General features: G+C 34.6%; 6 protein-coding genes and 1 long non-coding RNA gene across 15 annotated transcripts in view; 3 read left to right on the top strand and 4 right to left on the bottom strand.

Moving 5' to 3' along the window:
* The window catches only part of LOC131010970 (protein GIGANTEA), a 7,837-nt gene extending 6,644 nt beyond the window's left edge, over positions 1-1,193 (top strand). For both annotated transcript variants that reach the window (XM_057938689.1, XM_057938688.1), the window contains exons 13-15: positions 88-306; positions 446-538; positions 657-1,193. In XM_057938689.1, coding sequence (XP_057794672.1) covers positions 88-306; positions 446-538; positions 657-962 — 618 coding nt within the window. In that variant the 3' untranslated portion in view covers positions 963-1,193. The remainder of the gene's footprint in view (positions 1-87; positions 307-445; positions 539-656) is intronic.
* A 2,542-nt stretch (positions 1,194-3,735) lies between these two features.
* LOC131010969 (tryptophan aminotransferase-related protein 4-like) lies at positions 3,736-6,810 on the bottom strand. Its single transcript, XM_057938687.1, has 5 exons — positions 6,256-6,810; positions 5,341-5,632; positions 4,984-5,267; positions 4,212-4,492; positions 3,736-4,145 (listed from the first exon to the last, which is right to left on the bottom strand). The coding sequence occupies exons 1-5, from the start codon at positions 6,555-6,557 to the stop codon at positions 3,934-3,936; spliced, it is 1,371 nt and encodes a 456-aa protein (XP_057794670.1). The 5' UTR covers positions 6,558-6,810; the 3' UTR covers positions 3,736-3,933.
* Positions 6,811-10,131: 3,321 nt separating this feature from the next.
* On the bottom strand, positions 10,132-13,770 carry LOC131010967 (S-adenosylmethionine carrier 1, chloroplastic/mitochondrial-like). Of its 2 annotated transcripts, XM_057938686.1 has the most exons (13): positions 13,659-13,770; positions 13,509-13,547; positions 13,104-13,190; positions 12,786-12,872; positions 12,333-12,405; positions 12,082-12,172; positions 11,818-11,871; positions 11,554-11,649; positions 11,357-11,446; positions 11,180-11,231; positions 10,760-10,821; positions 10,596-10,676; positions 10,132-10,523 (listed from the first exon to the last, which is right to left on the bottom strand). In XM_057938686.1, the coding sequence occupies exons 2-13, from the start codon at positions 13,537-13,539 to the stop codon at positions 10,389-10,391; spliced, it is 939 nt and encodes a 312-aa protein (XP_057794669.1). In that variant the 5' UTR covers positions 13,540-13,547; positions 13,659-13,770; the 3' UTR covers positions 10,132-10,388. The 2 variants fall into 2 exon arrangements, with proteins under 2 accessions (XP_057794669.1, XP_057794668.1); XM_057938685.1 differs by lacking the exon at positions 13,659-13,770 and having other exon boundaries at positions 13,509-13,652.
* Positions 13,771-32,748: 18,978 nt separating this feature from the next.
* LOC131010965 (probable choline kinase 1) lies at positions 32,749-35,619 on the top strand. 2 transcript variants are annotated; one of them, XM_057938681.1, is made up of 9 exons: positions 32,749-32,893; positions 32,975-33,052; positions 33,215-33,607; positions 33,964-34,085; positions 34,174-34,369; positions 34,532-34,649; positions 34,732-34,779; positions 35,116-35,216; positions 35,294-35,619. In XM_057938681.1, exons 3-9 carry the CDS (start codon positions 33,248-33,250, stop codon positions 35,444-35,446), a joined length of 1,098 nt encoding a protein of 365 aa, XP_057794664.1. In that variant the 5' UTR covers positions 32,749-32,893; positions 32,975-33,052; positions 33,215-33,247; the 3' UTR covers positions 35,447-35,619. The 2 variants fall into 2 exon arrangements, with proteins under 2 accessions (XP_057794664.1, XP_057794665.1); XM_057938682.1 differs by lacking the exon at positions 32,975-33,052 and having other exon boundaries at positions 32,759-32,893.
* LOC131010966 (uncharacterized) lies at positions 35,536-38,104 on the bottom strand. 2 transcript variants are annotated; one of them, XM_057938683.1, is made up of 10 exons: positions 37,946-38,104; positions 37,765-37,826; positions 37,037-37,156; positions 36,861-36,960; positions 36,701-36,781; positions 36,574-36,623; positions 36,342-36,492; positions 36,200-36,256; positions 36,004-36,125; positions 35,536-35,856 (listed from the first exon to the last, which is right to left on the bottom strand). In XM_057938683.1, the coding sequence occupies exons 1-10, from the start codon at positions 38,018-38,020 to the stop codon at positions 35,652-35,654; spliced, it is 1,023 nt and encodes a 340-aa protein (XP_057794666.1). In that variant the 5' UTR covers positions 38,021-38,104; the 3' UTR covers positions 35,536-35,651. The 2 variants fall into 2 exon arrangements, with proteins under 2 accessions (XP_057794666.1, XP_057794667.1); XM_057938684.1 differs by having other exon boundaries at positions 35,718-35,856; positions 35,979-36,125.
* Positions 38,105-43,930: 5,826 nt separating this feature from the next.
* LOC131010964 (type IV inositol polyphosphate 5-phosphatase 3-like) lies at positions 43,931-60,602 on the bottom strand. Of its 5 annotated transcripts, XM_057938679.1 has the most exons (13): positions 50,826-51,490; positions 50,285-50,363; positions 50,093-50,167; positions 49,820-49,919; positions 49,668-49,739; positions 48,353-48,434; positions 48,112-48,216; positions 46,975-47,836; positions 46,453-46,637; positions 45,733-45,841; positions 45,521-45,663; positions 44,735-44,969; positions 43,931-44,412 (listed from the first exon to the last, which is right to left on the bottom strand). In XM_057938679.1, exons 3-13 carry the CDS (start codon positions 50,138-50,140, stop codon positions 44,389-44,391), a joined length of 1,965 nt encoding a protein of 654 aa, XP_057794662.1. In that variant the 5' UTR covers positions 50,141-50,167; positions 50,285-50,363; positions 50,826-51,490; the 3' UTR covers positions 43,931-44,388. The 5 variants fall into 5 exon arrangements, with proteins under 5 accessions (XP_057794662.1, XP_057794663.1, XP_057794661.1 ...); XM_057938680.1 differs by lacking the exons at positions 50,285-50,363; positions 50,826-51,490 and adding an exon at positions 60,481-60,602; XM_057938678.1 differs by lacking the exons at positions 50,285-50,363; positions 50,826-51,490 and adding an exon at positions 60,481-60,592 and having other exon boundaries at positions 49,820-49,964.
* Positions 60,603-65,902: 5,300 nt separating this feature from the next.
* Positions 65,903-67,403, top strand: LOC131010963 (uncharacterized). Its single transcript, XR_009096711.1, has 5 exons — positions 65,903-66,157; positions 66,259-66,338; positions 66,529-66,645; positions 66,719-66,862; positions 66,937-67,403. It is a non-coding gene; the product is annotated as an uncharacterized LOC131010963 (long non-coding RNA).
* Positions 67,404-70,777: the final 3,374 nt, after the last annotated feature.

Raw genomic sequence — 70,777 nt, 5'->3', positions numbered from 1 at the left:
GTACAAATTAACTGAGTTTCCATGTGTTATATTATCAATTTCACACCATCTGTTTAGTCACTTTCCTGGATTTTATTTGTTTGTCAGGCGGAGAGGGAACTGAAACCTTGGATTGCTAAAGACGACGATCTTGGGCAAAAGATGTGGAGAGTCAACCAAAGAATCGTGAAAGTGATTGTTGAGCTAATGAGGAATCATGAGGCCGCAGAGTCACTAGTAATTCTGGCCAGCGCATCAGACGTCCTCCTCCGTGCCACAGACGGAATGCTTGTTGATGGAGAAGCATGCACTTTACCTCAGCTGGAGGTAACATATTATTGAACTGTCTGTAAATTTTTCATTTTAGATGATTTGAGATTATTTTTGTCTTAAGTAGGAACACCTATTTCTAGAGTAATGTCTAATTTTGTATCACTCACTTGCTCATTACTCGAAAATCGGACAGCTCTTGGAAGTAACGGCAAGAGCAGTTCAAGCAGTGCTTGAATGGGGAGAATCAGGTTTAGCAGTCGCAGATGGTCTTTCAAACCTGTTGAAGGTAACTAAAAACTCTTCATCACGTCTCGTGTTCTTAAACACGATTTGATAGAAAAAGAAGCGCACTAGAAGGTGTTTCCATGCTTGTTTCTGGTTTTGAAGAACGCACTATTTTGCAGTGTCGCCTCTCAGCCACAGTTCGCTGCGTCTCTCACCCGAGTGCCCATGTCCGCGCGCTCAGCACCTCAGTTCTCCGCGCAATCCTACACAACGGATCACTGAAGCCAAAGAGCAAACTGCCAGACGTGAACAGGATCCACAATCCGCGGTATCAGCAGTACTTGAACAAGATAGGAACCATTGACTGGCAAGCAGACATCGAGAAATGCTTGACGTGGGAGGCACACAGCCGGCTTGCAACGGGCCTGCCCATCGAGTTTGTTGGCTCGGCTGCAAAGGAATTAGGTTGTGCCATATCTGTTTGAAAACTAGCCTAACTTGATCAGGTTGTGCATAAGGAAAGGAAAAGCTACTAGTTGGGGCTGAGTTCCACTATCGTTTGTATGAGGTGTTAGCTAATGTTTGTTTTTGAGCTAAAGAAACACAACTCTGACTCAGATCGAAAAATAGATATTGCTATTCACTCTTGTAATAATTTTCTAGACAACGCCCATGTATCCATATCAATTCTTCCTATTGTTTGGATAACTCATCAACTCTCTCTCTCTCTCTAAGCAAGCGCTTGAATAATGAGAATTTGCTTAAAATGAAAACTTTTATGAATGGGTCAAATTTGGAGGTGGTCTTAATTGCAATAAATCAAAAGATGAGTATGAATTTGCCAATTGCACCGCTGTGAAAGTGATTGTAATGAGGGATTTGCTGCGTGTGGATTCCATTATCGATTCGAATTTAATTGAATAAAGTGATTGTAATGAGGGATTTGCTGCGTGTGGTCTTATATTTGATTTTAAGAAAATTAAATCAAATCGAATTAATTGAATAAATCAAAATTTCTAAAATTAAAATAGAAAAAAAATGAAAAATAAGGAAAAAAAAAGAAATTAAATTGTATTTAACATATATATATAATTTGGTTTTTGGTATTTAGAAAACCAAACCGATTTTTTTTTTAAATAAAACAAAACAAAACTAAAAAATTGAGCTATATTTTTATATTTCTGTTTGGATCGATTCTTTTGTTTGGTTGCGTCTATTTTGCTCAACCCCTAATTGTAATAACAAATTGGATCTAAGATGGTGATTTAAGAGTAAAATTTTGAAGTAACCAAAATGAAGTATAAAACACAATTTATGGCCACTCATTGAAAAAACATAAAATTTGGCCATTTTTATTGATTTCAGACGTTTTTACCCTTAATGAGGCGGACCGGGTAGGATCAGGCACGCGGGTTGCATGCCGGGTCGGGTTAGGCACTTATGACACTATTAGTGCCATAAGTGACAATATTTTACTTGATTTTATTTTGGATTTCCGTTGGCACTATTAGTGCCATAAGTGCCAACGGAAATCCAAAATAAAACCAAGTAAAATGGTCATTTTGACACTTAGGGCCATAAGTGCCAATGGAAATCCAAAATAAAATCAAGTAAAATCTTGACACTTATGGCACTAATAGTGCCATAAGTGTTAAGGGAAATCCAAAACAAAATCAAGTAAAATCTTGACACTTATGGCAGTAATAGTGTCATAAGTGCCAAGGGAAATTCAAAATAAAACAAAGTAAAATGATCTTTTTAGCACTTATATGACACTAATAGTTCCATAAGTGCCAACAGAAATTCAAAATAAAACCAAATAAAATGGTCCTCTTGGCACTTATGACACTATTAGTGCCATACGTGTAGTACAAATACAAAAACAACAACAATAGAATCAAGAAATCAGGATGTAAAGAAGATGAAGCACATGAAACAAACAAACAAACAAAAAACCCTAAATGGAATATCTAAACCCTACGGGGAAGTGTTTAAAATCATCATTTTGGCACTTATGGCACTAATAGTGCCATTCGTGCAGAACAAATACAGAAACAACATCAATAGAATCAATAAATCATGATGTGAAGAAGATGAAGCACATGAAACAAACAAACAAACAAAAATCCTAAATGGATAATCTAAACAAACAAATATATCAAATTGCTTCAAAGAAAAAAGAAGTATCTCAAATCAAGAGGTACTCTCGAGAGTTTTTGTTTAATTAGAAAAGGCAAAAAGAAAACAAAATGAAGCTTGTATTATATCGAAAAATCAAAACTCTGTTGATTCCAATCCCATATTTTCTAGTGCGGCTTGTAAAACTCTGCAAGATAACAGAATCTGAGACCTCTGGCATCTGGAATTAAAATCAATTATCCAGATCCACAATTCCTCTACTGTGTGAATTCCGATCGCAACCTAACAGTGATGGTTGCGCCCTTCGCCGCAAATGAATATCCGCCCCAAACTCAGATCGTCGCTGCCTCCCGCCGCCTGTCTGCTGGACAACGTTAAATCCATTCCGCCGAAGATGTCCTATAACCCTTAACGAGTTAAAAGGGTAAGTTAGTCATACCACTTAAAAAATGGCTAAATTTTAGTTTTTTCAATTGAGGGCTAAAAATTGAGTTTGTAAGCTCCATAGGGCCATCCGGCCCTATTGTTTCGTGATTTAATATCAATAAGTTATAAAACTTGTCATCCACAGCTACCATACTTGCAAATCGAATAATTTCAATACAATTTTAATAGTACAAGATCTATATGACAAAATAAGTGCATAACATTGAGCTCCATCACAACATAAATATCTCCTACCATTCACTAAACTATATAGAAGGCAAGGGGCGTCTCCCTCCCTTCGTCCCATCTTTTAATATTCATATTTCCTTTTCTGGACGTCTCACATTTTGGTATTCATTTTTAGTTTTAGTAAAAGTAGATGGAACTTTTGCTCCACTTTAATTATTTTAACATTCACATAAAATGTGAGATCTTTATTTCATTCACAATACACCCAACCATTCTATTAAACCTCGTGCCACTATACTAATTAAAAGCTGGAATGGAGGGAGTATTTGTTTTAATTTTATTTTATATTTTTCCCCCTATACTCATAAAATAGTCATTTTCAATTCTGTTTTCCTCTGCTCGTTGCAAAGAAAACGATACCTCTCCCCTCCCCGCAAATTTCTTTGAAATAAATGAGTAGTATCAAGACGAAACACCACTTGTGTGTGTGAAAGCAAGTGGAAATGTGGAATCCTAATTTGATACATTGAACACGAGAAGCAAGGCAATTACATTACTTTAAAGTTGAATAATTTATAGGAAACACAACCAACCACCCTTAACACAGGATTAACAATACATCTCCATTTCCCTCTTATGCTAACAATAGAAATTTTGAATTATATTTTCTATATAAATGAGGATCAACTCGGAGATTGATCCTTAGAAGCTTGAGACGGCTTGTTCCTGATCCACTAATTTGTGGAGACGATTGATGAGTAAATTGAAGTCGTCGTTGGACTTGAGCAGGCTGAGACGAACGTGACGGTCGTCGCTGTTGAACCTGCTACCTTCCCGCCCGATGATGTTTGCTGCCAGGAGAACACCGCTGCAATCTATGTCTTCTTCTCTTTCACATTTCACCCATGCATAACCTGCCATAATAACCTATATAAATATTCTAACATTTTAAAATTAATATATTCAAGAATTGAGTCAACCTGGAGATGCTCCCCTCACTCTCTCAAAGAAGTTGCAGTACAATGGTGGGATTTCTTGAATGGAGAAACGCTTCGACTTGGAGAAAATCTGCCTCACTTTCCCCCAACGATCGCTCATCTTCTCGAATGCGTAATTGAAGAGATCCTTGCCATCTCCATGAAGAATTGTTTTCATAAGCTGCAGAGCTCTTACCTGAGCCTCTCTCGAGATTCCCATTTCTGCTACCGTTATGTACATCTGCATCTTTGTGTATATTTCCTCATCTTTCACGAAAGCCCATCTGTCGTTTTAGATCAAGAAATCAGTTGTTTTCGTATACTATTTTATCCCATTCGATCTTGCAAGATATCGATCAATTCTTAATGTAATAAGGCAATGAGGTAAAACAGGGGAGATTTGCAACCTTTTTTTTTCTTTTCTTTTTTTGGAGGAAAGAGATTTGCAGCCTTGGTTAGAACTTAGAACTAACAATAGTGATTTTCCAAATTATTGAATGGATTTATTATAGTATGATTTGGTTACTGATTATATGGTGAAATGGGACATGAATCATTGGTTTTTATATACTAAGATATGTGATGAAATGTTAAAAAAGATCGATAAGTTGCTGAATGTTATTTAAGCAATGTGGTAAAAACAGGGGAGGTTGCAGCCTTGATTAGAACTTGCAACATTTATTGCCTATTTTTATATGATTTGTTATTGTGTTTTTGGTTTTGATTTGATGAAAAATTGGGAAAATCAAGTAGGAAGAGAGTGATGAATGGTTACCCGAGTCTGCTTCCAGCGTGACCGGTGAGCTTAGACATGGTAAAGATCATGATATCTTCATCAGAAGGGGAAGGAATTGCTGAAAAATGAGGCCAATAATAGGCATGATCATAAATAGGTCTGGCAGAAGGTCCTTTGCAGACAGGCTCCCTTAGATTCCCATCTGGATTGTTGGGGGAGGTGACGAACTCGATCACGTTCGAATTTGAGTTCCTCATCAGCCAGGCGTCCCCTTGAAACTTGTAGTTGTTGTTCTGGAAGAAATCTGCCTGTTGCTTGTAAAGCTGCAGATGGAAACAAGAGAATGGTGAGGATTTTATAAACGAGGGAATGTTAAGGTTATGATGGGAGACGAACCGGGTAGAAAGGGACGGCTGCAACGACACTTGCAGGGGAGGAGAGGTTGGCGGAGAGGGCGTAGAGGGCTGCATTGAGGAGCTGTGTGGATCCACCACCAAAGATGATGCGTTTGCCATGGGTTAGGGCGTTTCGGGTGAGACGGTGGATGAGTCGGATGTGGGTCTCGAGCTGTTGGGAGATGTAGGTGGAGTCGGGGAAAACGTAGCTCATTCTGTGCCATCCTGCAACAACAACACCACTGCTAGCTGCATGCTGCATCCAAAACGGCTCCAAGAATAGTGGATCACCACTGCATTTTTCACACAAAACACTTTATGATCCAGCTTGGAACTCCTTTTTCTTTTATCCTTCTTTTTTTCTGATATACTTTTAAAAAATAAATATATAAAACAATGTTGTTTTTAATGACGTCAAAAATCTCAATTTTTTAAAATATATGAATAGAAATACGACACGTAAAATTCGGCTATCAATTGGACTTTACGATGCTGAAGATCATTAAGGGGCTAAATTGTGAGCTTCAACAATCTATTCATTGACGTTTGAACTAAAACTTCTCATTATAAATCAGTTTTTTTAGAATAACTCTCATTAAATCAATTAATTATGAAGCTAAGCGAGTGTATTTTCGCAATAAAATCAATTAATTTTGAAAGTGAGACTCTACCTAAAGCTTTGCATGTTACTTCCGAATGAGAGTAATCAAGGCACAACATCAATAACCATGAAATAAAATATTAAAATTCCTCATGCATCAAAATTATGCACCAAGATACGATGCCGTATTATTATTATTATTATTGACGTGAAAAAAATGAAATGGATTTTGACTGAACATCTCCGCCATGTTTCCTTGTAAATTAGCAGTAGCATATTTGGCGGGAGAGGGAGAGAGAGAGAGAGAGAGATTGCCTGTCAGCATTAGCAGCACAGTTGGGTGATAGAAGTGAGCAATCAGAGCCTCCATAGCAAGTGTTGCACTCACAAACAGGCTTCCCATCTTCTTCACTAATCACTCCATCCAAATAAGCTCTTCCATGATTTGAACAATTAATTGATGCAACTTCTTCTGCTTTTGCTGCAGCTTCTTCACTCCAACCAACCTTCACCTTCACCTTCCCCTTCCCCTCAATATATGAATTACTCACAAAATAAATATTAAGAATTGCAGAACTCAGCAACAACAAACTTAACCAACAATAACTGCTTCCCATGGCATCCACCTCAATTTATTTCCTTTTTCTTCTTGAATTCTTTTCTCCCACTCTATATATATTAATTTGTGTTCATTTCTGCTGAAAGGGAACCTGCTGGACTACACAATTTCTAGCCCCACTTATATATTTAACGTTCATAAATGGATCCACTTATAGGAACATAAAAAAAAGATGTATGTTGATGTTGAAATTTAGTATATGACCATATTTTATAGGGTTTTGATGATGTATTTTATATATTTATTTATGTATGTTCTGCACATCATTGACATCACTATATATTACTATGATAGATACAAAAGTTAGCATTCATTATAGCATGTCAGCTTTGATAGTATTTCAAATTTAGTTAGATTGACTGAGTATATTTTGGACTAATTCTAAATGTACGAGTCACGAATAATATTCCGTTTATTTTAATGTTAATTACTAAACATACCATATTCATTCCAATTAATATGCGATAATATTAAAAAGATTAATAGACTAGAGAATATCGTGAAATGGAAAAAGAATTTGGGACACTTGCAAATAAATTGATAGTCTTTGCCATTTTCCTGATCTCTAGAAACTGTTGAAATAAAATAGTATCAAGATGAAACACTAAATGGAATATTGTGCGACGTCTAAAAAAAATAAAATATTGTATGAAAGAAAAGTCCAAACCACAAAATAAGATTAGTATTTCGTGTTGGGGAAGCAAGTGGAATCTTCGACAATATGGAATAACATTAAAGAATCAAAATAAGAATAAAGTCCAATCCGCCTGCGTGTGAATAATTTTTTCAATTTTATATGAATAGTAATTTCGCCTGCATGTGGGTAATTGTTCATCTTTGTATTCATAGAGGTCTCGTCACTTACGTGTGAGTTGCTTATTTAATTATATATCAGATACTTATTGTAATTCTCTAAAAAAATCAAAATAAGAAATTCATTATCACGTGATTTTGACTAATGAATATACCCATTCATACCGACACCGTGCCGTGATGTACATAGTTTTGAAAAATAGATAATCAACATCAATTGATAATTTAACTGACTGTTATTATTAAAAAAAAGTGCCTAACCAAGACTATAAGATAATGCTACATTTAAAATGTTTAGTTTGTGTAGAAAAGTAAAGACCGTAAAATCATCTTGGAAATTATGCACAACTGGCCCATTATTCTTATGGATGGCATAAGTTTGAAAACATGATATCTCTCTTTCTCACCCACACAATCTTTAAGATGGCATAAGTTTGAAAATTTGTATCCCTCCACCCCTCTCTCTCGTACACAATCTTTAGAGTATATATATATGGTTAGGATCATGTGAGAATCATTTTTTTGTGAGAACAGAAAATCATAAATAAATATATAAAATACATGAACAAAAAACATATAAACAATAATGTTCATGGCGAATCATGAACAAATACATAAAATATATGAACAAAAGCACATGAACAACGATGTTCATGACTTAAGTTATAAACACCGTTGTTCATATGACACATGAAGAACGATGTTCATGTCTTATTGTTGAACAACCGTTGGATCTGTCCAAATCAACGGCTGTGATTGGTTCTTTGTTCTCACAAAAAGATGTAGTTCTCACAGGATCCTCCCTCTATATATATAGACCCTAAAATAAGATGAGATATTTTTAGAGATGTCAATTTAATTCGAAATTTGTAAATTAACTTGACTAGATCGACAATCCGAGAAAATTAGAATTGAAAATTGTCGACTCGAATAGTCTGACATCCAATAAAGTTGATCCAAAAATAACCAGAACTCTATAGGACTTACCCGAGAACAATGTGTTTGTCTGATTATATGAAAATTTTCTCGTTATTTGATTTTCAACTTCATTATATTGCTTTTGAAAATTAGTATAATACTTCATCCATCCACGAAAAATAGTCCTAATAAGAGGCGGCGTGAGTTTTAATAAAAATGATTATTGTATTGTGAGTGGAGAAAGAGTCCCACTTAAAAGTAGTGTTTATAATGATAATTAATTGTATTGTGAGTGGGATTAGGGCTCACCATGTGATAGATAGTTTTTAAAAATGGAAAGAGACTAATTTTTGTGGACATCCCAAAATGACAAAAAAATGACTATAAAAAAAAAGAATTCTAAAAATTTGTGAAATGTATTTCGATTCAATATTAAAAAGTTATACTCACCATTTCACTTCTCTGTATTTTTAATCAAATACTTAACATAAAACATTTAGATGTAAAAATTTGAAAATGATAACTAATTAACAAAAATGTGTGCATTTTTATATCTTTAAGAGTTGCAAATTAGTTAGTATTATATAAATCAATGTTGAAATATAATTTATTTATGCGTGTATTTATTTGTTACAAATATAATATTATTAAGAAAAAAAAATATACTCCATCCGTCCCGCGAAGCGTGCTGCGTGACCCACTTTTCTTTTTGGGTTGTCCCACGAAGCTTGATCTGTTTCTAAAAATAGCAAAAAATTTACCCTTTATTCACCTTTTCACTTTTCACCTACCACACTTAACACACAAAATACCAATTTCTTAATTTCCGTGCCAAAAAGAAATGGGTCACGCTTCATGAGAATGAGGGAGTATTAATTAATTTTTTTAATAAATTTTCGAGTTCGACTAATTCAATAAACTAACCCGAAATTTGATCATTTAAGGTTAAAATTAAAAATTTCCAACCTAATTTTTTTTCAATCCTATTAATTTGCACTCTGAATAACTTAACAACTCAATAAAATTGAGCCGAAATTCGATATGTGGCCCAATTGATATCCCTATATATTTTGCCTCATTAGCTAGCCCCCTTATTATAAATCCCAAGTATATAGCAAGCAAAAGGTGGAAAACATGTTATTCCTCTCTCTCTCTCTCTCTCTCTCTCTCTCTCTCAGCATAACATGTTATTCTCTCTATGAAGACCTAATATCACCTCGGACAGGGGTAATTGTGTTCAAATATAGTACTCCCTTCTTTCACCAATTCGTGTCATAGGGGGAGAGATACAAATTTAAAAATATATACATATTATTAATTTGTTGAGTGCAGAAAAAGGCACGACTTAAAAAAAATGATTTATTTATTAAGGAAATAATTACTAAAAATGAATAGGACACGAATTGGTTGACGGTAGGAGTACTAGCTTTTAATAAATTTTAGTTTTGCACATGAATTAAAAATTCTATTGCTAAATACATAAATTTTTAATTATTTTAATATTTTATATAATTATCAATTACTTTCAAATTATTGTGAAGGTGAACGCCTGAAATATCCACATAATTTGAATGACGTAGTTAAATATTTCCGTTACTCCAACTAATTACGATGACATTAATTTGCAACTTCAACTAATCATAATGACATTAATTCATCGAAAATTGACAACCATGTGAAAAATCAAAATAATTGAAAATTTGCATATTTAGATCAAAACTTTCATGTGCGAGTGAAAGTTCATGTATTTATACTATCCCTTTAGGAAATGCTACTAATTAGCTCAGCATGTTATTTATTCCTCTCTCTCTCTCTCTCTCTCTCACACACACACACATGCGTACAAATGAAAAGAGGCTTCTATAAGGACTTGTGAACCTTGGAAGTTGGTTGCTTTTGAACCATACATGTATATATCTTAACTACCAAGATGCAGGAATATGGTCAAGATCTCATATCATAACTTATGAAGGAATCTAAAACACGAAAAAACGTCTAAAAACTTCCAAAATTTCTGCAACTAGAGCTTGCACATCAACAGATCACTTACGGTTGCATATAAGTATGGCATCTCCAACACTATAGTCTAAGCTCGTTTTCATGCCAGCTTCAGACTCCAACGTTTCTTCTCTCGACGAGGGCGCCTGTGGGCGAGCAGCTGCTTCGTCTTCTCTAGAACTCCAAAGAATATAGAACCACCGATGCCTATCCACAGCACTCTAGGCCCAATCCCCTGCAGCACGACAGTTGAGAAATGACGTGTGACCAATCAAACACATAATGCAGATGTCAGAAGGTCACAAACCCTGAGGAAAGCAGAGCTTCCTTCTTCTCGTATAATTGTATCAACGCAGTGAAATATACCATCGTACTGCTTTGCTGATCCCTGCAAGTTTCGTGGAGCAAAGAATCGTAAAATCTTTGTGAATTTACAAGTTTGGATGCTTGTGAACAGCAAGCAAATCGCACCTGTATCATTAATCTGGTTTTCACCACGTCGAGTGGAGTCGTGATTGCCCCAGTGATTGCACCTGTCGAATATATGCAAGTTGAAATAACCCCATATCATTTTATTTTTCTTTTCGTGTAGAGGCTAGTAACACACATCACAACCAAGATAAACCTAGAAGTAGAGGTTCAATGTTTGTAAGATTCGGCTAAAACAGTTTAGAACTGCAGACATCAAGCCAGGGAAATATCTGAGCAGATCCCACCCAACAAACGTGCTTGTATCTTACTTAAGTCGCTCATTACTTACATAAACCTCTCTTAAGCTTGATTGGTCAGTGATGATTGATAGACTACTTCTGAGCATCAGCTACTTGCTAGAATCAAACACGTACACTGAAAATGAGAAGTAGGATAAAAGTTGAAGTATCGTTCATTTACCTGCAAAGGCACCGATGATTGCATTTTCGGGAGCATTAAGATCCCTTCTTGCCTGCAGCAGCATAAGCAATTGTAGAAGCTTTAAAACCAAAAAAATATGGAAAATGCATGATCTTGGAGTAAAGGTAATAAAAAGATCTAAGGAGATGATTTTCGAATTCCACTATTTCAACTTACAGCCAATTTGTACCCGATTTGGAGCTGCTCGTAAATGCAGAACTGAATTGCATCAAAAGGCAGGTCGCGCAATAAAAAGGACCCGTATCCCTGAAGAAAGGCGAGGCAGTTCCAAGGAATGGGACATAAAAAAAGAGGATATTTTAGAAGAAAACAATACTTTTAATAAATCTGTTACTATATAATGTAACACATACCGCAAAAAGACCTCTAAAACCCTCCTTAGCAACTATAAGGCGAACAGCCTCCGGTGTTGAAGCAAATTGACCAGTCTGAATTCTCTGCTTAATAACCTGATGAAGATTTACGTTGTCAGCCAGTAAAATTCAGATATCCCTTTTACACATGAAAAATATGTCCCATCTCGTGTGTGTGTTTATGTACAGACTATATCATATATGTGTCTGTGTGTGGGTGGGTGCGTGCGCGCATAAGTGAACAACATTAGTAAACAAACTTGCCTCGGTAGGAACTCGAACAATAGAAGAGGCAGCTCCTCCAATAGCGCCTGCAGCCTATGGAATATAAATATATCAGCATAATAAGAAGTGACATTTCAATTTCATTTTGCACATAAACTTTCTTCATGAGAACATATTGAATAAGAATAAGTTATGCAGCAGAGGAGGCAGATGACAATAATCTAGAGCATTTTAATACGATTTTGCAAGGAAAGGAGTTGCAAGAGGTACTTTCTCCATCATGCTTTCGAGCTATTATTATACCAGGTGTGCTACGGCAGACAAGTTCTGAGGAAAAACGTCGAGCAACTTCTGCTTCGCAGGTTCATATACACCAATGAATAGTGCTGATGCCCTATTAATGATCGTGGTTCATATACAGTTAGTGAAGGCTTTAATTCATAATCAGTCACCCAAAGTAATAACCCTTTAATACAAAAAACTTTTTAATAGAGCAGCAAAAGAAAAGGAACAATATTACAGAGTAAATCTTGAATGATCAGGTTCTAACTTACGGTATAACACCAGCCAGATTTCCAGCCAATCCCGAGTAGAGGCCTTTCAAAACAATTTCACCTCCACCACGAACTGCCTAAACAGGAACCGTGCACGTGATCCAATAAGCAAGTTAATTGCAAAAATCAAAAGTGCAGAAATTAATACCAAAATGTGAGCATAGATACACATGCTTCCAGTAACATCTTAAAGAATGAAATAGTTTTAGTTTGCTTCAGCAGAAACAATATAACATGTTGACATTTTCAAGGATGAAGCTACACTCTACAATGCAGAAAGAACATTTCATGGTTCTTGAAGCAGGAAGGCAGAGTGAGAACCTAACTCGGAAGAAAATTAGATTGTAGACAACATGGGAGAATGAAATGGAAAGTGAATGCCCATATATGTGAACAAAATATGAACAACTGTTTAATAAAATATACGGTTGTAACTAATCTGAATAAAACAACCTGCTTGCAATCGTGTTTTTATCGTATCAATTGGATACAAAACAGTTTCCACCACAGAACCAGCAGCAGCTCCTGCCACAGCACTCTCTGCACAGTCCCAAAAATAAAATATTCAAACTTCAGAAAATATTAGAGCATAAATGTTTCTACCTCCACAAACGGATTAAATCTCACATACAGATAAATAATCCAAAAAATTAATTCATCTCAAATAGGCACAATGCATCTAATCCGGAGATGACAAAATAACTAAACAAACATTTTTAACTTCAAAATTGATGGCACAAATTCAACCATGAAAAAAAATCAACCACATACCACATAGCATGCCAAAAAAGTCGAATGCTTTGTTCTGTGTGCTGGCAGCTGCAACATTCGTATATTCGGCAGAACTTAAAGCATTTCCTGCAAATTTTAGTTCGTTCAAACCAAAATCAATATTCTAAAGAATCTCCGGCAAAAAAAAAAAGGGAATTAACCTTACAAAAAATTATATATCAATTTAGCTAAAATTGGTCCAAAAAGAACATCAGAATAATGTGGTTTAATGGCAAAATCTTTGGAAACACTAAATACTCATCTCCAAAATGAATTTTACAAGCGATTATACTGCACTACGTAATGGATAATCTGCATCGTTCAATTAGGTTTGCAATTATTCCCTCAATTAAATCGAAAAATTGAAAATTTAACTCAAAATATACTTCGGTTGAATTGCATTACCTAGTGATTCAGTCTTCACATTCCTCGACATTTCTTTAGCTGCATTAAAATACCCCCAAAAAGTCAGATATATGAAGATATAAAGGATTCAAGCGATAGCTTTGAATGATTAGAACTGGAAAAGAATAGATGAAGGATGTAAATAGTTCCTTGTAGTTGTAGATTTCTTCTCGCAAAGAGAGAAAAAGTTGAAAACTAAACTACGTTTTCATTAAAATTAAATTAAATTAAATTAAATTTCGCCCTATTAATTTCACGATGATCGAATGTTAATAATGTTAATGTAATTATATTTCATAATGAATTCAGTAAACGGAGTACTATTTTAAGACATTTCAACTTTTAAAAAGAAAAATCAATTGTGCGAAAACTGCAATATTTGTTCCAAAAAAATTTTCGAAAATAAAATGTCGTTTGTTCATTAAGGGATCCCCATCCCATCAACTATTTAATAGGGCTAAGATGCAAAAACAATCCAATAAGTATTATTTTTTGATCTAAACGTTAGCAGTGTTTTTGGACCTTAATCCTATTTTATTATCTTAGGAACGGATTTTGCACCTAATCCTATTTAATAAGCTTACGAATGAATTTTTGAATGCCTCAATTTTACACTTTGAGGTAGGCCCCTGGCATCAATCTTATGAAGGTAGAAACTATACAAATTTACATTTTAGTCATAGAGAATTTGTGAAATAATCAAAATTCACGAAGACAACTGATTTTTCATAATCTACTAGAACGATCTCCAGTGCGATGCACAACGAGTATCGAAATTAAACGACATCAATTACTCAATAAATTTTTGAATTTGAAAACGTAAATTTTCAGCTTTGTATAAAGTGTAATGACAATTATAGTTATTAGATAATTAATAATCATTTGATAATGAAAATTAGCATTATATTTTATTATAATTATAAAGTATGATGCATCATATTAAATAAATAATTCAAAAATTTTTTAAAAAATAATTTGAAATTATATTTTTTAATATATATACTAATTTCATCTACAAAGTTAAATTAACATTAATACAAAAAATTATTTTAAAAAAAGAGTTATAAAATGAACCAATATATATTCCTTCACCTCTATTACATTTAAACTATTATAGTTAAAAAAATATATGTAAACACAAACACATGATATTTACTTATTTTTATCTAAAAATACAAAAAAAAAATTAATTAATATAATAGAAAAAAGTGAACATGTCATTAAAGGAAAAATTAGCACTCATTAAAGTAGAGAGGAAAGAACAAAATACTAATATTTTAAAACTTTAAATTATCATAACTTATTCATTCTAAATTAATTTTTTTTTATCAAAAGATGAAAGATAAGAGATAAATTTTGTAGTAAAGAGAGAGAGAGAGAGAGAGAGAGAGAGAGAGAAAATATAATAACAACAATTATTAAATTACAATAAAACAATTTCGATATAATATTAATAACAATAATAATAGTGCAAAAAAAGGAATAGATAAAAATATAAAAGAATAGAGAAAAAGAAATAGGAGAGAGAAAAATAATTACCATATTTTTAATTACAATAACTTATTTGTTTCAAATTAATATTTTATGATTTTTATGCTAAATTAAAGATCTTGTAATTATCTTTAATTTAAGATACATATAGAATATATTTCCATATATCAATTTTTTTTATAAAGAAAATCACTAAAGTATGAAAGAGAGAGTAGAAGAGAGAGAAATTGTATGAAAAAAAGGCTTATTAGCATGTAAATACACGAACTTTTTGTATTTTCTGAAATTTAACATGACTTTTTATTTTTAGCCCACAAATACACGAACTTAGCATTTTTTCTGATTTTTGACATCGACAAGAAAAAAACTCTATTTATTGTTGAGGTGGAGACCGAAATACATGACGTGGATTGCGAAATATGCACTTGAATAGAGTAATTTGATTCATTATTTTGATTAGAGAGTGAATGACATTCGACAAGAAAAATTTCTAATTTACTATTAACGTGAAGGCGGTATACCATGTCATTCACTCTCTAATCAAAATAATGAATCAAATTACTCTATTCAAGTGCATATTTCGCAATCCACGTCATGTATTTCGGTCTCCACCTCAACAATAAATAGAGTTTTTTTCATGTCGATGTCAAAAATCAGTAAAAATGTTAAGTTCGTGTATTTGTGGGCTAAAAATAAAAGTCATGTTAAATTTCAGAAAATATAAAATGTTCGTGTATTTAGAGGCTAATAACCCTGAAAAAAATAGTGAAAAAAAACGTGTGATAGAGAGACGAGAGAGAAAATGTGAAAAAATGCATAGTGGAAGGAAAGAGAAAAATTGACAGGGAACAAAAACTGGTGTTTCATATATATATATATATATATATATATAGAGAGAGAGAGAGAGAGAGAGAGAGATTAAAAGATTTATTTTTTATTCTGCAAATAATTCTATTATCATTGTGAAATTGAAAGTTGTATTGCTCTCAAACATCTCTGTCAACTAGAGCTGGCAAAAATTGACCCGGCCCGCCCGTGTTTTGGGCTGGTTGGCCTGTACAAAATGTAGGCCCGAAAATTCGGGCCTAAAAAGCCCGCCCAATGAGGCCGCCGGGCTAATCGGGTCCGGGGCTAAAAAGCCCGTGGTTTTCGGGCTAAAAAGTCCGCCCGATTAATTTTAATATTTTATTTTTATTAATTACTACTCCCTCCGTCTCATAAAAACATGAACAAAGAGAAATGCACGGATTTTAAGAAATGTTAGTTGAGAGTTAAAGTAAGTGGAAAATGGGTCCCACTTTAAAAGGCGTTGTGAGAGTAATGAATTAATTAAGGAAAAGTAGTGGTGGGTCATGATGTACTAAAATGGAAAGTTCATGTTTTTGTGAGACACCCCCAAATGGAAAAATGTTCATGTTTTTGTGAGACGGATGGAGTATTATTCTATTTTTACTTAAGTTTTTATTTAAAAGTGGAAGAGTTTCAATATATATATAGGTGTATTACCCATTTTAGTTGGAAGAGAAAGAAAATTATCTTCTCTTTTCAATATCTCTTACTATTTTACTAACTTCTCTTTTCAATATCTCTTATTTTAATTAATATTTAGAGTAGTTGTACCATTCCAAAGAAAAAGAAAAACTTAAAATATATGTATATGTTAGAATTGTTGGGACCAATTGTTAGGAAACATAAAATGAAAATAGTAAAATAATGCAAATTGTTGGGAATAATTTCTAGTTATACAAAAGAAATGTTGTAATTAATGTGATATGAGTTGTTGATTGTAGTAGACTAATATGATTTTAAATTTCTATATTGTTTATAATTATTATTTAGATTTATCTTAGTTTATTTAATTTTGTGTAAAAATAAAAATAGAATTTAATGAAAGTTGGCAGCCCGACCGCCCGATAGCCCAGTCGAGGCTGGGCTGGGCTGGCCTTCAAAGTTGGCAGCCCAGTCGAATTCGGGCCGGCCCGGCCCGACCCGGTCAATCTCAAAAGCCCGTCGGGCCGGGCCGGGTTAGCCCAGCCCGCCCGTTTTGCCAGCTCTACTGTCAACTACAATTACTTAATGATACTCCCCCCATCCCTGTAAACTGTGACCTTATCATTATATCGGTACATCCCTAAAAATTGTGATATTTCTTTATTTGGAAATGATCCCATTAATTTTCCATTTCACTATTTACAAAAAATGTGTGAGATCCAATCTCCACTCAAACATAACTACTATTCCCTACGTCCCTAAAAATTGCAATTCAAGGGAGATGACATGGAGTATATTTTTTCTTAAAATCCATGTCATCTCCCTTGAATTGCAATTTTTAGGGACGTAGGGAATATATAAGAATGTCATCGTCACACTACTCTAATTTATAAATACGCCAGCAAAATTTTAATCACGAGCATGCAAACTTGTTTTGAAGTCAAATGAGGAGACAAAGTGTCATTAACCCTAATTATAATAAATTCGTTTAATTAAAAATTTAAAAAATTGGAGATGATGGGATTCGAAATTGAATTTATCGTAAACTTCACAGTCGAAAATCTAAATAAAATTGCTATTAAACTTCACTATTTAAAAATCTAATTAAAATAATACTCCCTCCGTTTCATTACAAATGTCTCACTTTCCATAATGAGATATCCCATTATTAATGTTTCATTCCTTTTTTGGCAATATATTCTCTCTCTATACCTAATATTTAAATAATTTTCACCAACCCACTTTATTTACTTTCTACATATTTCTTACTCTCCGTGCCCAAAAGTAACGAGACATTTGTAATAGGACGAATGAGTATTTAACTTCAAAAAAATAAAAAATAAATAAAGGATGCTCAATTAAATTAATTTATTATGTCGAGATAATTAATATATAAATAGGCGTGAGCTAAAATAAAAACACTCTTTAGAATATAAAATATGAATCATTTTCAACCCTTACACCATCATGATCTACGATTGATTCTCATCTTGTTGGATGAATTCATGATCCTGAGTTCGAATCACATAGAGAGAAAATTTTTATTTTTTTGCAATTCATCCATTTATACAGTAGACTCATACATTTTTGTTGGTTCTTATTTTTTTTTTTTTTTACCATAGATACCGAAAAATGAATGTAAAAAAATTAGACACAAAACAGTCTCAGCTCCATGGCGATCTCTATCTGCCTAGATTGCGGCATTTCGTTAAACACCTTAAACCCTATCCAGAAATTTTAGTCAAGCATTTTATTAATGGGGAGTGATTTTTTGACACCAGGTGTCTTAGACACCTTCATAAAAAATCGATTTTTGCTTGATGTTTAATTTGACTGATTTTTGTTATTTAGTTATTTGTATAAAATATCATTTCCAAAAATATATTCAACTGATTTTGTTATTATTTTTAATTTTTATATAAAAAATTAGTGAACTTGGAAAAAAAATATAAAAATAAAAAATAATAACAAAATCGATTGAATATATTTTTGAAAATAATATTTTAGACAAATCACTAAATAGCAAAAAAATCGGTCAAATTAAACATCAAGAAAAAATTATACTCCCTCCGTCCCCAAAATAAGTTCCTATTTGGGGACGGCACGGGTTTTAAGGAAAAGTGGTAAAGTGTATTGATAGTGGAAAAAAAATATGTTATACTCCCTCCGTCCACGAAATGAGTACCCATTTGTGGACGGCACGGGTTTTAAGAAATGTATGGAGTGTAGTGTGAATAGTTTAAGGGTCCCACTTTTTGAGTGTATTAATTAAAGAGATGTGTGGGGTATACTTGCCAAAAAGGAAAATGGGTACTCATTTCGTGGACGGATGAAAAAGGAAATATGGGTACTCATTTCGTGGACGGATGGAGTAATTAGTATTGGGATTGGTGAAAATGTGAAAAAGTATTATAATTAGTATTTGGAGTGATGAAAAAGTGAAAAGTAAGAATAAATATAGTATTATTAGTGGTGGGGTAATTGTCCAAAAATGGAAAGAAAGAAAGATGAACTTATTTGAGGGACATTCCAAAAAGGAAAAAAAAATGAACTTATTTCAGGGACGGAGGGAGTAATTTTTTATGAAGGTGTCTAAGACACCTGGTGTTCAAAAATCTTTTCCCTTTATTAAAAACCTCTGGTGCTTCCTAATTCATATTACATGTATAATATAATAATATTATATTATGTGAATCACTATAATGTAATTCCTTTTTTATCAAAAAAATAAATGTACTATTGTTTAATTATTACATTGATATTTCGTACTCCCTCCGTCCAAAATGAAATGTCTTGTTTTCCTTTTTGGGTTGTTCCACTTGAAATGTCTTGTTTTCTTTTATGGAAAAAATTATTCTTAAAAAGTACTCCCTCTGTCCATCAAAGATATGCCACAATTTTCTTTTTCGTCCGTCCACAAAAAATATGCCACATCCATTTTTAGTAGTAGGGTCCACACCATTCCACTCACATTTAAAGTGGGACCCTTACTCCACTACCAACTTCAATCATAGTATTTTATTAAAACCAGTGCCGAAAGTAAAGTGGCATATCTTTGGTGGACGGAGGGAGTATAATTTTTGGGACCCACATCACCTTTTCAACTCTACACTACACCACTTAATAATATAATTAACATTTTCCTAAATAACCGTATCAAAAAGAAAAGAGACATTTCATTTGGGACGGAGGAAGTAGTATTCAACTTATTTTCTCATGTTTTGATATTAATAATTAAAGTTACAATTATGCGATAGACATATAATTTTAACTCACTTGATGAATACATATCAAATTAATATTAACATATAAAAGGGAGAAATATTGATTGAAATTGTATTAATCAAATCACATAATTATAACTTTAATTCTTACTAGTATATTCAAAACACAAACTATGTTTGGTAGGGCAAGTTAATGATGCCACAACCATAAAGTTAGCAAGGTCACTTATAAAGAAAAGTATCATATATATATACGATTTGTACCCACTTTATGATACTTTGACTTTATCATCATCACACACATTATTTAGTTTTATTTAAATTCGATAATTAGAGGTTGTAAATTTATAGAAAATAAACACTATATTGATGCAACGTATTTGATGTTGATCATGTGCATGATCCTAAACCATAGAAATTGAAAAATCAATGCAAAATTATATGGTTCGTCGATAGTGATTCCCAAATAATGATGGTGCTCCAAGAACACCTACTTTGGAATCTTCTCTTTTCTTTAGTCATTAATATTAGTGTTATTATACTAATAAATAAATAAATAATACTCCCTCCATTCCACAAAGCATGATACAGTTTTATTTTTGGGTTGTCCCACGAAACATGACACAGTTCTATCAATGGAAAAAATTTAAAATAATTAGAGGTTATAACTATACTTAAGTAATGGACTAACCCATCTCAATTAATAACCCAATTTGATTAAAAAATCCCCGAACCCTAAAATCAGCCCATTTTACATTCTACCCCTTATGCTTTTCTTCCACCGCTCTCTGTCGTCTTCTGTCGCCGCTCTCTCCTACGTTTAATCGCAGACGGCGATGGGTGGGTTAACCCTCGCCTCACCCTTGTCTCGCCCCATCGTCGCCCATATGCAGTTCACTCTCCCCCTTGCCGCCCCCAACGCGATTGTCTCTGCGAGCGGTGGGCTCGCCAGCGGCGAGGCAAACGAGCATCTCTCGGCCCCCCTCCCCCTCCCCAAGTGGAGGTATAGTAATTTACGGCGACCTCCTCTCTCCTCCTCCGTCCCACTCCTTCCTCGGCCACCTCCTCCTTCCTCCTCCGTCCCACTCCATTGCCACCCCCCTCGTCCACCGATCCGTATTGGATCTGCGGTGGTCTTCAACCAATTGATCTAGAGGCTGAATTCGACAGGGATGATGAGTATCCCGATGGGCTTGGGGTCGCCGGCGGCATGGAGGAAGCACGGTGCGAAACTGGAGTGGAGGTGATGTCGCCCATGGATTTTACCCCTGTTTATTTTCCTTGGAAGCCGAGCACGGAGGAGTGGGCCGAGTGTGTTGCCATAACCGATAAACAGTGCAAAGAAGAGAGTTTCTTATCCCTTGATGAGGTGATGTCGTTCTAATTTTTGCTCTGAATTTGGTGGTGCACTGAATTGCTGCTCTGAATTGCATAGTTGATTTGTTTTAATTTGAAAAAAACAGATACTAAACATGACTAAAAAAGGTTAAAGCATTGTTTATGAGCTGCTAAACATCTGTGCTCCGATTTACAAAAAAAGCTTAAACCATTGTTTATGAGCAACTACATATGTGCTCTGATTTACAAAATGGAACCCAAAAACTTAAGTTATATGCTGATCAGTATTCTTCAATCTCATCTAAACCAAGGCTTTGCACTATCTCTATGATTTCATCTTGGCTGCCCATCCCATTTTGGTAGTCTAGACACCCTTGAATTAACTCCACTGGGACTTCCAAGTTCTATGGCAGTTGGTTTGACATTCTAAGTGCATCTTTTCCCATGTGTGGAATCTTGTAACAATTATGCCCCTTAAACTTCATGATTTCCATCATGCATCCCTGTAAACTAAGGAAAATATTATTATGACTATGAGGTGATAGCTTCTCAAAAGAATCCACAACTGCTTGCAGTAGTTCATCTATTGTTTTGCACGCAGTCTCATGTTGTAACGATTGAATGGCTCTAATCTGTCATATTGCGCCTTTCCATTGATGCTGCCTTGGAGGATGAATTGCACCACTTGGTTTCTTTGTGTTGTAGTTAGATCTTTTCTCATTTTAGCTTATTAGATTTGTCTTTGTTGTGGCAGCTTGTAGTTAAATAGACTTGTAATTTAGGTTTTGGTGGGAAAATTGCCTTGTATTTTGGCAGACAACAAAATTTGGATGCACACTTTTTCTGCCGCCACTTTTTCAAGTGAATTTGAAATTATTTCATATTTATAAGATTATTTGTTCTAATCTGCCCAGCTTTTGGATCTCACGTGTTCTGCTCAGCTTTTAATTAATTTCAGTATTTATAAGATTTTGCATACAGTTTGTAAAAAGAAATTAAAAAATTTCAGTATTTTGATTATTTAAATAATTAATTAATTAATTTATCATACTTAAATAATCATAATAAATTATAAATAAAATAAGAAGTTGGAATCATCAAAATAAAAGGAATAACAAAAGCAATCCTTAAACACTTATTCATTTTATTAGTAAAGATATTTAAATCACTAAACACACTCTCCTTAATTCTTGTGTCGAAATGAACTGTGTCATGCTTCGTGGGATGGAGGGAGTATATATTTTTGAATTCTTTACAATATGACCAACTTACTACATCGAAAGTAACAATTTGCACCTTATTATGATTATTCTACTCAATTAAAAACTAACAAATAGCAAACTTTCTAGATAGCTAATTAGTGCAATTTTTGCTACTATCGTTCTTATAAAGAACAATATAATATCATATTCACAGAGATATACATAATTAATAAATCAAAATCTTAATTTTGGAGAAATTTTAAAAATAGTTTGCTCAAGCATTCCAAGAACACGTATAAATGGCTTTGAATAGGTAACTCAATTTTATAAGATTTAAAATTAAGGTCCAACATTTTATATATTACCACAAGCAAAGCAGATTGACCGAATTTGCCACTGAATTATGAACATAATTTCACCCTTTTGAGCCAACATATTACATATGATATCGGTATAGTGTTGTCGCGATCTAATTAATTGACGGAGCATGTATGAAAATAGAATTGTTCAAAAAAAAGATGAGAGAAGGGAGAGAATTTGTATAAGTACTGTTAATAAATATTTTAAATTTAATATTTATATAAAATGTATCAAATTAAAGCTCTTGTCGTAATCTATAATTTCATATGCATGTCAAATATTTCATAATTAATCGAATTTCATAATTATATAAAAGAAATAAAAAAAGAAAATAAAGAATTATACCAATTTACAATTAAACTAATTTTCTTAATCACAAATTTTTTTCTCAATTTTAAAATTAATTAATTTTTTTTAGTATATTATAGATGATTAATTAATCACCGATCAAGATGGTGGTGGTCCAAAAAATTACTTTGGAATCATGGAGATTTTGTGTTTGTATTTTATTCTAAAAGCGTGATTTTATTTTATTGGCGTGTGTGTTATATTTTATAAAACATAGTTATTATATAGTAAAAGTGCGTCAATAAAACTTACCTCAAAATTGTAACAAAAATGGAAATTAACCATTGCTTTTTAGGCGACAAATAATTTCTCTGTTCAAGGTTTCTTTAGAATAAAGTGAATATCATTCTACCACTTATAAAAGCAATCAATTTTGCATCATATGGTAAAGAATTGGAACTTTTCAATTATGGGGTTACGAATGAGTCGTGTGAAGTCGGATATTTTATTTTTCAAGTACTTGATTTTTTTTTCTTCTTTCCATTTTGGACTCATATATATGACTCGATTGTTTGAATCATGTTGAACTTGTCAATCTAATCAATCTTGAGAATTGAAATTCCATCAAACTAAATACAAGTAAACTTTTCCGTAATTTGGTTCTATTACGACTTTTTATCGATTTATAAAGAAGACGTTTATAATAATCTTATCTTAAATCGAGTCTCAAATTATCAGAAATTCCAAACATATTATCACATAAAAGGAATGAATTTAAATTAATTATATTTTATTTTAATCGTAATTCCCGCGGTATGATTGTATTTTGTGAGTATCAATGGATTGGTGACTAAAGAAGGGGAGAAAGCAAAATGCAACTGTAGCAAAAGCAAAATGCTACTGTAGCAGACAGGAAAAAACCCAGCTGCGGGAATCTGCGCCTTCACGCCTGGAGTCCATTCACACCAGATCTGGGCGCCGGAAATCGCTGAGTTAAGGAGGACCGCTGTCCGCCTCCTCCGCCTTCTTCGCCTCCTCCGCAGTCCGTGGTGCCTGTGTGTTGCCTCGCCGAAGCGCCGCTCTTCGCTTACAGTTGCGGCGCTGCCCCATTCCATCGGCTCGCGTGTTTGACTGAGCACGCCAGACCGTTCGACGCTGCCGGGCCGCTCGCCGTTGCTGGCTGGCCGGACCCTGGCTCCGCTCGCCGCTGCTGGCTGGCCGGACACTGGCCACCACCACCGCTCGCGCCTCCGCAGCAAGCGCAGCTCCAGCTGACCGAGTTCGCAACGGCAAGCTTCGATCGCTCCTCCAGTCGCTGCTCCAGTCTCACGAAGACGAACGCCGCTCGTCTGCAGCAATCGCAGTCAACAGCTCCGGCAGAACGCGATTCCCCACCGAATCCTTTCCCGTTCCGCTACAGTCTGCACCGCTGTTCCTAAGGCGATCTGAGAGAGAAATGGATCTCCCAATCACCGGCGACCGGGCTGTTCCCATAGCCACCCAGCGTTCCGCCCTTCCGCCTCCGACGTCTCCACGCAGCAACTGGCGAAGGTCCGCTCCCGCCGCAGCCGCTGATGAAGCTCCGCAGCTGCTGCCGAACCTCTCTGCCGCTGAAGAAGAGATCTGCTCACCGGCCAAGTCGCCGCCCATGCAGTCCTTTGCTGAGATCGCCGGCACGCCGCCGCCAATGTCGCCGAGCAAACCACCTACGCCTACGATGCAAATCAACCAACAACAGTTGCCGATTATGGTTGATAAGGCAGGGCTGAATCTGCCTCAAGTTTCCAATAATTTCTCTACTCAACGTCATAGCCATGGAGAATGTCACGACAAAGAGAAATCTGCTGTTGAATATTCAAAGGGTTTGGCTGAGGAATCTACGACAACGTCCTTTGCTGATAGACCTTCTGGACATTCACAGGTTCATAAATTCACTACATCCAATACTAAGGTTCAGGATTTGATCAAGGGAGACAATTCTAAGAAGGCCTCGGCGACAGAGCTTCACCGGCCGAGCACCACTTCTTTTGCTTCGCTTCTGAGGAGACCCCGACAAATTGAACGTACGCCGGATGTGCTTGTTCATCGATTCACTTCGCTGCAACCGGACTTCTCTGGTGAAATACCCACGCTTAGGGTGCCAAAAGAGCATCTGCTGCCCAAAATAAATCAATTTGAGCATGCTTTAATTGGTCGTCTTCTTCTTAGGAAAGGAGAGAAGCCGCGTCTTCTCACGGATCTTAAACGTGATCTTCAGGTGGCTTGGAATATTGACAATGATTGGCAAATCATCCCCATGGGAAAGAGCTTCTACACTATTAAATTTAATACCGCTGAAGACAAGACGCTAGTTCAGAAAAGCACTTCTTGGGAGTTACCTTTCGGAACCATGCGGTTACGCGAATGGGTGAGATTCTTCGACCCCTATAAAGAAATTTCATCACTTTGTGAAGTTTGGATGCGCATTTATTATTTGCCCTTAGAATTTTGGACTCTGGATGTCATTACGGGTATTGGAAGGGCGATGGGATCGCCTATTAAAGTTGATGGGGCTTCTGCACGTGGTGCTGCTGGACATTATGCTCGAATTTTGTTGGAAATTGATCTCTCGCGTCCTCTTCCGGAGGCTTTGCTGGTTGACGGGGAAGAACGTTCCTTTCACGTCGAATTTGAATTCGAACAACTACCGGCCTTCTGCTCTAAGTGTAAGATCACTGGACATTCTATTGATAACTGCAATAAAATGAAGAAAAAATCCAAGGAGGACAGCAGGAATGGGAAGGCCAAAGATATGTCGCTGGTGAAAGACAAGGAAATAATTAATAAGGGAGCTGCCAAGGAGGTTAGGGCACCTAACTGGAAACCAAAATCTTGGGACCAGAATAGGACTGACCAAGCTCACAGACCGCAGATTATCACTGAAAATCAATTTGGGGTTTTTCAACAGGTGGCTGTCGAAGAAGAGCAGATTCTAAATCAGTTGGGGGTTTTGGAACAGGTTGTTGTTGAAGAAGAGCAGATTCTGACACCGCGGGGAACAAAGAACCACAATCAGTCGTTGGCTTTAACTGATCGGAATGTTGATTTTGAGGATGCCAATGGAGATAGATTGATGTCAGGTCCGGATATCTTACAGGCGATCACTGTGCCGGCTACGGAAGAGATAGATTCAGGAGATGAATCTGATGGGCAGTCGGATGGTGGCAAGACAGTGGCTGAAGAAGATTCACAACAGATCGTCATTTTTGAAAGTTCGGTCAATCGGGATAAAAATTGTGAGAAACAAGAAAAGATGATGGACAGCGCTATCAAAGCTCAGCGGATAGTGGAAACTTTCAGGAATTGTGAGGCGGAGGCGCAGGTGAAAAAAAGGGGGAGACCGCCGAAAGATTTGGCAATAAGGAAACCGAGGATTCTTGAGGAAGATAGTATCAAGAGTCGTCTACGGAAGTCAGTGGAGCAGCAACCTAACCAACAACCCAATCAACAGGCTGAAGATTTCATCAAAAATAAACTTTACAAAGCTTGGGAAGCAGGAGATAAACCTAGAGATTTCATTATTACATCTGGGAGCTCGAAGAATGATAGAGCCCTGAATAATGTGGCGGCCAAGAGTTGGGCAGCTGAAGTGGAATCGGGTGAAAACCCGAACACGAATTCTCAGTCTTTTTGATGAATGTCCTCGTATGGAATGTCCGGGGACTTACGGACGAGTCCAAACGAGTTTTAAAGGAGCATTGCGACTCCTTCTCCCCTGTTATTGTTGGGATTATTGAGCCTAAGACGAATCTCAAGAAGACTTTTTCTAGATTTTGGCGTTCTCTGAATCTTATTCCTTGTTTTCAAAATTCAAGAGACAACATGAGTTCGAATATTTGGGTTTTTTCTCATCCTTCTGTTACTCATGATGTGATTTTCTCCTCGGAGCAGGTGGTTATCATGAACTGCAGATGGTCGACGTGGAATTTCAAAATCGCGGTGGTGCATGGCGTTAACACGTATGCTGGCAGACGGCGTTTGTGGTTGGATCTTCTGGATCATATTGATGGTAATGTTGTCTTTATTGGCGATTTTAATGCGGTGAAAGGCGCCCATGAAAGAAGTAGTGACTGTATGCCTAACTCTACTGCTTGTGCGGAGTTCTGTGAATTCATTGAAGCCACCGGTTTCATTGAGGCGCCTACGGTTGGTCTGCATTACACGTGGTCTGGTCGTAGATTTATGCCTACCCATGTGGAGTCTCGTCTGGATAGAGCGATTTTTGCTGACTCTTTTGCAAATCTCTGGAGTTCGGTTTTTGTCCAAGCTCTTCCACGTATTACCTCGGATCATTCCCCGCTTGTTCTTCATTGCATGGTGGATGATCCTCCTCGCCATCATTTCTTTAAGTTCCTTAACATGTGGATCTTACATCCGGATTTTCTCCATACGGTGGAAGGGTCCTGGCAGATGGATACCGAGATTGGCTGCCCGATTTTTAAAGTTATGCATAAATTAAAGCGTCTTCGGCAGGTTCTTCGCGCGTGGAATCGGAATGTTTTTGGAAATGTTGATTCTTGTATCATGAATACTCAACAAGAGCTTTTGGAGATTCAAGATCAGATTGCCAGGGATGGTTACACGGAGGATCTCTTTGATAAAGAAGTGGAAGCCCAAGCAAAGATCAACGTTGCGCTTTCCAGGCAGAGCTCGCTTTTACAGCAAAAAAGCCGGGTGTCTTGGCTTCAAGATGGAGACAGGAACACGAAGTTCTTTCATGCGATGCTTAGGTTTCGTCGAAAACCTAACATCGTTTCTCACATGGAGATCAATGGAGATATGAATTACGACCAGAAGGTTATTGGGGATCATATCGTGGATTTCTTCTCTTCTTTGTTTTCGACTAGCAGTCATACTAATACTGATATTACGGCGGTTGAGGCGGTTATTGAGGAGATGGTCGAAGATCGTTATAATAATTTGCTCATTCGTTTGCCGGATGAAGAGGAAATTTCTGCTGCGGTTTTTCAGATGGAGCCGAACAGCTCGCCTGGGCCTGATGGTTTCTCGGGTAAGTTCTATCAGCATTGTTGGTCGATTATTAAAGTGGATATTTGGTGTGCTGTTCAAGCTTTTTTCCGGAATTCTTATCTTCCTCAAGGCTGCAATTCTAATACCTTGGTGTTGATACCTAAGAAAGATGTCGTCAATTCGGTCTCGGATCTGAGACCGATTGTTTTGTCCAACTTTCTTTACAAGATTATTACTAAGGTGTTGGCGTCTAGACTGAGCCAGGTTGCTGCTGTTTATGTTTCCCGTCATCAGTTTGGTTTTATTAGCGGTCGTTCCATTCACGATTGTATTCTGATTGGGTCCGAAGGCGTGAACTGTATGCATCGTACGAGTCGTGGTCAAAACATGGCTTGCAAGATTGACATCAAAAAAGCTTTTGATACTCTTAGCTGGGATTTCCTGCTTAACGTTCTTCGTGTTGCTGGCTATGATTCAAAGTTCATTAGTTGGATTGAGATTCTGCTTCACTCGGCTAGGATTTCTATTCTGTACAATGGTCAGCTTAAAGGTTATTTTGCGTGTTCAAGGGGTGTTCGTCAGGGCGATCCTCTTTCTCCGATTCTTTTTGGAATCGCCGAGGATGTTCTTGGTAGGCTATTTGCAAATTGTGTTAGCGCGGGCACACTTACACCGATGCAAATGAGACAGGGAATTAATTTTCCAACTCATCTTTTATATGCGGATGATATTCTGGTTTTCTGTCATGCCACGGTCACGAACGCTAATACCATTCAGAAAATTATGGAATATTATGGTCAAATATCTGATCAAATTGTGAGCCCGGATAAGTCGCAAATTTTTTTTACTAGCAAAGTTCCTTCTCAGACCTGTAGGGCTATTCGGAGCATATTGAGATTTTCTCAGGGCAACTTTCCGATTACTTACCTTGGGGTTCCTATCTTTAAGGGTCGTGTGCATGCCTCCTATCTTCGACCGATACATGATCGTGTGATCAACAAGTTCGCGAGATGGAAGGGATTACACTTGTCGATGGCTGGGAGGATTTGCCTGATCGGGTCGGTTATCCAAAGCTCCCTGACGCACTCCATGATGGTTTATAGATGGCCGACTGCTCTTATTAAGGAGCTCGATGCGTGCTGCCGTAATTTCCTTTGGACTGGCAACATCAAGCAGACGCCATCTTGTTCCGTGAGTTGGAAGAGGGTCTGCTCGATTAAGGAGGAGGGAGGTCTCGGGGTTAGGTCGTTCGAGCTCATGAATAAGAGCTATCTAATGAAAATGGCGTGGAAGGTGGTTGGTGGGCGTGAGTTCGGATATGATTTGATTAGAGATAGATATCTCGATCGCTTTGGGCGTTGTAAATCTCTGGTGGCTGCTTCTTCTGTTTGGATGAGCTTACGTGAGGAAATTGATGGTTTGGTGGCGGATTCGTACTCGTATATTTATGACGGCGCTTCTACTTCATTCTGGTATGACGACTGGCTTGGGTATAATCTTATGAATAAATGCGGTATTCCGCATTTCATGCTTCCGTTTCTTACTCAATCGGTGGCTGATTATTTCTACGATGGGCTCTGGCATTTCACGCAAGCCTTTGTTAATGCTTTTCCTGAGATAGTGTGTGATATTTTACTCACTCCTCTTGGTACTGAGGGAGATGTGCGTTTCTGGAAACCCTCGTTGCACGGGAATGTCACTACTGCGCTGGCATTCAACAAGCATTGTCATCATTTTCCGAAGGCGTCTTGGGGCTCTTGGCTTTGGGAATCTTTTATTCCGATTCCACGTTCTTTGATCTATTGGCGTCTTCTTCATAATAGAGTACCGACTTATGATCGCCTTATCCGCTACGGTATGATCACGCCAAACGTCTGTTTGCTTTGCTTAAAAGGAAGTGAGTCTCAGGATCACCTTTTCTGGAATTGTGAGCGTGTGCAGAATATTTGGGCTACGTTTCTTGGGTGGTTCAATTTCACGCAAGGGTTGCAAGAGAATGATATTCATAGTTTTTTGGTGGCAGCTTGGCAGTATAAACTTAGTCCCCTCACCGGTAATTTCTGGAAAGCTGGTATCATCACGGTCATCTGGGCCATCTGGATGCAGAGAAACAATTGTATCTTTGATAATCAAAAGTTCGAAGCAAGTCGTGTCATCCACACTGTGAAAGTTGCTTTCAAAGAGATTGATGATAACTTTCCTAAATTAGGTTACGTGTCGAATTCTTGGTCAGATTATCTGATTCTCCGGGCAGTGGGTGTTACTACCAGGAGTGCTCCTCCTCCGGAATTTGTTGAGGTGCATTGGTGGCCACCGGTGGCGCCGTGGATCAAAGTAAATACTGATGGCTCAGCGACGGGAGCTCCGGGAACTATTGCTGCAGGTGGGGTGTTTAGAGATAACTGGAATGTAGTGCGTGGTTGTTTTCACTTCAAAGGTGGCTCGGGTTTTGCCTTTGAAGCGGAACTCCTGGCTGTTATCTCGGCGATTCAAATTGCTCACAATCGTGGTTGGCACAAGCTTTGGATTGAAGCCGATTCCACCTACGTGATATCAATTCTTAATACCCGTTCTTTGAATGTGCCTTGGCGTTTTAAGGCGGCGTGGAATAGGATTTTAAAGATGTTAGATGCTTTCTCGCTGCAGGTTTCTCACATCTTTAGAGAAGGAAACAAGGCGGCAGATATTATGGCTAACCAACAACGTTCAGAAGGGTGGTGGCCGCACGAGATTGAGGAGATTAGGGCTGCGGTTCGCCTTGACATGGCTTCGCATAGCCATCTGCGTAAGAAACGATAGTTGGGACTGATGGGTGGTTGTTTTTTCGTTGTTATTCTGAATCTCGGAGTTGTATCTCCTTTAGCTATTCCCTACTTTCGTCTTGTGTCTAGACGAGTACTCTTTTTCCTATTCACGGTTTTTACCACTGGGTTTTCCGTGAAAAGGTTTTAATGAGACTCGGCCCTTAGTCTGCTCTTTCTGTGCTTTCAAGGGTTTTTTTAGGTTTTTTCTTTTCTTTTTTATATAAAATTGTCATTTAACAAATTGTATTTTGTGAGTACTAGTACTGCCTACAGTTATTTATTAAAACCCAAAATATCTATTTTATTGCTAGTGTATATTTAATTGTCGAAACTCAGAAGTCAGAAAGTCAACGAAATAGCTATCTACGTGATTATGCTTTATAAGTGGGACCCAATCCACCGCGAATAGAAAACTTGTTCCAAATTTCGTAGTCAATTATTGACATAATAATAATATTAATTATATTAAATTTTAAAAAATCACGATACTCATCCATCAACGAATATTAATTTGGAAGGGGTAAGATACTCCCTCCGTCTACGAAAAACTTTTTAGGAGGGAATGACATGTATTTTAAAAAAAATATTATTAAGTGTATTGAGAATGGAGAAAAAGTTGTTGAGTGTATTGAGAGTGGTGAAAAAGTGTTATAATTAATATTGGGAGTTGTGAAAAAGTGAAAGTAATAGTAATTATAAGTGATGGGGTATAGTCCAAAAATAGGTAGGAAGTTTTTTTGTGGACATCCCAAAAAGAAAAGATATGAAGTTCTTTCCTGGATGGAGGGAGTATTATAAAACTAAGTTTTACCCATCTAAATTTATAATATGTTATACTATACGATATCATTATTATACTATTAGGATTTCCGTCGTTCCACGTCACGATTTCGATGCCTGAAAATAAAATTCGGAATAAAAATAAGAAAGAATTGATACATTATGTACTTCTATGCATTTTTTTTTGTAAAGTCTTACATTTTTTTGACACAAATACAATTATGTAAGAAAAATATAAGAAAAAATAGCTTATTGCCGAAAAGTAGGTTGCCACTTGGACGACAACCTCACCAGACGACAACCTACTTTGTGACAACAAGCTATTTTTGTCTTGCAAGTACATTGATAGATACATTAAGAGTAATTTTAGTCAATTTAGACAAAAACACAATAGTCTTATAAAAGTGGGCAATTTTCATTACAATTTAACAAAAATGGGCATTTTAAATTTTTACTCTATTTATAATATGTTATAGGTTATACCATATCATCATCAACTCACCAATCGAAAAAATTAATTTGCTAATTTGCATTAAGAAAAACATTAGCGTGAACTTAGTGGAGCTACTAAAGTAGGAGTCGATCTCGAGCAATTTAGTCTATGTATATAGCTTGAGCTGAAAATGAATATTAATCTAAGAATGGAATCATATCATGTTTAATATTTGATTGATTAATCACTTAATCAATCTTAAAAAATACTAACTATTAAGAATTGAGAACCCAACAAACTTTGAGCTAACAAATACTTTGTACGAGTACAAAAGTGGAATAGTTTCAGTTTGATACTTAATTCCTTACTATTTTGCTTGTTTTATGTCGTAATATGTATGTATCTATATTATCATATTTTTTTGGTAGCCTATCCATATATATATTGAGAATTTTGATAATATTAATGCACCATATAAAAATACAACGAGAATCTCTTATCCCGATTCTCCTACTAAGAATCAGTGATTCCCCTCCTTCCCCATAAACAAAAATAAAAAAATGAAATCAACGTAAAACATACCACAAAATTTCCAAAATCTAGACACAATATAGCTGAATTGTAAACGTGGCAATAATCTGACGGTCAGTTGACTTTGACTAAAACACATTAAATAAGCTTAGTTCGCGGCCGTTAAATAAATAGGTGCTTCAATTTTTCCCGGCAAATGCTCCTCTGCACACGTGTCGGCGTCCCATTGGCAGTCGCCTGGCGGTACGCGTTTCTATGCGTGTGATTAGCGTATCTCTTCTCTGATAGATACCAGTTACACAAACCGTTTTTGAGACATTCAAATTTTCTCTTAACAAATTATAAAAGTAAAAGAATAATAATTAAAAGTAGTGAGGAAAAAAAAAAGGAAACTAGAGCAAGTTCGCTGCGAGATCAAAAGCTGATTCTTGGTGTATTGTAATTGATTCTTTCTTTATTTTTTAAACAATATTTCCCCCATATTTTCAACGTTTTCCTTTCTCTATATATACAGAGACTTCTCTCCCTGCATTTTACAGAAGTTGAAATACTCAAAGATTTGATTTCATTTTGTGGGATAGTTGTTATATCGGTGAGTAAGTCGTCCATCTCCATAATTTGTGAGATTTCTTGAATTTTGTACTGAGTTCGTGGGCTGCTTTTGATTCTTGATTTTGTTTTGTGGCTTGCTTGGATTTTAGCTTTCTTTTTTGTGGAAATGGTGCGAGCTGAATGAATCTTGTTGTTTGTCAAGGTTTTTGTTGAAGAAAATTGTGGTGATTGTTTGATGGCGGTGAAGACGAATGGATTTGTTGGAGGCATTTGGCCGGAGGGATTGATGCAGCTGCTTGCGTCGCTTGCTTCGAGTTGGGGCGAAGTGTTTGATCATGAAGGTTTGAAGGTGCTTCATTTGAGTGGTGCAATGACTAATGTGGTGTATAGAGTTAGCTGGCCTATTAAGAAGGGTGATGGTGATGGTGATGGTGCGAGGACTGTCTTGGTTCGGGTGTATGGCAAGGGGCTCGATCTGTTTTTCAACCGGGAAGAGGAGATTAGGACGTTCGAGTGCTTATCAGAGCACGGTTATGGGCCTAGGCTTTTGGGGCAGTTCACAGGGGGCAGAGTTGAGGACTTCATCTATGCAAGGGTATGTATTCTTGATGTTCATGTTTCTCTCGTTCAATTCTGATGCTTCATCTTGCTTTCGAATTTGAGCTTCTCATTGAATTGTCAGCTTCTTGATGTTGATTCTTGTTTATGTTTATGCTGTCGAATTTGAGCTTCTCATTCAAGGGATTCTTGAATTTTATTTTGTTCATATTTTTAAGCTTTATTGCATACGTTCTTGCTGAAGTAATTCTTGCTTTTGGTTTGATCTTTTCTGAGTAGTGATGATATAATTTGAAGATGTGTGAAATGTTGAATACCATCTTTACTTTTCTGCAATTTCTTGAATGTCATTTCCCTCTTCTTGAAAAAACTGTTTCACACGAACTCCTGCAGACTCTATCATCTGCTGATCTTCGCGATCCTGAGACGGCCGCCCTCATAGCAGCGAAGATGAGGGATTTCCACGAGCTCGAAATGCCAGGTCCAAAAGAGCCCCTTCTGTGGAACAGATTGAGGTACCAAAAATCTATGTTTTGATACAAATTACTAAGCAAATGTAGAGATTGAGATATGTTTTGAACGCTCGTTTTTTGCCTTGTGCAGAACCTGGATCTCTGAGGCCAAGAATCTGTGTAGTCCCGAGCATGCCAAGGAGTATCAGCTGCACATCTTGGAGCAGGAAATCAACCAACTAGAGGAGGCCATATCAATGGATCACCAAAAAATCGGCTTCTGCCACAACGATATGCAGTATGGGAACATTATGATCGATGACAACGACTCAACCCTCACCATAATCGTACGTCTTCCCCTCCCTCTCACGCTTAGAATTTTCTAGAAACACGACGATGTTAGAGCTTCAGGCAGTAGCATTTCTCCTGTTTTAATAGATTTTTCTGAGGCCTCACCTAACTCAGCTTGCCTTCTTCTTCTTTTTTTTTTTTTTTGTGGGAATTTGCAGGATTATGAATATGCAAGCTATAATCCAGTTGCATATGATATTGCTAACCATTTTTGTGAGATGGCTGCAAATTATCACACTGATACACCTCACATCTTGGACTACACCAAATATCCAGGTTAGTGTTAAGTTTTTTGGTAAGGTATTTGTCTGATTTTGAAGAAGGAATATTTAGCTCTTTGTTTTAAATTGTTGAACAGATGTGGAAGAGCGCAAGAGATTCATAAGGAAATATCTGAGCTCTTCAGGTTGGTAATCTTGCTTCAATTTTCTTGTTCCACTAGAAACTTTAAGCCTCTTCGATGTTGCTTAAGGAAAAACAACAAAGAAATAGATTTCTTGTTCCACTAGTAATATAAGAATAAGAGTAGGTATCAGTCATTGCTCAAATATCTTTTCATATTGGAAAATGTCAATTTCTTGACCCAAAATTTGTCTGCTTCTCAGTTATATATAGGTTTGGCGTGTAGTTGACCTAAGACTATGTTAGTTCTTTGCATTAATTTTTTCAAGCATCTTCATCCTTATCTGTTTATGTTATTTTTATTCAAAATTGCATATCTGGATTTCATGAATATGCACAGGAAATGAAGCAAGTGAGACAGCAGTAGATGAGCTAGCAGATGATGTAGAGAGATACACTCTAGCAAACCACATCTTCTGGGGGCTATGGGGGCTCATCTCGGTAAACCCTAGCTCGATTTCTACGTTGATTTTCTACGAAGATTATAGAGCATGATGAAAAAATTTCATGAAATGCAGGCATATGTGAACCACATTGAGTTTGATTACAAGGAGTATGCAAGGCAGAGGTTGGAGCAGTACTGGCTGAGAAAGGCAGCAATCTTGAAAGTGGGAGGCGACGGCGACGGCCACGGCCACGGCCACAGCAAGGACTCCAGTACTGATATGTAGGAAGAGCCAAGAACGTGTTCATTCTTGAATCCCCATTTTTTCACAAAATTTGTGTATAATATAGTGAGATAAGTGTTCAATATATAGTCTGAGCAGCAACCTGTGTTAGTAGTTTTTGATGAATTCAAAAGCAGATTTTTTCCCAATGGGAGATAATACAACTCTTCACTCTCTCTCTCTCTCTGCACAACATGTTTTTTTACGACTATAAGTTGGACATAGTATGGAGTTTACGTAGAATGGTGTCTATAGCAGAATGTGAGCCCTTTGTGGCCACGAATGGCAGGTGCTTAGGCGCCTCAGCCCGGTCGAAGTAGAACCCTCCGGAGACGAGCTTCTCCTTCGGTTGTAGAGCCAGCCATATCACTGTATCAGCACCTTCCTCGCTCGTTCTAAGTTTCCCCGAGAGCCTGCAAGAACAAGAGCTCGGTTTTTACTAGGTTACTAGGTTGCACAAACTCAGAATTGTTGAATCCATCAAAGTATGTGGTAGATTAGCCTACGTTATGTTTTGTCTTTCTAACTGTATCACCTTAAGATAAGTTAAGCACCCTTACGATTTTGAGAAATCTGGCAAGCTCTTGGCAACTCCGGGCGTCTCTGCCCACCCGGGGTGCATTGAGTAGAACCCGATGCCCTTGTTCTTGTTCGTCTCCGCCCATTTTTCTGTCAACGCCACCTGAGAGGAAGAGTATCATTGCTTATACCGCCTTATACTGAGTCATGTTCATCACTTTGCAGTTACATACATACCTGCACTCTTTTGTTCCTTGCATATTGTTCGACTCCATTGAATTCCTTGCTGCTGAACTGCGAAGATAACCAGGTACAACGAGTCGGGGAAATCAGATTTTGTAGACGAGGTAAATGCTTGCAAAGATTAGTAGAAGTTTACCTGCAGATCTTCCATCAATGGAGCGGTATACATGCCACCCGATGCAACTGTGATGACACGGGCATCGGGCGCAGCCTTCTCTAGCAATGGCAGCATCAGCTCGGTCATGGCGTACGTGCCAATAACGTTCACCGCAAAGTTCATCTCGTATCTAGAGTTCAAAAGGGATCGAACCATGTTAATAGATAGAGGAACGTTATGCTATACACAGTCGCGAAGGCGGCTTACTTACCCTTCGGAGGTGGTGAGACGGTTTTGCTCAAGCAAACCGGCATTGTTCACCTTCAAAGCATCAACATATTGTAAATACCAAACTTACAAATTAGGAGACTAATAAAGTTGGTGAAGAACAATTTTACCAGAATATGCACAGGCTCGTCCTTCACACAAAATCGGGACGCAAAAGATTTGACATCATTGATGGAAGAAAGATCACAGATCTGCAAGAAACGGGGAAAAAAAGGGCACGAATAAATATAAATCCAAGCGAGCAAACGACACACAAAACGGTAACAAGACCTCCAAATGGACATTCTTGTTGCCCGTTGCAGATTGAATCTTCGAGAGTGCAGCCTCGCCCCTCTCCCTGCTCCGGCACACTATATACACCGTTGCTCCACTGCAGAAACATGGAAACAAGCCAATGTGGTTACACAACAGAAGATCTAAGATGGGGTTTGACAAGAAACTCGAACCGTGAAGCCAGGCCCTCTGCAGTTGCATAACCAATGCCAGAATTCGCCCCCGTCACAATGCAGTTCTTGCCTTCGATTCGTGCTTGCATATCTTCTGAACTGAAATTCTTTGAATGCTCCCTAACATAGGAGATTATCAAGGTCAAAAAGTCACACACATATATATATATAGATTATATGGAGCTGAAGAATGATATTTCTAAGAGGTAACAAGTTTGATTGTAAGTTCGTTTACCAAAAAGAGCAAAGTTGACCAATTTTAACATAACATAACACAGCTCAATTTCAGCGATATGAATATACTCCATGAAACAATTGGCAGCTGTCAATTTTGTCTCGATGAAACAAATCAAGATTTGACAAAGAATGTTAACTCTCCCTCTCTCTCTCTCTCTCTCTCTCTCTCTCTCTCTCTCTCTCTCTCTCTCTCACACACACACACACGCACACACAACTTAGATGAAGCAGAACAGTGATGCTTTTAACTGATAACAAGTTTGATCATAAATTCATTAACTATAAAAGAGCAAAGTTGATAAATTTTGACAGGACACAACTCAATTTTCAGCAATATGAGTCAACTTAGTCTCCACAAAACAAATGAAGATTTGACTAAGAAATAAAAGCAGCTAAAAACCTCTTGAAAATTCAGAGCAGAATAAACTATAGGGAAAAAAAAAGATGAGAATTAACAAAGTTGCAACAGAAATGAAAGAAATGGGACTCACAGAAAACCCTTTTTGGTGAAATTCTTGAACCCATATATCCCAAATGCTACTGATCTCCATGTCTGCAATCACAGCACCAGAACGACACCGTACCAAAGGAAATGAAACAGGATATCATCAAATAAAGCCAAAAATATATATAAATAAATAAAGGACGACAAAGAGTTTGGATTTTTCTTACCTTAAGAAGAAACATGGCGACCGATGAAATTGAAATACGAATTTGAAAGTGAAATAAAAAATCGGATTTTCCCATGAATTGGGAGTAGAGGAAGTAATGCTAGTGTGCATCACTGTAGTATGGAGCTATGTGCTATGGGCTATTATGCTTCCACGTGCACAGATCCGCCATCATTCTTATATTTGCAGTTAAAGCAGTTAAACTAGTTGAATTAGATATGTTTAGTAGTAATTCTTTATGAATTATTATTAGTATCTTCTTTATAATAGGATTAAGCCTTAACAAATGTGGTACGTTTAAAATTGTTTCATTTCAATAATAAACCATATATAATCTTCATTATTTATTAATTAATTAACTATTACATTCCATATAAAGATTCATTAATCTTAATAAATATAATTAATAATAAATGTATATATAATAATAATAATAATAATAATATTAACATACATATAATCTAACGTAATAAATTTTATTATTTATTTTATCTCGATAAAAATCAATCTTAATAAATATAATTAATAATAAATGTATATAATAATAATAATAATATTAACTTACATATAATCTAAATTAATAAATTTTATTATTTATTTTATCTCGATAAAAATTAGATTTACATGTCTGACAAGAAAAAAATTATAATTTATATACAATAAATTATTTTAATTGAATGTTAGTGATTAGATGTATATTTGTTATTAATTTTATATTTCTCAAAAGCGTATATATTATATGTATATGTTGCAATATATTATACTGTATGAATTTATATATATATATATATAATATTTATCTTCTTAATTTTCAATAAAATCAATTTTAATTTGACTTTGAATTGAGACATGCACGTACGTGTATGTAAATTATAAACGGGTTCGGTCATTGATTTACATGTTTGAATAATAAGGCACAAATTCTATAACCTAATTACTATAAAACAAAATCTTATTTTATGTCTATCAAAATAATCAAAATTTTATTTTTATTTTTTATAAAATATATCCGTATATTTTATTTGTATAGGAAGAAAAATATATTTTTCATATCTAAAACCTTTATTTGTTTCAATTTCATCACTAATAACAATAATAATAATAATGATAATAATAATAATAATAATAATAATAATAATAATAATAATATATAAATTATGAAATTAGTAATGCATAAATGAAGAATTTAGATAAAGAACAATAGAGGATATGATGTTAAAATACATTAGAAATCTTTAATTATGTATTAAATTTGTAATAATCTCAATCGAGTGAAGAATTCATATAAATCACCTCATTTAACATTGATTTTTTTTTATAAGGTTTCACTAAAATAAAACTTATACAATTAAGAAGAAGCTCTTGCTCTACAAATTAAAAATCTATATTTCAACTGGTGGAATGATTGAGACTAATACAATTTGAATTGCTCCAAGAGAGATGATTCTCGGAACCCAATTAAATGATGATACTCACAAGTTAAATTTGTTCTTTCAAACTCCAAACGAGATAATTCTTGGAACCCAATTACTATAATATTTGAAGCTAATAAATGCATAAAAGTTTGTCAAATTTTTTTCAAGTTCCATACAAAATGATACTTACAAGTTAGTTATGATATTAGAAGCTCCAAACCATACAATCTCACAAGTCAAATTTGATTTTTAAACCTCCCTGAACTCTCGGAAAAAGGGTGCAAATACACCCCTCCGTTATTTTAACGGAGGGGTGTATTTGCACCCTTTTTCCGAGAGTTCAGGGGTGTATTTGCACCCTTTTTCCGAGAGTTCAGGGAGGTCAACGCGCCACGACCGAGTATGGGGAGCCCAATGCTCTAGGGGTGTCGACTTCGGGGGTGAATATGTACTTTAACCCTTAAAAAATTGAAGCATAAAAGTTCATTTTTGTATTTTAAGGTCTAGACGAGATGATGCTCAAAAGTTTGGTGTTCAAACATTAGATGTCGTCTTCTGGGCTTTAGATGATGATATGATCCTACAGGGTGGTTCAGACGAGATGATGCTCAAATGAAATAAAATCTTCAATATTGTCATTTTTCCAAAATATTGCTCACTCCGTCCCGCTAATAATGGCACGTATTCCATTTTGAGTTGTCCCACCGATAATGGCACATTTCTACTTTAGGAAATAATAAGGGATAAGAGCACCTCCAATGGTGGTGTCTTAGAGGGGTGTCTTAGGAGTGAGTCCCACCTAAGACACACCCCTCTCCAATGCATTGTGTCTTAGGTGGGTGCTTAAATCCCCATTTACACAAAATTCATATTTCTACACTTTTATTTTAAAATTTTCAATTTCATTAAAAATAAAATTAAACATTACAATAATTAAAATAAAATTAAAAACATAATTAAAATACGATAATAAAATAAAAAATAACATAATTTCCTAATTTAAATAAGCCATCGACGCTTGAGCACTTCTTGTACTAGGTGGTTGTGCAAGGCCAATTGTGCCTCCGTCATACCCGTCGTGTCCTTGTTCAAGAGCTTCGTATCCATCTCCTCCCGTTTCATCTCGGCTTGCATTTTTTTGAAAGAGTGTGGTGAATTTGAAAAAGTGGAAGAGTGGTATTTATAGAAGGGGAAAAAGAAAATCAAAATAGTCGTTCCAAAAGCAACGGTCGAATTTTTTTTAAAAAAAATAAAATAAAATAAAACCAACGGTTAGTTTAAAAAAAATGATTTTCGATTTTTTTTTTAAAATTGGGTGCGTCCGAAGGACGCGCCATACTCCTCCGCCGCTCGCCCCGAGTCTTGGCTTCGATGCGGCCTCGCATCACACCGCGTCTCCAGTGCAGCTGCTCCCTCTTCGCCCCGCGTCGACCCAACGCTCGACACGAGCGCTGGGGATGCTCTAACTAATTGTAATTAATTCACTAGTTAAAAGCCTAATCAAAATTAAACTTAATTAATGAAAACCAATAATTAAACAAAGAGGGTGGAGAATTCGAGAGGTCTCCGGATCTGAAATTCGAGGGAGTAAATTCTTTTCCCTTTCACATTCTCACGTCCGCCGCTCTCACTCAAACCCTAAATCTATCTCTCTCCATCTCTCCAAGGTTTCACCTAAAACCTCTCTCTCTCTCTCTTCGCCTGCCGACCGTCGTTACCTTGTTTGGGTGTAAGTCGTTGTCCCCTCTGCATTTGTCTTTCACCAATTTGGCCTCCACCATCGTCCCCGATAGAAAATTCTCTGTGATGTAAACCCTACCCGAAATCAGATCTATCTCTCTCTTCGTCTTTCGCCTTTCGTCGCCTTTCTCTTTAAATTTATTTCCAAAATTTGAGGGATTTAATCGAAAGAATGTCGACAAACTACGGTGATTCTTACGATTGGGAATGTATGAGTTCGTTACAGACATGGATTGAGGTCAAGGTGATCGAAGATCGATCCAGAGAATGGGCTCGCCTGGCTTTAGCCCAACATGGTAAAGGCCCTATCATTACTCATATGGTCTCCGATTGTGATGCTTACCCCGATTCATTTTTTCTTTGTGAGGAAAATTGGCAACACAGGAAAATGGATGACTGCGAGTTGGCGATGTTAAAAATCCTGCTTCCTGGCTTTTTTCTGGTGAAATTGATAAACTTAATTGATATTGATAAAATAGAAATAACTAGAAGCTCTTAACTCACAAACTTAAATATGTGGGCCACACTCTTAACTCTACTTACTTTCTTCTCCTTAATCTTTGTGCCGAAAAGAAACGTGCCATTATTAGCGGGACGGAGGGAGTATTAAATAAAAATTTATATAAAAAGAATATTTATTATTCTAACAAAAGGTTAATATTTAATTGAGGAATATGATTCAAATTAATATAATTTCAACTATATTACCCTAAATTAAATAAATTTGTTGTACAAAAATAATACTCCCTCGTCCCCCAAAATTATGCATGGAAGTTTGTAGTAATGATAGTGGAGAAATGGTCCCACAGTGAGAGTATTGTTAAATAGATTATAAATTTGAGGAATATGATTCAAATTAATATAATTTCAACTATATTACCCTAAATTAATTAAATTTGTTGTACAAAAATAATACTCCCCCGTCCCCCAAAATTATGCATGGAAGTTTGTAGTAATGATAGTGGAGAAAGGGTCCCACAATGAGAGTATTGTTAAATAGATTATAAGTAAATAGTGTAAGTTAAAAATGTAAAATTGTAGGAATTATATGTGGGCTAGTGTCCAAAAATAAGATATGCATAATTTTTGGGGCCGTACCAAAAAGGAAAGACATGCATAATTTTGAAAGATGAATGGAATATCATATAATTTAAAGAATATTTTTCCGTCGAATTTCGATGGGCTACATTCTAGTGTAAACGAAAAGTTCGAATAGTTTTAAATGCAAATATAGGACTGATTACCGATCTGCCCACGTGGAAGCATAGTAAGCCAATAGCATAGACCTCCGTATACTACCTCCGTCCCTCAAATAATTTACTAGTAGGGGACGATGCGACATGAAAAAAAAGTGTTATAATTAGTATTGAAAGTTGTAAAAATGTGTTATAATTAGCATTGAGAATGGTGAAATGTTATAAAGTAAGAATAAATAAAATATTTACTTCCTCCGTCCACAAAATTTATGTCACTAATTTCTTTTTCGTCCGTTTACAAAAAATATGCCACATCTAATTATAGTAGTAGGGTCCACATCACTCCACTCACTTTTAAAATGGGATCCTTACTCCACTACCAACTTCACTCACAATTTATTAAAACCCGTATCATAACCAAAGTGACATAAATTTCGTTGTCGGAAATATTATTAGTGATTGGGTAATGCCCCAAAATGGATAGAAAATTATTTGGGGACGTCACAAAAAAAAATATATAAAAAGTTATTTGGGGACGGAGGGAGTATAAAAATAAAATAACATAAAAACTTATTTAAAAATAGAAAAAATTGCATGAAAATACACAAACTTTGCTAAAAATTCATATTTAACACGAAGTTAGAATTTTATAATTAAATACATTAATTTAATTAGTTGTCCAATTTTAGCACTGATTTCATTTCCGGCGACCGAATAAAATAATGTGGCGCCTACGTGTCAAACAACTTATCCAGCGTGGAAATGAAACGACTGCGTTTTGTTAGAGCGTGACAAAACAACGTCGTTCTAGAGGTCTCCACCATTGCCAGTCTGTTGCACCGGCATGTAATCTCATTGTCTTTGGATCCACATGAAAACGATGCAGATGAACATGACATGACGATCGTTTCCCCGTTCTTAAATTGAAACCCTAAATCTACCGTGCTTGAAGAGGGCATAAGCTAGGTTTTTCGTTTTGAAATTGGAAGAGTAATGTAAATTAGGGTTCATGTCAATTTTTCAAATAAGAAAATCTGTAAAACATCGTTTTACTATAAACTAAACGACGTCGTTTTGTTTTTAGTCTGACGAACGGAAAGACGTGTGCCAGCGAGCCACGTAGGAGCCACACCATTTTAAAATTTGAGGGAAATGAAATTGGTGTTAAAATTGGATAACTAATTAAAATGGTTTATTTGATTGTAAAATCTCAACTTTATGTCAAATATGAATCTTTAGCAAAATTTATGTATGTATATGCAATTTTCCATTTATATAAGCATGAATTATTTTTAATTCTTAGATAAAGATCTACGTTAGATTTATTATTTTGCCTAATGATTTTATGATTTTAGGTTCAAATATTATGAGGGTAAAATTTTCATCACGTGTTCACAATTCGTGATTTATATTTTAAAAATTAAAATGAATTCGTAGCATAACACTATCCTATCAATATAAATTAATGGAGTACTACATTCATCAGACTTTGATAGTCTCCTATTCTTATTTGAGATGTTTTAAGATATATTTCACTTTCTAAATTTGATTTGCAATTAGTTTGTACTAATATAATTTTATTCAATATTTGTGAAGATAATATGTGGAATAATTGATAAGGGCAAAATAGAACAATTACATGTAAATTACATCTTCAAAAAATATTAAAGACTGATAGATCTTATTTGTACAAAAGCTAGATAATGGAAATTATGGAACGAAGGCCTTTACAGTAAATGTAACGAAAGAGAATCGTTGTCATGAATCTGAAGAACTATCACAAATTTTTGTAAAGCCAAACAAGAAGAATTAACATTGGCTCATTAAACCATTTATGCCTCCACCTAACTAAGCTCTTTAAAATAAGCTTAGCCAAACACAACTACACATCATCTACACCCTCAGCCAAACACCCTCTAAATCTCTCTACCCCTCATCTCATTCAAAACTCAACTACACAAAATGCATATGTACACACCAAAAACCACACTAGGAACTCCCACATATCTGGTAAAGAATCAAAAGAATGGATGTGTTACAGTGCCTGCTTCGACACTTTCTATTACGCATTTCTTCAGGAGGTCGGAGGCCCTTCAACGCTCCCAGTACGTCTTATCCTGGACATAAACACGATATGATTATATGTTTTCCACTGTTTTCAATAGAATGTACGAAGTCGGGACTATGTTATGAAAAGAGAGGCCCTATCATTTTCTGATCATGTTATCACCAAACCAAGAATAAAAGAGATGTGAGCAATTCTTCAACGTTGAATGTAATATCTTCTTAATTAATTCATTCAAGGAATGTATACTTTTTAGAAATTTACAGGGGGGGCACCAGATTTATTGAGATAAATAAGGAAGTAACAATGTAGTTATTAAGCACAACATCTGCAAATTAATTCTTGAGGATTGCCTAGAGTGGTAAGGCACATACCTCTGCCAAGAGGAACTGGTTTATTCCACCACCGGGATCCATTTCTGTAACAATGTTATTTTGTTCAATTTCTGCGTCAGTATACGTGAGTGCTCTCTGCAACTTTCGAGGTGAAAATACTTCAACTTCGACCATGTAAGTGGCTGTCACAGGGCGATGGTCTGATAGTTTACATTCAGACCGCTTATATCTTAGCAACTTCATTCCTGTCCCATATGACAGTATACGATCACACCTGCATGAAGTAGAGAAACTTAACGAATGCGAAATGTACAGTGTTAAAATACATGTATACATAAACAAAAAAGACAGATATAGGTATGGATCACCATATATATTAACTAAGGCCAATGATGCAACCAAACTTCTTCATCAACTTGTCAAGTTTTATCGATTTTCACTTGAAAACTACTATGCAGAAAGAATAGATGCTTAAATGGGATCCACTCGTGAAATTATAATACCACATCTTCAATAGAACTTATATTGTTCTGGCAGCTCAGAAACAGCCAGAATATCATTAAAGAGTGCTTTGAGATAATTATTATTATTATTATTATTATTATTATTATTATTAAAAAAAAAAACAGTTCATCAAAAAGTTCAATACACATAATTACTAAAAAAATTGAGAAGCAAACAATACTATAAACTACCACAGATCTATAAAATAAGAATCTGCATAGAAAAAAATTGATCATGCGCAAGATGCAAGACCACGTAACTTAGAAACATAAGAACCATATTATGAACAAAAGGAAGCTTTTTGAAGAGCATGGTGCATACCATGCCGGTGTTCGCCTCCCAGCTTTTGGATCCTCTCCACTGTAAGACTCTGAGTTGAATTCATATTTGTATGTTGGAGCAAAGCTCAAAGTACCCTCAGACCATCCATCAAATGCACCGCCTTTCCTGAACTCCTTCGTGAGCTGCAAAAGGGAGTTTTTAGTACTTTCACCAAATTCAGGAGAAGAAAGATTAAGAAAATAAAATCTCACCTGATCCCGCTCGACTAACTTGGACCAGTCCTTTTTGGAAACAAGTTCTCTAGTCCTCTCAAAGGGTAAATTGATTCGATAATTTAGGTCACCCATCCAGATTATTCTCCTACAACCAGTAAGAATTTCTATCACATATTTTCATTTCAAATGCTTTCACGTTTGGAACTGTAATGCATAGTAATATCGCTAGGATCCCATATAAATAAATCTTGCTCATTGAACTACACCAGGTTCTTAATTATGAAATTCAAGTAAACAGACAATGCGGGCCAAGGATCAATCTCTCATTAGTTTGATCCAGACTTGTGATATAACATATGTGATGGAGCAGAACTAAATGAGTGAACAACAGGAAGAGATCCCTCTCCCTCAAGCTTGTTTGACTTGTGAGTTCAAACATTACACTATTTCCCCAATACAAGTGATACTAATGAGATCACACATGAGCAAATATAAGAGTAAAACATATTCTGTAGTTACAAGTGAAGGTTAGATAACAGAGAACCTCTTCAAGGAAGCAGAAGATCTAAAGAAGAGATAGATCATTCAGGAAAAAGGAAATGAAATGAAAAAAGGGAACTCAGAAAAGCTTCACACTTATTTTGAACAGTTCATGATAATGTTGCATGGTTCTTGCACATCATTTTCTATGACCATTTCAATTTCCACACTTAATTCGATAACAAGAAGAACGAGAAAAAAGACAGTCATACTTACTCATGGTCATAGATTCTCTTGGGATGCCCCAAACCAGCAAGTGAATTGAAGTGTGTTCGTCGATGAATTTCTTGCACATCAGCATTCCTTTTGTTAGCATCTCCCTCTTTTTCGCCAGATGTTAGATGGGTACAAATAAAACAAAAGAATGTCTGATGAACAGACATGCTCACTGAGATTGATCCCTATAGACAGTGAGAGAGTCAGGCCACTTGACATCTATATGTCACCAAAAGAAAAAGGAACAAAGTGGAACATCTAAGCATGACCGATCCTGAAGAAGATAATTATAATAGAAATAGACCGGAGAAAATTCATAGAAAAGGATGAAGAATAAAGAGGAGAAGGCATACATATTGATTCACGACTGCGTGCCAAACAGATGGTAAATGAAAGCAAAAATAAATGGAAGTGTGAGCTAGGATCTACTGCAAGAACAGAAAACATGTGCACTTTCTATTCATGTATAAACACAGCCACATGTATTTACCAAAATGCAAGATAAATATCAAAAGGACAAACCTTGTTGCCGATGTAGCCCATAATACCAACACCAACGGTAGATACTTTCAAGTTTTGTATATGCTTCCGCAAGCTCCTACGAACCCATATGGTAATAAAGATGCCAACCATTTGCTTGCTTATAATCCTAACATATGCTGGCCTTCTCTTACGGTTAATTAGAGATTCAAGGTCAAGTGCTGCTAGTGAAGCTAACTCCACTCGCCTATTATCATTGATTGTGGTTGATTTGAAAGAACTATATGTTTTGAAAGACTTGGATGTCTTGAAAGACTTGGAGGATTTGAAGGATTTGTGTCTATCAAAAACATGCTGCCCTAAGAGATGAAGTGGTGGCTCTGGCCAGCTTAAGCCTATCCTCTCTGTCCCACTGAGTGTTCTGGTTAATTTAATGTTGTGCTTGGTATCTGTTAGTTCTGCACTTTCTTCAGAATCTCCTGTCCTTGAGCAATATAATCCGTCCATCAGCTTTGGAGAAGAAAACTGCCGTTTAAAATCTCGTTTCGCCGAATTCCTTAAGTTGTTATAGCCATTGGAGACAGATGGATCAGCACAAGCAATATCATCTCCTATGACCCTTCCATCACCAATTTCCTCAAAAACATCAGACTCTTCGTTCAATGGGTGGATTTCCTCCTCAACATCACTGTCAGATTCAAGCAAAATTTCGTCTTCAACATCGGGGGCATCCTCAGATGGCTTATACTTTGACGGAGAAGGTGGTTCACTGTAGCTCTTAAACTTAGTCGTTGGCGGAACTTGATTCAGAGTTTCACGTATTAAGTTTTCCCATTTTGAAACTGGACGGTTATCTTCAGCTCCAAATATATTTCCAGCATTTAAGGGGATCATCTCCTGAAGGCTAGAGATGCATAACAAGGCAAATGTGACATTAAGGTTCACATAAATTAGGATTTGATCTATCATGCATTATGGGTCAGCTTTGAAAAAAAAAAAACACTCACGCACACACACAAAAATGAAATTGTATCATGATATAATTTAGAAACCTCACAATCTGCTCAATATACGATAAGGAGGAAAGCATATATAGAAGGAACCAGAGCAAGATGTATGGCTACTTAATAAAATGTAGATGATCAACAATAGGTGTATGTAAAAGCATAATGAACTCACCCAATTACATAAATATCAGCAGGGTTATCAATATCTAACCAACCGTCAAGGTCTATGTCATCAGGAGGAATTCTGCCTCCAACATTCCATGTGGCAGCACATATTCTAGTAAAGACAAAGAAAAAGATAATAGAATTCAATATCCCGCACATTTTTTTTTAACTTAACCTTATGACGAGCAAATGATTAATTTGCTACATCAATAAGTTGATTTCACCAAGCAAATGCAAAAATGGCCTACCTGATGTCCTTTGCATTTATATATTGAGCTCTAAAAGTCTCTGATTTTCGTCTTCTTAACCTGGGAAGAGCATCAAGAGCACCTGGTCGAGAAAATGAGACAGAGAGAGAAATTGTAAATACCTCAACTAGTTCAAAGCCTAAGCCAAAATAGCATTAGTGGCATGAGGTGAAGCAAAACCGCCATGGAGAAGAAAACTTGCTCAAATCACTCAAGGCAGTTTAAGAGAGCATGTGTTTGTCAAGTTGGTAATAGCAAATTAACTACAAATTTGTGTCATAGACTCAGAGCATTTGAAAGGGTTATGAAGCACTCAAATAAAAGTGCAAACATTTTAAACACAAATATAAAGATGTTCATATGTTCTCTTTGATGATTTATACGCCAAATTCACATAGCAGCACAGATATTGTATTCTGTTGATGATAGAACTACAAAAGGTTGATCAGTGTCATAAACGAACATAGAGCTTATCAGGGTGTAGTTCCTAATAAAAGCAATCCTGTTGTCATATTTGCAGGCAGTAAAATAAACTAACTAGCTCACTGAGAGATTCAAGTAATAAACTATAAAAATATGTTGTATTTTCCGTTTGTGAAGCAATCGATCAAATAGTAATTCAGAATATGTAGGTTGCATATAATTACGATAGGGAAATAACTTAATTGTTAGTTCCACAAACCAAATTTATGCCGAAATAGGTCATATCTGTTGATTAATAGGAACACATAAAGTCAAGAATAAATCAATTAGATGACAACAAAGTGTTCGCTCAACAAGAGTTACATGCGTAACTCTGATATTTATTACCATGGCTGGTAAACTATATCAATCCTACTGGAGCTTGTGAAATACACATCATATATTTCTAGTGGATACATTTTCCCGGAAAGGTGACTGTTCACCCTTCGTGACTCGAGAGTCAATTCAATATATGAGACAAATTCTAAGAACAGTAAAAAAATAAACATACACATCATATAATTCCAGTGGATTACAAAATAAACTCCTGAATTGTCAAAGTAGTTTGGCCCAAGACATTATGACTTGATCAAATTCTTATCTAAATTTTATTAAATGAAAAAAGTAAGGTACCAAACCCCGCAAGATATATAAATTTATAAAAACAGATTGTCTGCCTCACGATGTAGATACGTCTAATACAAAACATCACCACATGCTTCGACTCTAAATAAACACCCCAAAAGCCACACGAAGAATAAGAAATTGCAACATTGACCAAATAAAAGGTGGCTAATTAAGAAAATAACACTCAGGGGATTGAAAATCGCAGCGATAATCGGAAGCACGTTACCAGCAGCATCAACCTGAAGTCCAATCAGCTTTTCGTTCTTGAACCGCGACTCTCCGCCATAATCACAAATTTCTGCACAAAGAATGACATAAAATTAAAATCAGAAAATCAAAAAAGTGCGAGCGGAAACGACGACGGATCGGAGGCCTAACCTGATTCGGATTCGGAGTCGGACTCGCTATCCGCAGAGTAATCAGAGTTGCTGGTGGCGATGTTAAGCCATTTCCGCACCACCAGTCGCTTCCACGATAGCTGTAGGCACGCGCAAGCGAAACACAATATTTCAGCCCAATTTTTCTGCAATTCTCCACAGGTCACCCCAAAAACCACCCAAAAAACACCAAAAGACAAAAAAGGAAAAAAAAACACTCGCATTCCAGCTAGAGAGAGAGTGTCTCGCGGTAGAGAGAGAAAAAAAAAAGTACCTCGTGCTGCTGCTGCTGCTGATGAGTTCTCGAGTTGATCTTCTTCATCACGAGATAATCAAAACAATGAAGATTCTAGAACGGAATACGAAATCAATCAACAAAATCGAAATGATGAGAATATTTTGGGAAGGATTTAGGTGCCGATCTCGGAGAGGGCGGGGGGGCGGATGGCGGTTGATTATAACTAACCGTGTAAATGTGGTCCAACAGCAACAGAGACAGCTAGCAGAATTTATAGAACTCAAAAATAAAAATTTAACACTCCACACTTAGAGGGTGTTTGGCTGAGCTTATAAGCTCCTCAAAATAACTTATAAGTTGTTTAAGAGCTTATAAGCTCCTTCAAAGTGTTTGGCAAAATAAGCTCCTCAACAACTTATAAGCTCAAAAAATAAGCTCCAAGAGCTTATAAGCTCCCCAAAAAATAAGTTCCTCTACCCCAACTTATTTTTGTATAATCTCATATGCAACAATCTTTTTACAAATATTTTTCAACTATAATTTAATATTTCCATCATATATCATTTAAGTTCATTTTTCTTCGATTTTCTCTCTCTAAAAAAATATTTTCTCTCTCTAGCAAAATTTTTTATCTCTCTAGCTTATAAGCTCAATCATCCAAACACTTTGACAATTTATAAGCTCTTAAAAATTACATCTTATAAGCTCTTGAAACATCTTATAAGCTCCAAGAGCTTATAAGCTCTTTAAAATAAGCTTAGCCAAACACCCTCTTAAGCTTGGCGCCACTCAAGAATTTAGGAAATTTCGTTATTATCTTTCACTATAAATGTATATTATCTACCTCACTATTATATAGACCAAAACTCATTCATATACTACTTTTTTATATTATACAAAACTTTGTCTTATTACTATTATATAATGTAAATAGACCTTTCATGCTTTCTTCAAAATGAATAAAACTCAATCCCATTTTAATGGGTCTTGCAATATACTAGTACCAATTAATGTCCACACAATTTACAGATTTATTTAGCTACTATAATAGTGGCTGAAATTTTCTAAAGTATCCGATGTTTTCAATTTACATAAAGACTCTGACCAGTTAATAACTGAACTATATAAAATTATGCAATTTATCCTTGAATTTAATTTAGGATTAATTAGGGCAAACTTGATGCTACTTGACGTGAAAATATGTGTATAAATATGAGTTTTTTCATGTCATGTGAGTTTTAAAAAACGTCATTTTGAGGCCAAAGTTTATTTAAAATTTGAAAAAGTAGAAGTCGTCTTGAGGCTGAAGTTTATTTAAAATTGAAAAAGGAGTCATAGTTGGATATATTAACTATGTAGTTGAAGTGGGACAAAAAAATTTGTAACACCCTTATATGATCAACACAACACCCTCAAAGTTTTTGCCTTTTTAGAAGAACGCATCAAAATATGATAAATATGTAACATAATTAAGACTTAGTTATTTTATATACTCCTCTATATATATATTCAAAGCATTAGTGTTATTGGTGAAAATATTTATTTGTCTTGATAAATTAAAACCATGCCAACGTCCACATAGAATGTTTATTGTATTTTAGTGGGTTAGTTGTGTTCCAATATCCCAGTGATTAGTTTTAATTAATGGTAGCTTAAGGTTTAATTAATTAAGATTATTGTAGTGTTATGAGCTAATTAATGTGTTACTTAGAGGGACCCAACAATTATCGCACTAACATGGACTTTGATGACGAATTTGTCAAAATCATTTATCAAATAGTTAATAGTTTTTTTTTTGTGAAAATCATATAGTTAATGCTTATAATGTGGTAGTGGGACGGACGGCATTACTGATTACCCTACTTTTCCAAAAAAAAAAAAAAAAACTCAAAGTTAAAGATGTGTATTTTTTATCATCACATATTTCACGTTGACTATAAGTAATTAATTAATTCATTGTACACTTTAGAAAATATTGTGTGGCTATGAATTATGTGATGAAGCAGTAAATTCTAGGGTTAAATAAATGAATTACCAATTTTTTGTTTATTTTTTAAAACTTCGAATTGCAAAAGAAAAAAAAAAGAAAACAAACAGCTCAGGGTCGAAAATCCAACGTATCAAAACTTTCTCCAAGATTTTATAATAATAAACAAATGTTCAATTTAAAAAATAAAAAAATTCAGAAAATGATAGTATATTTTTTTAACTTAAAAAGAATTATACATTTTTTATGTACCAAAAATGTCCAAATACCATTAAAAGAAGAATGAGGTAGCCATACAGCTATTTAAATGATAATTTATTTTATAGACAAATACCTACACAAAAGTGGAAAAATATATATAATTTATTTTATAAATGCAGAATTGAACCCAATTTTATGAGTCTTTGTGCAGCTTAATTTTGTCCTTATCGACGCATATTTATTATTTATGTAATTATTTATTTATGATATCGATAGTTCATAACCACTACCTGCAGTATATTCTTATCAAACACTGTTGGCGTACAAATATAATAGATGTGTACAGTCTTTTACATTAGAAGAATTCGATTGTGACACAAGACTTCGAAAACAATGAATATTTATTTAGTTTAATTATTGTAGGCGTGCTATATATTTTGTTTATTACTTGTTGGATTTGGTTAAAAAGTTGGGCCACTTTTGTTCATCAATATCACATAGTGCACCTCCTCTCAAAGTGGGGTACTTATTTATGGAGCAAAACCCCTACTCTAGCCAAAACCTTTTAGTTGTAGGAAAATATGTCCATGAAGGTTAATATATGGAAAATGTAGCCTTTTTAGTGTTGAATTGACAAAGTTACCCTTAATAATATATATTGATTAATTAGTTTTTTTAGTAATTTTCGAAAATTTTAGAAAATAGCAAAATCAAAAAAAGTTAAAACAAAAAACAAAACCTATATTTTAGGTTAAATCATATTTGGGTAAAAAAAAGTTACCGTCTTCTTCCCCAAGTTACCACCGTCTCCGGCGGCTTTTTTTCCGGCGACCTCTTTCCGGCGGTCCCGTGAGGCGGTCTCCAAGGCCGTTTTGCTTCTGTTCCTCTCGTTTCCGGTAAGTCACAGCCTCCTAATCTCTCATAACACGGAATTTGTCGAAAGGTTTTTGAAAAAATGGTGTTTTGAAATTTTGTTGACTAAATCTTCATAATAGAGGGATGTGTTAATCCCCGTTGTAATGATGTTCAAATAACGAGATTTGGTTGATTTGGTTCAGTATTAGTGAATATTCTTGTTGTTGTTGGTTCTTGATTTGTGATTTTTGCATTGTGTTCATGGTTACACGGAAATATACTTGTTTACACACAAAAACGATAGTTACACACATTATCAATTGTTACACACTTTATTCGAATGTTACACACAATTTCGGAAGATAATGTGTGTAACAGTGCAAAATTTGAACTGTTACACACATTATCTTCCGAAATTGTGTGTAACCGTTCAAAATGCTTCATTACACACATTATCGACCACAAATGTGTGTAATGGTTCACACTTCACGTTTACACACAATTTCGGCTGATAATGTGTGTAACAGTGTAGTTTGAACCATTACACACATTTGTGGTCGATAATGTGTGTAATGAAGCATTTTGAACGGTTACACACAATTTCGGAAGATAATGTGTGTAACAGTTCAAATTTTGCACTGTTACACACATTATCTTCCGAAATTGTGTGTAACATTCGAATAAAGTGTGTAACAATTGATAATGTGTGTAACTATCGTTTTTGTGTGTAAACAAGTATATTTCCGTTTTTGTGTGTAACAATGGCGCCGATTGAACTTGAAGAGGGAGAAGAGAGGCGCCGATTGAAATAATACACAACCTAAATCCTTTAACACCGATTGAACTTACAGAGGGAGAAGAGAGACGGCGCCGGTTCCGACGTCGCAGCGGGAGAGGAGAGGAGAGGAGAGGCGGCAGCCGTGGAGGACGGCGCCGGTTCGTTCCTCGCAGCGGGAGAGGAAAGGAGATGCAGTGGGAGAGGAGAGGAGAGGCGGCAGCCGTTGACAGGCGTAGCTGCTGGACAATGACGGAACGGCGGCGGAGCGGGCGGCCGGCGCCGGACACGGCGGCGGCGTGAGAACTCAAAGGCGATGGGGGAAGATGTTAGGGTTTGAGTGTGAATTTTGGGTGTGGTAAATTTGATATGGTAATTTTTTGATGTAATTTTATTTGATTTAATTATATTTTTAATTGAACAAAATAGGATTTAATTTTTCAGTTTTCATAAATTATTAAAAATTCAAATAAGGGTAAAAAAGTCTTAAAGGCTACTATTTCCATGTTTTAATTTGAGTGGACATTTTTTCCTTTTATTAAGTTGGAAGGGCTAAGTGAGCCCATTTGCTCCTTATTTATGCATGTATATATATTTGAGAGAGACCAGAGAATATCTAATAAATAGAGCTGTATTTGTGTATAGGGAGGGATGGGTTATGTTAGCTAGAAAATTTAATTCCACCTCTTACAAATTATGAATAATGTATATATATATATAGGATGATTAATATATATATATATATATATATATATATATAATATAGGGGATGGATCACATGGCTAGCCTTTGTTATTATCATATTACTTTTACAAAAACCTAATGTTAAACACAAAATTACATAATATTTAACACAAAATTGTATGAATTCTAAATTGCATACATGTATTCCCATTACTACGTACGGATATAATGCATTTTCAAACTATGCATAATTATATATACAATAATTTATAGATTTATATCCAAAAATGCATAGATCAACGTGTCTTCATAATGGGAGGGGAAGGGTACTACTATCTGACCCTTATCTACTGTGAATAGTGTTCGAATAAAAATCCATTTTTAATTTATAAAATAATTATTATTTTATTTGTAATATGTAATGTTGTTCGAATAAAAATCCATTTTTAATTTATAAAATAATTATTATTTTATTTGTAAGAGTAGTGTGTCTACCAATTTCACCACAGTGGCTTCTCTTTACCCTACAATAGCCTATGCAATACATTGTCTAGATTTAAGAATGCAGTGTTTTGCAGGGAAGATTCAAATTAATTAATGAATACAAATTTATTCGAACATGTACTTGAAGGGTTCATTTGTTTTAGTTTTATTGTGGATTTAAAGCTCTTTTCAACTGGGAGAGCTCTCGTAAATCGTTTTCGAGTTATGTGATTTTCAAAGTTTTATGAATGAATAAAAAAAATTAGTTTATTCAAATTCACGCATATTTATACAAATTTATTGAGTGTGGTGCATCAATGGCGATAAATATATGGACTCTATATAAAAATGTATACAAATTCAAAAGTACGAAAATTGTACATAAAATATTATGAAGTGTAATGAATATTGTAGTCGGTGAGTTTTATCTAATGCATTTATTCTTTTTTGGGAGAAATAATATGATATTACTAGTATCGTTTATCTCCTAAAATACTGCAGCTCATATACATATACATATACCTTATACATTATGAATTGTCCAATAATTATTACATGATGTTAATATACATTATTATTATTCTCTATAAATAAAAGAGGAACCACCTCATGTACCATGTTACATTTTATACATGTCCAATCTCATTATCATTGACAAATACGTAGTATATTATATATGTAGATATATATATAAGTCTAAAATCTGAAAGAAAATATTATTAATTTAGAGAAAATAATTGGACTACTATTAAATATTAATGTAAAAGAAAATCGTTTACTTTGGTTCAGTTTAGTTTTAACTGATACTATACTTTTTTAAATGTGGGTATACAGTATACTACACAATAAATCGTGTTCGATTTAATTACAGAACACAGTACCAATATTTTATAACTGAAATTAAAAGATAATCGAAATATGCAATTTATTAGCCTTAAAACTATTAGTCATTATGAGGCAAAAAAAATATTATTCATTAAAAAAAACTCCAAATAATTTTTTACAAACTTGTTCCAGTTTGTATTTCATATATATCAAATTAAGTCATTTATATAACTGAATCCTAAAACTGATTAGAATCTATATCATTTAAAATTGACCAATCAATGGGCAACTAGTTCATATATATATGTTGTCAATTCGAATCATGACCTAAAATGATTAATTTCTTCTTTATTTCTGTTCATCTTCAAAAATTCCTTAAAATCCGACATTATTCCTTGACTTCTTAAGGCGGCTGCAGTTTATCTCAAAAAAATAAATCAATCAATAAAACAAAAACAAAAGAAAACTAGTCGAAACGCAGAAATCTTGTCTGGCTAAAGACAAATTCCACCGACGAGAAAAATTTAAATCCAAATGAATATACAACATATATATGGACATAATTAATTCAACTGGACCAGAAATTAATTAATTTCTTTTATATAGTATGCCCTTAGATAGCAAATGTAGCCAAACACGTCCCAAGTGCCAACATAGGTGTACAAGTTAATAGCCCTTTTTAATAATTTCCAAAAAAAATCAGAATATTTTGTCTCCCCAAATTTGGGTCCCACACTCCCATATTCTTCAACATAAATTCCTTCGTGAGGGCCTCTCTTTTTTTGGGGCACAAAAATAGAAATTTGTGGTCTTTTGTTCCATTGTATATATATATGGAATAGTGTTGCATTTTCCCATGTGTCTTGTTTGCATTCTCTAAAATAAATAGTAAAATTTTATTGTTCAAATAACTGAAGTAACTATGTGACTTTGTTAATGAATTTGCAATAACCAATCGCATGTTGATAATGACATTTAGAGTCTTTGATTCATTTTCATTGGCCAGTTTACATAAAGATCGCACCTTACATTAATTTATCATCACTATAGATATAGCATATAATCATACAAAATAATTAAATATTGTATTTTGTAAAAAACCTTGGAAGAAGAAGGATTTTGGTAATATATTTGTAATGAAATTACTTTAAAGTAATCTTGGTGATATGTTATGAAATTGCTTTAAAGAAATTTCTTTCATGTATGGTAAATTATTAATTACAAATAAATGGTTTATTATATTTTAGTTATATATTTATTTAGATTATCTCAGTTAATTATGTAGATTATCCTACTTTCCGTCCGTTGAGTGCTGAGAAGTTTAACTTTCTTTAGACTATCTTAGTTATTTATTTTCAATTAATGGTTTATATATATAAATAAGTTACATGGAAATTAAAGTACAATTTTCAATTCACAGTATGAGCGCACATATTTTCAATTCTAAACTACACTTTACATATTTTTAAAAAACACACCTCACAAATGTAGCTCGATTCAAATCTAGAACGAAGACTAGATTAATTTCCAACTCATTTTAATTAAGTCTCGACAATTAGATAGATAAATGACATTTAAAAATTATTCCCACCTCTACAATATGATGCCATTGAGAAATACTCCCTTCCATCCTAAATATATAACGTTTTTATGACTTTTATTTTTATTAATTTTATTTTATATGCCGTTAGATGTATTTACCAAAATTAACCTTATCTATTAATTACCTATGTATTAAGTAATGTTTACCGCTTGCTTTTTCTCTACTACTTCGGGCGCCGCGCACGCTCTCCATCACCAATGGCTGCTCTCTAGCAAACTTGCGGTCGTCCTCTGTGCTTTGCTTCAACAAAAGACAGCGCGAAGGTCGCCCCCAAATCACGCCGCAGAAGCAAGCTTGCCGCCTCGAAGCTTCGCGAGTTTGTGATGTTTGGCAAAGCGTCGGCGCCATCGCCAAATTTGACGCCTCTCACAATGTAACGATCATAACCTCCTCATTTTCGCTATTTCTATATAATGTCGATTTGATGGATTAATCGTTTCTGTTGCTGATAAAAGATGATCCTACAACTTGGTGATTCAACCACCGTTAGCGGCGGTGCAGTGGCCGAGAGAGAAAGAGGGCTGAGTGAGAGAGATGAGAGTTAATTAAAAAAGGGAAAAGATGCAGATTAGCCCCTGAAGTAGTAGCCCCTATAGCGTAAAACCCCCTTTAGTCACTGTGTGTGCAACTAAACCCCTGAACTCCGAGAAAAGGGTGCAAATTCCCCCCTCTGACCTAACGTCGTTAACAGCCGTTAGTCAGAGGGGGGAATTTGCACCCTTTTCTCGGAGTTCAGGGGTTTAGTTGCACACACAGTGAGTAAGAGGGGTTATACGCTATAGGGGCTACTACTTTGGGGGCCAATTTGCACCTTTTCCCTTAATTTTATGACCGAAATTGTACTTTTCGTATACAAATAATTATTAAATTATATTTTATTAAAAAAGAACAATGAAAAAAAACTTAACGAAACCCGTGAAAGTACAAAAACTGCATTCTAATATATTAAATATTTAAAATAATGTATTTAACTACCCTTGCATATTATATTTCATATCACAAAATTAAAATCTTTATCATATATACGTATGTTGGTCCAGTGATTGAATAGTTATTGTTTAAAGTCAAAGTTCTTAAAAAATTATTGTTCAAGTCAAAGATCTTAATGTACTTAGTTATTATTGGTCTAGTGGTTGAATAGCTAAGTTCGAGTTCACCATGACACGACTTTTAAAAAATTATACTCCCTCCGTCCGCAATATCGTTTCTACATTTGCCATTTCGGTCCGTCCGCGATATCGTTTCCACTTCCATTTATAGAAGCAGGGTCCACAAACTTCCACTCACAACAATTATGGGACCCAAACTCCACTCACTACATATTCACTACTATCCACCACTTTTCTTAAAACCCGCGCCGTCCACAACGTGGAAACGATATCGCGGACGGAGGGAGTAGATCTTTCCAACTAAAAATAGAATATTATATATATAAGAGGTATTGGCCTGTAAATATTCAAACTTTTTTCATTTTCTGACTTTTCATCCCAACTTTAAAATCTGTCTATAAATACCTAAATTTTGTATTTTTTTTTCTTCTGATTTTGCACCCGACGAATTTTTACTTCCAAATCGTTGCTAACATAACAGTCGAATTGACATCCCAAACCCTACAATTACATGTTATAGATCCCATATTGATAATAAATTTATCTGCGTCATTATGCGTTTCAAACTTCCCTCTTAATTCGACTGTCATATCAACAACAATTTAGGAGTAAAAATTCGTCGAGTGCAAAATTAGAAAGAAAAATCCATACAAAGTTCAGGTATTTATAGGCAGATTCTGAAGTTAGGGTGCAAAACTAGAAAATGAAAAAAGTTTGAATATTTACTGGCCAATAACCCTATATATAATTAGGTTTCATGGAGAATTATATTTCTCGAAAGAATGGAGAATAACGAACAAATCAATAAATTCTACGAACAAACCAATATATCTAATGAACAGACGTATCTAGTAAATATGATGAAAATTTCATCCCCTCCAGGATTTGAACCCAAACCAAAATGTTTGTTTATACGATGCATTGATTTGTTCACAAAAATTATTGAGTTGTTGATTGTTTTCTCACGCACTATCCATTATTTAAATATTTAACATTATCCATGAAATAAATTACATAATTACATAATTAGCTTATAAATTACATAATTACATAAGTAAATAAAGAAATTTAAAAACCGCGCGATGAAGGACTCGAACCTAGACCTCAAGTTTTTGGGCATTAATCTCCTACCACTAGGTCAGCACACACACAACTATTAATTAGCTTATAATTGAAGTCACTTCTCTTTATATTATTTCTAAAGTATCATTAATTAAGACGTTAATTAGTTTTTTTAGGGACAAGACATTAGTTAATTATGTTTATCTTTAGAGTTTTTACTTGTCCCCTCACATAATTCATAAAATTTAAAATATATAGCAATCAAATATGTAAATATGTAATTAATTCCTTCTATGCGCCATCTCGTATTGAAGGATTTTTAGTTTTTCCTTTTTCCTTTTTTGATAAAATTTTAATTTAATGTAAATATGTAATTCCATATTCAACTCATTATACACACGTCATGCACATGCACATATTGCGTAATGATAAAAATGTTATTATACATATATACCTAAATTTGATCTATACGTACGTATATTTATACGAATACACACACATGCAGAGAGAGAGTGTGTGTATTATATTAGAAAAAATACAAATCATATCATTAATTAATCCATCTCGTCCATTTAACGATGATAAGAATCACGAAAAAGGCAGCCCTAAAATAATTTGTAATTCAATATCACATCCATTTCAAACAGCTGTTAATTCCATAATATCAGAAAAAGCTTAAGCTTTCGCAATCAACTATGAATGATAAAATCTACAGATAATTAAATTCTACCTAGATTCAAGAAGCTATGCTAAATCATCTTAAACTTAAGCTGCAGATTAATATAATGCAAACGTATAAAAAGGCAAAAAAATAAAAATAAAAATAATTAAGATAAATACCTGAAGATTAGCTGGAACTGAGCTAGTGAGCTTCTAGATTTTTCCTGTGTCGGCTCAGAAAAAAAGTTGAAGAAATAAAGAGCTTTTTGTTTTTTGGTGTATAGTGGATGTGGGAAATGAGAGACTGCAATGGTACTGCATGATTAATTTATAGACTAACTTATTCCATCGAGGTGACGACACGTGGCTTCAACCATTGATCCTATTTTTATTTTTTTGTATTTTTAAAAAATGGTTTTTATTTGAATATGACTGTACTGGAGTGGAGAATAATATCAAGAGGCATGCAGTGTCTTTTGTAATAGAAATCCAATAAATCGAAAAAATAGTGCCAAAAATAACGAAAAAGTGGAAACAAGATGAGATATAATTTGATCGTTAATAATTGGGCTTAATTGAGTTTTGATTAATTTAATTTGTTGGGGATTTTTTGGAAGGAGTAAAAAATATTAAATCAAATGATCAATTACAATATTCCCAAGCTACTCGAGAAACTCTTAAATTCCCTCTTATTTTCTTTTAATTTTAATTTAATTAAGACATGACTTCGTAATTAATTTAATTCATCATGTTCAAATAGAATTAAAATACATCATGTGCATATCCTAATATATAGTGAAATGGTTAATATATATTTGAGGTCAAAAGTCTTAGATCTGATGTGGTCTTCAATATTTATTTATTCAATAAAAAAAGGAATTAAAATAAACTAATTAACATTTTATTGGAAATAAACTAATAACAATAAATCCTAATAATAATAAACCACTAACATTAAAACAAAAATACTTCATCCGACTAGAATACGAATATCAGTATCCTAATCACCATCTTTTTTTTGCTTAAAAAGAAAAAGAACTTTGTCCAAGCGTGTTACTATATATTTTCTCAATATTGGTGAAGTTGAGTAGAAATTTAGACACAATCTTTGAATTTAGATACCAACTGATTTACGATGTGTGTTATACGAAACGACACATCACAGAATGATGACGATTTGAGAATCAACTATGAAACAAGTCAAAAAAAAAAAAGAATCAACTATGAAAAATCCAATAACACATCATTAATTTAATTTCTACGTACCCTGTTAAAATATTTTTACTACAATATATTATCCATCAAATTATGTGCATACCTTGAAAAAAATTCCAAGATCTACCAAATGTCTAAAGCAAGGGCGGAGGTAGAAAAAATTCTAAGTGTGTTATATTTTTTTAAACTATGAATTTTATATTTTAAAAACATATTTTTTACGATATAATTAGACAATGGGGGCTATTATACAATAATTCACATAAAATACTGATAATTTGATAATTAAAAAAAATAAAATTAAAAATAAAATTATTTGGTGGGGGCTTAAATACCTCTGGGCTCTACTTGAGGATGCCCAAGGCAGCTCTTTCATGATATGACATGTAATTTTTGCATTGAAATTTTATTTTCATTATTAGGTAAACCTAGTTTTTGTTAATTACTCGTATAATTATCAAAGAAGAAACAACCCAATTAGAAATTTCTCGTGTTCTAAAAGTTATTTATTGGAACTTTCAACCTTCGAATTCTAAATTGTCCCATACACTAATCCATGCAACCTTCGATGTTACTCTCGTCGTCCCATTAAAAGTGGCATGTATTTTATTTCGGGTCATTTCATTATGAGTGACTTATTTTCATAAATGAAAAAACTTAACAATTAAAAAGTATGAGCCCCACCACTTTTAATAAATTTACACTTTCGTCTTAATTTTTGTGGCGAAAAATTTTGAACCACATAATTATAATGTAATAGAGGGGGTACTAATTTATGTCCACGCGCATAAAATAAAATAGGAAAACTACAACACTTTTAAATTCCCTATTTTGAGTTGCGCGAAACTTTTAAATTTTAATATAGGAGTACTTAATTAATTACAATTCAATATTTAGGGGCAACTAAATGTTATTATTATTTTTTTTATAGTGATGTTATTTGGCCATAATATAGGTGGCCATAATAACTTTAAACTCAGTGTATTTAAATATTTTGTTTAAAATAAAAGTAGAATATTGCTAATTTTATTATTTTGTACACATTGTAATTTTTTTTAATTAAATTGCTACAATATGTAAAACAATAAAACTAACTAAATCCTATCTTTTTTTTAAACATAAAAAATTAACTACATGAATTTTTTTAACTTTTTACCGTATTATGGCTGGCCATATATAATATGGCCAAAAAGTTTTATCGTTTTTTTTAAAGTCTATGCATATCAAAATATCTTCCTACTTTGAATATGCATGCAAACATTTAGTAAAATTTGACCTAAGTCCACAAGTTTAGATGTTTTAGGAGGGTAAGGGTATCTTTTTCTTCTCAATAATTGACAATATACGCATACTAAATTTTTTTAATATATACAATTATGAATGATGGGTCATTCTGTTTTGACGCCTACAATTTTTGTGATCTGGATCTGCATAAAGTTTTTTAATCATTAGAGGGTCTATAATTTGTGTTTCAATTTTCAACTTACAACTTTCCAATTTCAAAGCTTATTATTTTAGATTGATTAAATAGGCTTTCACGACTTTACTAATATATATACAGTAATACAGAGAGAAGTTATATCATGTTCGTTTTTCGTAAACATCTTTCGTGTCTCGTGACATAGTTCACCATATTTTTATTTAATGTAATGCGATATACTCTCTCTCTCTCTCTCTCATAGTAAAATATCATATTCCCTTCGTCCCCAAATAATTTTTTAATCAGGATGATACGAGTTTTAAAAAGAAATTGTTAAGTATATTACTGTAAAAAAATGTTATAATTAATATTAAAAATGATTAAACAAATATTATAATTAGTATTGACAATGATGAAATGTTAAAAAAAAGAATAAATAAAGTATTATTAGTGGTGAGGTAATGTCCCAAAATGAATAAAAAGTTATTTTCATATGTTTTATAAGAAAACATCACTTATATTTTAAAACATATCCTCACTTTCTCTTTTTAACTACACCTACTCATTTTACATAATCTCATAATTAATTCAACTACAAATTAATTAGTCACTCATTTACACAATAAATTATCTACTAACCTTTTTTTTATTGTATAGATAGTGGATAAAATATCTCAAATTGAAGGTATAGTCAAGTTTTGTTTTTGTTCTTGAGAGAAATGTATAGTTAAGTTGATTATGAATAAATAAGTGTTTATTGTAAGAATAAAATTATTTAAATTATGTATTAAATATCTCTAAAAATAAAAACTACATATCTTTGGAAACGTAGTACATAATTTTAGAGTAGGGGGGTATATTTTTCTTTCTCTATACATATATATGTGTGTGAAAATGTATTCCCTTGTCAGAAATTTGACTATATAGACTATGGTATGTCTATTGACTATTGAGCAAACGCTGATCATGTCGGAGAAAAGTGGTGGACGGTGAGGTAAAACCTCATTAATTTGATATTTATTTTTATAATGAAATTTCAATGAATATTTATCAGATTCCGACCATCAATAATTATTTAGTGATATCGCATTCAAACCATAAAAATTAATTATTTAGTGATATCGCATTCAAACCATAAAAAATTTCGGATATTAAAAAAAAATCATCATTTTTAATATTTAAAATTTTTATTCTCCTTTTATATTTATGTATATTTTATCTTAAAAGGTCTTGAAAGGTCTCCATCACGTACCGCATCTTGGTACCTCACATGGACAAACTATATGATCCATATTTGATACTGCATACTACTTAAAGACACGGTACTACCGCAATCCAACTCATATATATATATGGAAACGTTCCAATGAGATCTCTCATATACGGTGAGATCTTAGATTAATTTATAGGTGTTAATTTAATGTATCATATTGATATTTATTTGGAGGGAATTTTTTTATCGGGATTCGAATGCCGAACGGATGAAATCGGACATAGAGTTCCACCACTTATTTTTGGGAAATGGAACTTTTATTTACCATTTTTTAAGACAAACCACCTCCTTACGCAATAAAAATGCAAAAACCCATTAGTTCAAAAACAACTTTTGAACTTTAGCATTATTGCTACCTCTCACTACCATCATCAACTGACATTGTCTCACTATCCTATCTACACCACTTTCCTTACTACTGAATCTTCTATCATTTCTCTCTCGCCATAGATGATAAACAACAGTAGCTAGCAATAATCTGTACATGAGTTGCTTCCTTGTATTGGATGTTCCTTGACTTTTCAAATAATTCACCTCAGCGTCCCAAGCTAAAGCGTGTTGCCTAGCTCCACACCATGTAACTAACTTCCTCCATACTTGAGCTGAGAAGTGAAGTAAAGAATATGTGGATGAGGGATTCATTTTCCTACTTGCATAAACAACACAAATGTTAATAAAAATGGGATATTTTTTCTACAAACCTTTGACGAAGTGGATAAATTGATCTATTTTTACGATTTTGAATCAAAAGAGAGGTTTCAAGAAATGACAAACTGGCAATTTAGATTGTGCCTCCCATTAATGAAATCAATAGGATTTGAAGTCTTTCTTAGTTGGATATAGATACTAAAACCGACACTGAAATGGGTGCGGCAATTAGGCATCCTTAGATGAAAGATTTAATTTTTTTTTTCCTTCTATTTTTTTCCTCCAAGTAAATATCAGCTATAGGATATATTAAATTAATGTTTATAAATCTCACCATATATAAGGGATCTCATTGGAACGCTCTCTCACACACACAAATATATATATATATATATATATATATATATATATATATATATATATATATATATAGGGTTAGTTTCTACAACAACCACTATATTAGATGAAGAATAAAGACCAACTTATGACCATTGGATTACTCTAAATAAAGGGACCAGATTATTCCAATAAAATAATTTTCGTGAATTTCAAAAAGCTGAAATTTATTCTGAATTAAGGTATAAGGGTAAACAAGTCATGACAAATTCTATGTTTTTGGTAAGTTTATGAAATCCCTTAATTCACGCCCTTCCTTTCTGAGATGAAATCAATGGCGAGATTTTCTGGGTTTCTGGTGAATCTTATAGCTGAACAGAAGATTAGAATTGAGAAATATACTGAACAATTCTTTCGAGCAAGGGTTTCAAATTCATCTGCGATCGAAAAAATCCCAAGAGTTCAATTCATCCCCCGATTGCATCAAGGTAAATCCATCAATTTGTTGAGGTATAATACTTCCAGTTTTTGAAATTTAGTTTGTGTAATTCATTAAACCTTTAGACTACAATGGTAAGGGTATATATTTTATCAGCAAACAATCAACTTCTATGCGAAAGATAGACGCCTATTAACACGATTCCCCTTCAATTTTTTAGATGATACTTGCGAGCATGCGTTTGAAACATTTGTTTGCATTCGTATTTTAATTATGAACTATAAACATATCTTAACATTTTTTGATGAATCTCTGAAAATCTTGGTTTATTTGGCTTTATTTGAGATCGATGAATGGATGAAATGTTTTTGCCCAATATTTAACTTGTGTGATATCTGATGAGATTGGTTTAATGTATTCGTATATGCCAGACTAAGTTCATCTCTGAATAAGTGCTTGTTCACTAAATTTGTAGTCTTTGTTATAGATATGGAAACATCTAGCGGCAATGCAATCGTTGTGCCAGGTAAGAACAAAGATTATTTAATAATTTTTTCAAACCATCTTGTTCTGCTTATACTGCATAAATTCGGGAATAAGGCAACTTGTTTTTTGTTACAAATTCAGATTCTCCAAGTGATTCATCCATTTCACCAGACAAGAAGCGGAAGAAGTTGGTTCTACATCACCATTCACGATTACTTAAGGTTTGATTGATTATTACGAGTATCTTATTGTTTAACCAAGTTGACGTCTCCTCTAATTCATAAATTTTTGGATGTTTCGTGCATTCATAGGTAAAGAGCCAGTTACTTTTCGAGCTGTTAGTCGTGCAAATGAAATTGACGTTAAAATGCGTATGTAATATTTCTTATTTTTTGTTTTTCCGAAGCATAGATAGATTGCATATCCCAGCCTGGAATGTCGTATATATCACGGTAGAGAGCCTTTTTTGGTGCATTGGATCGTGAGTTGCAACTATATCAGACAAATGATCTCGGCTATATTGACATGGTAAAGTTTTGGTTGTTTTTTATGCAAATAATGATCTGGTATTAATCATCAGCTGTATCGAATCTCTTTCCAGTTTATTTTCCCTGTTTTCCCCGATGATCAGCTTTATATTGTCTGTTTTGACCTGCGGAAAGAGTTGATTTTCGTAATAGACTCTTCTATTTAGGTTAACAAACATCCGGTTAGCTCCAACTACAGCATTTTGTGTGATATCCTGGTAAGTTGTCAATATAAATGGATCTAGCATATTACGCAACATCATTTTTTATATACATTATAATTTAATTACAGAGATCACTACTGTCGAAGTTTCTAAACAGCAACAGGGAAGATCTGAGTTCGACATCAGTTGCAAAATCAACTATAGAGGTTGTGGACCTGAAATGGGCGGACAATATGAATACAATAGATGCTGCGTTGTATGTCATGAGGCATATGGAGACGTTCGGCGGAGATACATCTGTGAATTGAAATACTAGATTACTAAATGCAACTCACCACCACCTAGGGATATTGAGGATGAGATACTGTGCACCGATAGTTTCGTGGGAACATAACAAGTACAAGGATGATGTTTTGAGAGACTCGGCTGCAACGTATAGGGCTGTTATAGCTGTGAATTCTACATGATTTAATAGAGTTCTTGCAGGGTGATATCAGATATACCTCGGAGTATTTTTTGAGATCTGTTATTTACTTTAGACATTGAGTGTTAGACATTTGTGAGCAAGATTTAATTATGATTTTGGTTAGACATTATTGGTCCGATATGGTAATATATTATTATGATAAAGATATATTTCCTGTCTTTACTATGATACTTTTTTTATGTGGGTTAATGGAGGAGTCATCAGGGTTATAAAATGTGTTTCGGATTAGGCGTTGACATAGTTGATTTTAATGCCAGAGAGTTGGATGTGTATTTGGGTAGCATTGTTGTGAACGTACATATGAACATCATATATGTTGAACTTAGGTATGAACTTATACTTCTGGAGATATTGCTTTATATGCAAGTGACATTATGAGTATGCTGATGCATATGTATTTTTTGTTGTTTATCTAGGAATAGATGTTACCAATATCAGATGCCAACAAGACGAGTTCAGCAAATCCCGTGAATTCCTCATTTTCTATTCTGGTGGGATTCAATCCGATAGGATGGATCAATATTGTAGGTTTCATTAGTATGTTCATTTGTATGTTCATTTTCTATTCCAACAAACATATCAATGAACATTAGTATGTTCATTTGTTTTTATACGAACATTAGTATGTTTATTTGTTTTTATACGAACATATCGACGAACATTAGTATGTTCATTTATTTTTTATACGAACATACCATCTCCCTCTCACATACCACATTCAGATCTCTCTCCCTCTCGAACTCAGCCACCACGGCCTTCCTCTCTCCCCAGGGACCTGATCTATTTCAACGAACATATCAATGAACATTAGTATGTTTATTTATTTTTATACGAACATTAGTATGTTCATTTTTTTTATACGAACATATCGACGAACATTAGTATGTTCATTTATTTTTTATACGAACATAACTCACCTGGACTAGAATTTTATATCAATAGAAACCTCTTTGAATCTAGTTTAATTTAAAAAAACGTATGTTGAAAAACTCCAAGTAGTTTAAGAGATATGACATGTCTACCATATTTGGCAGTTTCAGGCAACCTGAAGTTCGGATTTTTGAAAAATAGTAAATGTTGTCGAAATGACCTCAAATTTTATATGTGTATATCTAACACATATATCTTCACACCATAAAAAGTTGAGAAGTATCTCAACAGATGGTTACTGAAAGAGATGACTTAAGTGTCTGCCATACGAAAGTTTCAACAGAAATTGGCAGTGGAAGTCTTGAATTTTAAAAGGATAGTAAATGAAATTCAAATGACTTGAAAATTTGCATGAATGTTCACCACAATCCTATATACCCCACAAAATTCCCAAAATTTTTGAGAAACAGAAATTCATCGAAACAAAGGCTTCGACTCACCTTCGTCCATGTGAGCAAGAATAAAAGTTGTTCGTCGGGGGGGTTTTTCGATCGTCGTTTCGCTATGGTGTTTAGCCGTGAAGGTCTACGGCTTGGTTTTCCTTGTGCGAGGTAGATCGGGCTACATGACGGTGCTTTCTCGGTCCTTTTTCGTCGTAGGGAGAACAAGAAACGAAGGCCGTAAGTCGACCGGTTGCTAAGTCGAGAAATCAATGTTGCTATTGAGCCGGCCGGTGTTTATATTGACATAGGTAAGATTCTAAATAAATGTCAATACTATATTGTCATTAATAATTGTTTATAAATATCAATCCGATATCAAAAACATAAATGCATAGAGTCAACGGAATACCTATAGTATTATGATAATTATGATTTTTTAAACTAATATTGTTTGATATTAAATTTATTTTATGGTGGTCCAATTCACAATTCGAAATGTTTTACTAAAATATTTTCATAGTGGTTAGTATGCCAACAATTTTTTTTCTACATACACTATTTTTTTTTTCGAATTGTAAATTAATTATACACCAACCGATGTCGCCATTAGAAAGTTGTCATCTAGCTTTGGTCTGTGAACCTGTTGAACGAACTATGGTAAAATTTGGTGTCTGTCAAGGCAAACAGAATATTGAATATTCATGTGTACATTTTCTGTTCCTTGATGAAACGTCAGCAACAAAATATTGAATATTATACTACAATTTTGATCATCAAAAGATTTCTACGCAAGTTTTTTCTTACAAGTGAATGACCCAAATACTGTTCTGGATATTTTGGATGCACATGATAAACGAAAATGTACAATTCATATGACAGTTCGTTCCATAAAATTTGCATTGAAGTATTTAGAGCTGTTTCATGGATGTTTGGATACAATCCAATAAGTTTCATTAAAATTGAAAACATAGAAATGGAAATCATCCAGCAAAGAAAGCAAAAATTTATAACAATCACGAGTCTTTTAATAAAATGATTACTCTCACTTTGATTCCATAGAATCAAGATTTCAAGAGTCTACGACTTTTGTCGGACAGTTTCTGGAATCATGATGTCCCCAAGTTTTGCATTTTCTGCAAAGACGCTTAGGTTTTTGTGCGAGAATCATGGCCTTCTCATGTTCCGATCTTCTGCGTCCACCTACGCCACTTCCTTTGGTTTTGGCTATGTCAGGAGGCAGCACGGTAGGTGTATCTGTAGGGGCTGAACCATAAAATTCATTAAACAACCTGTTCTTTGAGCATGTAGTTGTGTTTGTTGCTCCATTCTCCGCAAACTTATCTCGAAGTTCAATGAGATTGTTGTATAATTGCTCAGACAACTCCTCAATGCCTCTAACATGCGCAATTGTCTCACTAACAACCTTAAAAATACGAAATTCCCAACTTGATGTTGGCTGTTTGGAGCTACTAGACTGTAAATCATATGATTCATTCAGGCATAAAATGCTAAACTTGCACCACCGCACAACAAGGTACTTTTGAGGAATATTGTCAAGATTCAAATTCCGAAATACGAAAAACATATGCTTGCACGGCGTACCTTTCCTAACAAATAAATTACAGCTGCAGATCACTTCGCCCTCGGACTTCATGTGTCGCACCAAGAAAACTTCACAGCTTCGGGCAATGTCTGAAATATCATCCCAATATACGGTTTGATAGAATCTGAGCATCGATGATAACACAATTGTCCATCTGGTGTTCTTGCTTGGAAATTATCTACAATTAAGAACAACATAGTAATTAATATGTGCCAAAGTCTAGTCATGCTGCTGAATATCATGAATCTCCATAGTCATATTTATAGCTATTCAAAATATATTGTTTTCATCTTAATTGTTTTATAGTTATTATGCAATTAGTTAATTGATGTTCAAAATTTTAAGGTTCATTGAACAATAAAATTTGACTCCAGTAACATTCCATGGTATTATAAATTAATTAATGAACAATAAAATTTTAAGATTTATCCTACTGGTGCAGTTTAAAGTTGCTGTTAAAATTAGTTCTTAAGTTAGTTACAATGTTCGTTCACGCTATGATAGATTGTGTGACTTTTAACCATTCTATACTCCATTTAGCAATGTTCTTATGTTCGTTCCAATGT

The sequence above is a fragment of the Salvia miltiorrhiza genome, chromosome 2 (assembly GCF_028751815.1).
Source record: "Salvia miltiorrhiza cultivar Shanhuang (shh) chromosome 2, IMPLAD_Smil_shh, whole genome shotgun sequence".
Taxonomy (NCBI): Eukaryota; Viridiplantae; Streptophyta; class Magnoliopsida; order Lamiales; family Lamiaceae; genus Salvia; species Salvia miltiorrhiza.
Note: the sequence above shows the minus strand (reverse complement) of the source record. Positions and strands in the feature narration are given on the sequence as shown.

Excerpts from the sequence above, each read along its gene's own strand:
- LOC131010969 (XM_057938687.1), bottom strand. The coding sequence starts at position 6,557 with ATGGGAAGCAGTTATTGTTGGTTAAGTTTGTTGTTGCTGAGTTCTGCA. Across the intron at positions 5,633-6,255 it reads TGTGCTGCTAATGCTGACAG|TGGTGATCCACTATTCTTGG; the intron begins GCAATCTCTCTC and ends TGAAAAATGCAG. Across the intron at positions 4,146-4,211 it reads AGTGAGGGGAGCATCTCCAG|GTTATGCATGGGTGAAATGT; the intron begins GTTGACTCAATT and ends TTATTATGGCAG.
- LOC131010967 (XM_057938686.1), bottom strand. The coding sequence starts at position 13,539 with ATGTCGAGGAATGTGAAGACTGAATCACTAG. Across the intron at positions 11,650-11,817 it reads TTGTTCGAGTTCCTACCGAG|GTTATTAAGCAGAGAATTCA; the intron begins GCAAGTTTGTTT and ends AATCTTCATCAG. Across the intron at positions 10,822-11,179 it reads AATCATCGGTGCCTTTGCAG|GTGCAATCACTGGGGCAATC; the intron begins GTAAATGAACGA and ends TATATTCGACAG.
- LOC131010965 (XM_057938681.1), top strand. The coding sequence starts at position 33,248 with ATGGCGGTGAAGACGAATGGATTTGTTGGAGGCATTTGGCCGGAGGGA. Across the intron at positions 33,608-33,963 it reads AGGACTTCATCTATGCAAGG|ACTCTATCATCTGCTGATCT; the intron begins GTATGTATTCTT and ends GAACTCCTGCAG. Across the intron at positions 34,650-34,731 it reads GGACTACACCAAATATCCAG|ATGTGGAAGAGCGCAAGAGA; the intron begins GTTAGTGTTAAG and ends ATTGTTGAACAG.
- LOC131010966 (XM_057938683.1), bottom strand. The coding sequence starts at position 38,020 with ATGGGAAAATCCGATTTTTTATTTCACTTTCAAATTCGTATTTCAATT. Across the intron at positions 36,782-36,860 it reads ACAAGAATGTCCATTTGGAG|ATCTGTGATCTTTCTTCCAT; the intron begins GTCTTGTTACCG and ends CGTTTCTTGCAG. Across the intron at positions 36,493-36,573 it reads CGTCTCACCACCTCCGAAGG|ATACGAGATGAACTTTGCGG; the intron begins GTAAGTAAGCCG and ends TTTGAACTCTAG.
- LOC131010964 (XM_057938678.1), bottom strand. The coding sequence starts at position 50,140 with ATGAAGAAGATCAACTCGAGAACTCATCAGCAGCAGCAGCAGCACGAG. Across the intron at positions 48,435-49,667 it reads ACTTCAGGTTGATGCTGCTG|GTGCTCTTGATGCTCTTCCC; the intron begins GTAACGTGCTTC and ends TTTCTCGACCAG. Across the intron at positions 44,970-45,520 it reads GGGAGGCGAACACCGGCATG|GTGTGATCGTATACTGTCAT; the intron begins GTATGCACCATG and ends TACTTCATGCAG.